The 72,089-nt window shown below is 44.9% G+C and overlaps 1 protein-coding gene across 1 annotated transcript; it reads left to right on the top strand.

Moving 5' to 3' along the window:
* The first annotated feature begins 21,778 nt into the window (after nt 1–21,778).
* LOC136577608 (somatostatin receptor type 5-like) lies at nt 21,779–58,305 on the top strand. The gene is made up of 2 exons (XM_066577531.1): nt 21,779–21,799; nt 56,546–58,305. Exon 2 carries the CDS (start codon nt 56,594–56,596, stop codon nt 57,695–57,697), a length of 1,104 nt encoding a protein of 367 aa, XP_066433628.1. The 5' UTR covers nt 21,779–21,799; nt 56,546–56,593; the 3' UTR covers nt 57,698–58,305.
* Nucleotides 58,306–72,089: the final 13,784 nt, after the last annotated feature.

Raw genomic sequence — 72,089 nt, 5'->3', positions numbered from 1 at the left:
ATATAATCAGTGTCGTACCATAATGTCTTGTCTTTGATAGGCTATTAAATCTAATGTGTGACTTGCACTAGTCCAGTCCTCTCATACGTGTTGCAAAATTTCAAGTCCCAGTATGATTTGTGAGGATGTATTGTTACATGTAGTTTTGCAACAGCCAGAAAGTAGAGATGAGCGAACGTACTCGTTACGAGTACTTACGCACCCGAGCACCGCCATTTTCGAGTACAGCAGTACTCGCGCGTAAAGATTCGGGGGGCGCCGTGGCGGCACGGGGGGTAGCAGTGGGGAGTGGGGGGGAGAGGGAGAGAGAGAGGGCTCCCCCCTGTTCCCCGCTGCTCCCCCCCGCACCGCCGCGCCTCTCCCAGCCCCCCGGCGCCCCCCGAATCTTTACGCCCGAGTACTGAAGTACTCGAAAATGGCGGTACTCGGGTGCGTAAGTACTTGTTACGAGTACGTTCGCTCATCTCTACCAGAAAGCAACAAGTTGGGGCCAACTGCTCCAGTGTATGAGCCTTATAAACAGAATGAAAAGGATGATGATGTCATCATGCAGGTGCAATTATGTCACTTAGGGTGGCTTCACACGAGCATGTTTTTGTGAGTACATAGGTGCGTACATAAGTGCGCACCTAGGTTTGTGCAAAAACGCGCATGAATGCAGGTCCGTGCATTGTTTTCAATGGAGCCGCAGCTGCTGCCGGCGGCTCCATTGAAAACAATGGTCTGCCGACACCCCTGCATTCTTTTTCAGGAAAGGGCTTTACATTTAAAATCCCCGCCTCCTGAAAGAGCTGTTTGTGATTGGCTGACGTGCTTAGCCAATCACAGGCAGCTCTTGCCCGTCATTTATTCGGCAAATAAAAAAAAATAAATAATATATATATATATATATATAATTTTTTTTTACACTTTTTCAGGGAAGGGCTTATATGTAAGGCTTTTCCCTGAAAAAAAATGTAGGGGTGCGGCAAACCATTGTTTTCAATGGAGCCGCCGGCAGCAGCCGCGGCTCCATTGAAAACAATGTGTGCATTCCCAATGGTGCATGCATGTCCTATCTATGCAGGCACACGCTGGTGTGAAGCCACCCTTAAAGGGGATAACTTTCTGATTGGTGGCATCTGGTTGCTGGGACTTCCATTGACCCTGAGAATGGGGATTCCGATGTTTCCTGCATTTATGGCATGGTGGTCATGCATCCACACTTCAACCTCATTCATTTCAATAGGAGCTCTGGGGATTGCTGTGTTCAAGCACTTGGCAACTTCCAGCCCTCCATTGAAATTAATGGAGCAGCAGCACACATGCAATCCTCCATTTATACAAGGGCCTTTGGGGCCCCTATTCTTGCAATCAGCATGGGTCCCAGTGACCAGAACTCCGAGATCAGAAAATTATGCACCTATCCTGTGCATAGGAAAAATATTTTTATCCTGGCACAACCCCTTTAATGATCACTTGTCCCCCTCTCCTGACTTTCTATCTTGGCACAACCCCTTTAATGATCACCTGTCCCCCTCTCCTGACTTTCTATCTTGGCACAACCCCTTTAATGATCACCTGTCTGCTCTTCCAACATAATCTTTTGAGAAAATGCTTACATTCCCTGTGGAATAACAAATCTGGAGCATTCTAGGATTCTGCTTTGTGGCATCCCTCTGTTACTCCTCCTGGAAATGTATGGACATTACCACTCCTATTGCTAACAGAGCGTCTTCCTACATAGCCTGATGTTATCAGCAATGAGTCGGCAGTGTCGGAGTATGTGAAGACACATCCTATGGAAAAAGGGAGTGATAGCAAGCTATTGTCAATTTAGTCATAGATTTCCAGGAGGAATAACTGAGGAACGTCAGAATGCATTGCTGAAAAGATGCTGTACAATTTTTAAACTTATGGAGAATACAAGCATTTACAAAAACGAACATGTCAGGAACGCGGACTGCCCCTCCTTAATGTGGGATGCAGAAAAATATCTCATTCACTGACAGGTTCAGGTGGGAATTGACCTCTGTGCCCTATTGTCAGTGTGAAGAGTGTCCTGTGGCCCTATGCAACAGCCGGGCCCTAGGATTGCTTATCTGATCCATGTTGTTCACTGTTCACATTGACAAATATATATGTAAGATCAGTGATGTTCAACCTGCAGTTCTCTGCTGTTTCAAAACTACAACTCCCAGCATGCTATTATATCTTTTGGCTGTCAGCGCTCACTGGGAGCCACAGATTCAAAATAAATATAAGAAGGCTGTGTTCACGCTATGATGGAATTTGGCGTGGAATTTTTCTCCTCTAAGGGTATGTTCATCCCATTGCTTCTAGTCTTTCCTTGTACAGATGAGAATAGGGCTGATCCTTCTGCACTGTGACGGCCCCTCAGATATTTGTGGACCGCTATTAAGTCTCCTCTCGGCCTTCTGTTCTGCAAGCTAAACATTCCGAGATCCTTTAACCATTCCTCATAGGACATGGTTTGCAGACCGCTCACCATCTTGGTAACTCTTCTCTGAACTTGCTCCAGTTTGTCTATGTCTTTTTTAAAGTGGGGTGCCCAGAACTGGACACAGTATTTCCAGACTTGTGTTTGCCTTTTTGGCTGCTGCATCACATTGTTGACTCATGTTCAGTCTATGATCTATTAGTATACCCAGGTCTTTTTCACATGTGCTGCTGCTTAGCCCAATTCCTCCCATTCTGTATGTGCTTTTATCATTTTTCTTGCCCAGACGTAGGACTTTGCATTTCTTCTTGTCACATATAGTCTTTTAGTTGCTGCCCACTGTGCAAGTTAGTCCAGATTTTTTGGAAACCTCTTTGTATCTTCTCCAGTGTTAGAGATTAATTGCAACTTCCAGAATTGGAGTTATCTCCGATGCTGAATGTATTACCCCTGGATGCTGCTGTCAGTGGCAACCATAACATCTGAAGGCATGTTCATACGATTTAAATACAGGTTGGAAAAATCAGAAATGGATTTCGATAACCACCTCGGGCACTTGTTTAGATGTGCATTTCTACTACGGATTTGCATTGGAGCATCTGTGGATTGCATATGGATTAGCATTAATTCAATGGGGCTAATAAATTTATATGATCCCATAGAATCTGGATCAAGAAGTGACATCACATTCTTTCTGCACGCGGATTTAAATTCCACACAGAGAAAACTCTCGCTTTATAGATTACGATGCGGATTCCAATTGCTAACTGATGCAGATTTTCTGCCAACCCACTGGTATGGGTTTGATGGAAGACATTTGTTCCATTTTTTTGTAAGCTACTGCTGTCTGTTATCAGGTAACAGAGGCGTTTATTATCACTTACAATAAAGTCCTGGTTGGATTGGGACCCCGGGTGCCTGTCGGAGAACCGTGGTCAGACCTGCTGTTTATTTACGAGCGGCTGTGCTCTGTGATAACACGTAATGCTGGCAGTGCCGATAGGGGCTCTCCTATAATAAGGGGCCCCAAGACATTACTACTTTACAGCTCATTGTCTCCAAGGATTCATGGTGAGACTCTAAGTCACCGAGCCTTGACAGCTCTGCAGTGGGGAATACTGGAAACACTATGAACCTACATGGGCAGCGGGGTAACTCCTCCCAACACATGCGACTCCGAACTTCAGTGTTTTGTGGTCAAGGCCAAAAACTGCAGACGTAAGTGTAAATATCACGTCAAGGTCAAAAATACAAAAGCCCAAGCTCCATGATACTCTGGACTACAGGATAATGACACACTGACACTTGGGGTACAGGATAATGACATACTGATACTTGGAGTACAGGATAATGACACACTGATACTTGGGGTACAGGATAATAACACACTGATACTTGGGGTGCAGGATAATGACACACTGATACTTGGGGTAGAGGATAATGATACACTGATGCTTGGGGTACAGCATAATGACACACTGATACTTGGGGTGCAGGATGATGACACACTGACACTTGGGATACAGGATAATGACACTTTGACATTTAGGGTACAGGATAATGACACACTGATACTTGGGATACAGGATAATGACACTTTGACATTTAGGGTACAGGATAATGACACACTGATACTTGGGGTACAGCATAATGACACCCTGATACTTGGGGTGCAGAATAATGACACACTGATACTTGGGGTAGGGGATAATGACACACTGATACTTTGGGTACAGGGTAATGACACCCTGATACTTGGGGTGCAGAATAATGACATACTGATACTTGGGGTAGAGGATAATGACACACTGATACTTGGGGTACAGGATAATAACACACTGATACTTGGGGTGCAGGATAATGACACACTGATACTTGGGGTAGAGGATAATGATACACTGATGCTTGGGGTACAGCATAATGACACACTGATACTTGGGGTACAGGATGATGACACACTGATACTTGGGGTGCAGGGTAATGACACTGACACTTGGGGTACAGGATAATGACACACTGATATTTGGGGTATAGAATAATGACAGACGGACACGTAGGGACTGAGAATCAAAGTGGCCATGGAAAAAATTCCAAAGTGGCCCCCTGTTGTAAGTGGGGCCAAACAGACAGCAAGTGGGGTGAATATGAGTAGGCAGGAGGCAGCGAACTGCCAGCCACAACCACATTGGCGGTAGGAGGAGAGAGACCCATGCAGCACACACTTTTTGTTATTCACTCTGTGACCCCTGAATCAAATTATAATATGCACACAAGTAACAGAAAAAAGTACAATTTTATATGAAAATCCGAACTGTGCCTAAGGCTAATTGTACTTTGTGTGCGCAGCCATATACTGCGTGAGTGTGGATAGAGAGAGAGATGAGAGAGAGATGAGAGCGATATGACAGAGAGAGATATACCTAGCATACAAACTCAGCACACATACTGCTTGCTCCACTCCCCTTGGCCGACTGTGTGGATCCTGGGCCGCTCCTCTCATCATCCCAGGAGAGGCCGGGGGTCTGCAGCTGCTGCAGAACGGAGCAGAGGACCCAGCAGGATCTCTGGAGACCCCCGTCCATCAGTTCTTATCATTACCAGCAGCACACAGTTTAAGAATCCGGTCCAGCATCGTCCTCATTGTAGTTACAGGGGAACGGAGCGCTGGGTTACTGCTTACTGAGCAGCGGAAACATCAGTATGAGAGACCCCTCTGTGCTAGTAATAGATTTCTCAAAATCTGTCTAACCGTAGGAGCAAGTGAAAAGAAAAAGTATTTAGGTGCTAAGTGAGAAAGTACCTCCTACCTGCCGCCTTAGACACCTGCATAAGGTGCCCAACTAACAACCCCAGCGCCCACCTTCTTGCCCGCTCAGCATCCTCCTGGGTCCACGAGCAGTGCCTGACCTTCTATCTATCTGCACCCTTCCTCATCAAAACCACCGTGGGGGCTGCGAAGTCCTGTGGGAGTTCTTCTCCATAGAACTCTTTTTGTGCATCCGTTACTACCAGCAACAGCCATCAGGATTAAATCCCGGCTGGGCCAGTCATTTAGTAACTTGGTGGTAACCCTAAGCACTGGCCCCAGGACTCCATTGGCCGACCGGGATTTTTCCTGGTGCAGTCAATGATCGATCCGCCACTGGGGTACAATGACACACACTGATACTTTGGGTATGGCATAATAATACATGGGGTGCAAAGCAATGACACACTGATTTGGTTTTCATCATATATGTATAATACGGTGGGACTGCTGCTCCCAACACAGTGGATCTCTGGGCATAGGACACGCTGACACTTGGGGTGCAGGATAATGATACACTGACACTTGGCTGCAAGATAATGACATTCTGATACTAGGGGTACAGAACAAAGACACTCTGATACTTGATATTCTACAATAATCATACATTAATAATAAGGGAGTTCCTCAGGGGTGGGATTTAAAAATCCAACAACGGGCTCCCCCTACCTGCACACTGGCTTGCGGCAGTGGCCACAAGTGAAAAGAGGAATAGACTCTAATCACATACTGAACAAGAACAAGATGAACAAGATGGCAAACAGTTAGTTGGGATCAACACTGCTGAGTCATTCCATGTCAAGTGGTCTGAAACAAGAAAAAAGTCCCAAGTTTCACATCTCAGATTTTGCTCACAATTTATATATTACACGCCCATGGTATCAAAAGAAATTTCCCAAAGTTTTAGACCTAAAACTTTGGGAAATTTCTTTTAATACCATGGGCGTGTAATATACAAATTTTGAACAAAATCTGAGATATGAAGGTGGGGAGCATTAGACCACTTGACATGGAATGACTCTGTTTTTTTTCCTGGATGAGCTGTGATTGCAATAAGTGGTTCTGTTGAAGCAGAGAGAACATGCTGAATCTCTTCCCTGAAGTTCTTAGACAGTGGTGATCATGGGTGACATGGCATCACAGCGAGAAAAACGCAGTGATATCGCATCGCTGGTCAGTACGATATCGCTGCGATTTCTCGCGATGATACCGCGATTTTGTAAAGCTACAAAGTCACATGTGGTGCTATAAAGTCGCGCGACTTTGTAGCACCCCATGCAAGGATTTTCGGGGATGGGGGGGGGGGAGTGTCTTGAAATATAAGCCGTACACCGAAAATATGCCGTAGCTGCAGAAAAAAATATATATACATTACATCACCTTAGAAGCACTGTCTGCTGACTGTTTCTCGGTCCCCAGCAGTCTTATTCTTCATCTCTTCTGGCCGGGGATTTAAAAAATCCCTGCCTCCTGGATGCGATGGCTGTGATTAGCTAACGCTTAGCCAATCAGAGCCAGCACTTGATGAATGGCTGTCATTGGTTCATTGAGTGCTGGCTGTGATTGGCTAAGCATTAGAGATGAGCGAGCACCAAAATGCTCGGGTGCTCGTTACTCGGGACGAAATTATCGCGATGCTCGAGGGTTCGTTTCGAGTAACGAACCCCATTGAAGTCAATGGGCGACCCGAGCATTTTTGTATATCGCCGATGCTTGCTAAGGTTTTCATTTGTGAAAATCTTGGCAATTCAAGAAAGTGATGGGAACGACACAGCAACGGATAGGGCAGGCGAGGGGCTACATGTTGGGCTGCATCTCAAGTTCACAGGTCCCACTATTAAGCCACAATAGCGGCAAGAGTGCCCCCCCCCCCTCCCAACAACTTTTACTTCTGAAAAGCCCTCATTAGCAATGCATACCTTAGCTAAGCACCACACTACCTCCAACAAAGCACAATCACTGCCTGCATGAAACTCCGCTGCCACTTCTCCTGGGTTACATGCTGCCCAACCCCCCCCCCCCCCGCACGACCCAGTGTCCACAGCGCACACCAAAGTGTCCCTGCGCAGCCTTCAGCTGCACTCATGCCACACGCTGGCCTCATAGCCACACCACCCTCATGTCTATTTATAAGTGCATCTGCCATGAGGAGGAACTGCAGGCACACACTGCAGAGGGTTGGCACGGCTAGGCAGCGACCCTCTTTAAAAGGGGCGGGGCGATAGCCCACAATGCTGTACAGAAGCAATGAGAAATATAATCCTGTGCCACCGCCATCAGGAGCTGCACACGTGGGCATAGCAATGGGGAACCTATGTGCCACACACTATTCATTCTGTCAAGGTGTCTGCATGCCCCAGTCAGACCGCGGTTTTTAAAAAAATAGTCACAGGCAGGTACAACTCCGCAATGGGAATTCCGTGTGCACCCACAGCATGGGTGGCTCCCTGGAACCCACCAGCTGTACATAAATGTATCCCATTGCAGTGCCCATCACAGCTGAGGTAACGTCCGATTAAATGCAGGTGGGCTTCGGCCCACACTGCATGCCCCAGTCGCACTGGGGTTCTTTAGAAGTGGACACATGCAGTTACAACTCCCTGTGGACCCACAGCATGGGTGGGTGCCAGGAAGCCACCGGCGGTACATAAATATATCCCATTGCATTGCCCATCACAGCTGAGGTAATGTCATGTTAAATGCAGGTGGGCTTCGGCCCACACTGCATGCCCCAGTCAGACTGGGGTTCTTTAGAAGTGGACACATGCAGTTATAACTCCCTGTGGACCCACAGCATTGGTGGGTGCCAGGAAGCCACTGGCGGTACATAAATATATCCCATTGCATTGCCCATCACAGCTGAGGTAATGTCATGTTAAATGCAGGTGGGCTTCGGCCCACACTGCATGCCCCAGTCAGACTGCGGTTCTTTAGAAGTAGACACATGCAGTTACAACTCCCTGTGGACCCACAGCATGGGTGGCTCCCTGGAACCCACCGGCGGTACATAAATATATCCCATTGCAGTGCCCAGCACAGCTGATGTAACGTCAGCTTTAATGCAGGTGGGCAAAAAATTAATTGGATTACACTGTAGGCGAGGGCCCCAAAAAATTGGTGTACCAACAGTACTAATGTACGTCAGAAAAATTGCCCATGCCCAACCAAGAGGGCAGGTGAAACCCATTAATCGCTTTGGTTAATGTGGCTTAATTGGTAACTAGGCCTGGAGGCAGCCCAGTTAAAATAAAAATTGGTTCAGGTGAAAGTTTCAACGCTTTAATGATCATTGAAACGTATAAAAATTGTTTAGAAAAATTATATGACTGAGCCTTGTGGGCCTAAGAAAAATTGCCCGTTTGGCGTGATTACGTCAAGTTTCAGGAGGAGGAGGATGATTATTATACACAGATTGATGAAGCTAAAAGGTCCACGTTTTTGATGGTGATAGAGAACAATGCTTCCATCCGCGGGTGCAGCCTGCGTATTGCTTAGGTATCGCTGCTGTCCGCTGGTGGAGAAGAGAAGTCTGGTGAAATCCAGGCTTTGTTCATCTTGATGAGTGTAAGCCTGTCGGCACTGTCGGTTGACAGGCGGGTACGCTTATCTGTGATGATTCCCCCAGCCGCACTAAACACCCTCTCTGACAAGACGCTAGCCGCAGGACAAGCAAGCACCTCCAGGGCATACAGCGCGAGTTCAGGCCACGTGTCCAGCTTTGACACCCAGTAGTTGTAGGGGGCAGAGGCGTCACGGAGGACGGTCGTGCGATCGGCTACGTACTCCCTCACCATCCTTTAACAGTGCTCCCGCCGACTCAGCCTTGACTGGGGAGCGGTGACAGTCTTGCTGGGGAGCCAGAATGCTGTCAAAGGCCTTAGCGAGTATTCCCCTGCTGTGCTGTACATGCTGCCTGAACTCTGCGCCTCCCCTGCTACCTGGCCCTCGGAACTGCGCCTTCGGCCACTAGCGCTGTCTGACGGGAATTTTACAATCAGTTTGTCCGCCAGGGTCCTGTGGTATAGCATCATTCTCGAACCCCTTTCCTCTTCGGGTATGAGAGTGGAAAGGTTCTCCTTATACCGTGGGTCGAGCAGTGTGTACACCCAGTAATCCGTAGTGGCCAGAATGCGTGTAACGCGAGGGTCACGAGAAAGGCATCCTAACATGAAGTCAGCCATGTGTGCCTGGGTACCTGTACGCAACACATGGCTGTCCTCACTAGGAAGATCACTTTCAGGATCCTCCTCCTCCTCCTCAGGCCATACACGCTGAAATGATGACAGGCAAGCAGCATGGGTACCCTCAGCAGTGGGCCAAGCTGTCTCTTCCCCCTTCTCCTCATCCTCCTCATGCTCCTCCTCCTCCTCCTCAACGCGCTGAGATATAGACAGGAGGGTGCTCTGACTATCCAGTGACATACTGTCTTCCCCCGCCTCTGTTTCTGAGCGCAAAGCATCTGCCTTTATGCTTTGCAGGGAACTTCTCAAGAGGCATAGCAGAGGAATGGTGACGCTAATGATTGCAGCATCGCCGCTCATCATCTGGGTAGACTCCTCAAAGTTTCCAAGGACCTGGCAGATGTCTGCCAACCAGGCCCACTCTTCTGTAAAGAATTGAGGAGGTTGACTCCCACTGTGCCGCCCATGTTGGAGTTGGTATTCCACTATAGCTCTATGCTGCTCATAGAGCCTGGCCAACATGTGGAGCGTAGAGTTCCACCGTGTGGGCACGTCGCACAGCAGTCGGTGCACTGGCAGATGAAACCGATGTTGCAGGGTCCGCAGGGTGGCAGCGTCCGTGTGGGACTTGCGGAAATGTGCGCAGAACCGGCGCACCTTTCCGAGCAGGTCTGACAAGCGTGGGTAGCTTTTCAGAAAGCGCTGAACCACCAAATTAAAGACGTGGGCCAGGCATGGCACGTGCGTGAGGCTGCCGAGCTGCAGAGCCGCCACCAGGTTACGGCCGTTGTCACACACGACCATGCCCGGTTGAAGGCTCAGCGGCGCAAGCCAGCGGTCGGTCTGCTCTGTCAGACCCTGCAGCAGTTCATGGGCCGTGTGCCTCTTCTCTCCTAAGCTGAGTAGTTTCAGCACGGCCTGCTGACGCTTGCCCACCGCTGTGCTGCCACGCCGCGCGACACCGACTGCTGGCGATGTGCTGCTGCTGACACATCTTGATTGCGAGACAGAGGTTGCGTAGGAGGAGGAGGAGGAGGAGGGTGGTTTAGTGGAGGAAGCATACACCGCCGCAGATTCCACCACCGAGCTGGGGCCCGCAATTCTGGGGGTGGGTAGGACGTGAGCGGTCCCAGGCTCTGACTCTGTCCCAGCCTCCACTAAATTCACCCAATGTGCCGTCAGGGAGATATAGTGGCCCTGCCCACCTGTGCTTGTCCACGTGTCCATTGTTAAGTGGACCTTGGCAGTAACCACGTTGGTGAGGGCGCGTACAATGTTGTGGGAGACGTGGTCGTGCAGGGCTGGGACGGCACATCGGGAAAAGTAGTGGCGACTGGGAACTGAGTAGCGCGGGGCCGCCGCCGCCATCATACCTTTGAAAGCCTCCGTTTCCACAACCCTATACGGCAGCATCTCCAGGCTGATAAATTTGGCTATGTGCACGTTTAACGCTTGAGCGTGCGGGTGCGTGGCGGCGTACTTGCGCTCCAACACTTGCACTAGCGACGGCGGGACGGTGCACTGAGAGACATTGGTGGATGGGGCCGATCACAGCGGAGGTGAGGGTGTGGGTGCAGGCCAGGAGACGGTAGTGCCTGTGTCCTGAGAGGTGGGTTTGATCTCAGTGGCAGGTTGGGGCACAGGGGTAGAGGCAGCGGTGCAAACCGGAGGCGGTGAACGACCTTCGTCCCACCTAGTTGGGTGCTTGGCCATCATATGTCTGCGCATGCTGGTGGTGGTGGCTCCCCGACTGATCTTGGCGCGACAAAGGTTGCACACCACTGTTCGTCGGTCGTCTGCACACTCAGTGAAAAACTGCCAGACCTTTGAGCACCTCGGCCTCTGCAGGGTGGCATGGCGTGAGGGGGCGCTTTGGGAAACAGTTGGTGGATTATTCGGTCTGGCCCTGCCTCTACCCCTGGCCACCGCACTGCCTCTTCCAACCTGCCCTGCTGCTGCACTTGCCTCCCCCTCTGAAGACCTGTCCTCAGTAGATGTAGCAAACCAGGTGGGGTCAGTCACCTCATCGTCCTGCTGCTCTTCCTCCGAATCCTCTGTGCGCTCCTCCCTCGGACTTACTCCAATTACTACTACCTGAGTGATAGACAACTGTGTCTCATCGTCATCGTCCTCCTCACCCACTGAAAGCTCCTGAGACAGTTGCCGGAAGTGCCCAGCCTCATCGCCCGGACCCCGGGAACTTTCCAAAGGTTGGGCATCGGTCACGACAAACTCCTCCGGTGGGAGAGGAACCATTGCTGGCCATTCTGGGCAAGGGCCCAGGAACAGTTCCTGGGAGTCTGCCTGCTCCTCAGAATGTGTCATTGTAATGGAGTGAGGAGGCTGGGAGGAAGGAGGAGCAGCAGCCAGAGGATTCAGAGTTGCAGCAGTGGACGGCGCAGAACTCTGGGTGGTCGATAGATTGCTGGATGCACTTTCTGCCATCCACGACAGGACCTGCTCACACTGCTCATTTTCTAATAAAGGTCTACCGCGTAGACCCATTAATTGTGAGATGAATGTGGGGACGCCAGAAACGTGCCTCTCTCCTAATCCCGCAGCAGTCGGCTGCGATACACCTGGATGAGGAGCTCGGCCTGTGCCCACACCCTGACTTGGGCCTCCGCATCCTCGGCCGCGTCCACGTCCTCTAGGCCTACCCCTACCCCTCAGCATGGTGTATTATCAGTAGTGCAGAAACAGAACGCTGTAATTAAATGTGCCGCTTATTGGCCTGTGGTTGGAGGCTGACTTCGCTTACGGAACGCACAGCAGAGTCAGGAAAGAATTTTGCGCAAGCCTGCTGTAACACTTAGCTGGCTGCGTATGAATTAGGACAACTACCCCCAGCAGAGACCCAGTACACTTGTGGACAGGAATACAGCGGTGATGTAAGAGGCAACACAGAGGCAGGAAAGAATTTTGCGCAAGCCTGCTGTAACACTTAGCTGGCTGCGTATGAATTAGGACAACTACCCCCAGCAGAGACCCAGTACACTTGTGGACAGGAATACAGCGGTGATGTAAGAGGCAACACAGAGGCAGGAAAGAATTTTGCACAAGCCTGCTGTAACACTTAGCTGGCTGCGTATGAATTAGGACAACTACCCCCAGCAGAGACCCAGTACACTTGTGGACAGGAATACAGTGGTGATGTAAGAGGCAGCACAAAGGCAGGAAAGAATTTTGCGCAAGCCTGCTGTAACACTTAGCTGGCTGCGTATGAATTAGGACAACTACCCCCAGCAGAGACCCAGTACACTGAGGACGGTCACAGGCAGCCCAAATAGATTTTTTTTCCCAAATGTTTTTGGAAAGGCCCACTGCCTATATACACTAAATAGGTCTTCTGTCCCTGCCTCACCACTACTGGCCCTGGACAATGTAAAATTACTGCAGGACGCAATGCTCTGTACGGCCGATATACAAAAAAAAAAAAATGTGCAACACTGCAAAAAGCAGCCTCCACACTACTGCACACGGTTAGTTGTGGCCCTAAGAAGGACCGTTGGGGTTCTTGATGCCTAAAATAACTCCTAACGCTCTCCCTATAGCAGCTCCGGCACCAGCAGCACTGTCCCTGAACTATGTCAGAACGCATCTGTGGCGAGCCGCGGGAGGGGCCGATTTTTATACTCGGGTGACACCTGATCTCGCCAGCCACTCACTGCAGGGGGGTGGTATAGGGCTTGAACATCACAGAAGGAAGTTGTAATGCCTTCCCTGTCTTTCTATTGGCCAGAAAAGCGCGCTAACGTCTCAGAGATGAAAGTGAAAGTAACTCGAACATCGCGTGGTACTCGTCTCGAGTAACGAGCATCTCGAACACGCTAATACTCGAACGAGTATCAAGCTCGGACGAGTACGTTCGCTCATCTCTACTCAGCATCAGCCAATCACGGCCAGTGCTTCCAGGAGACAGGGATTTTTCAATCCCTGGCTAGAAGAGATGAAGTAGAACAGTGTCAGGGACCAAGAGGAAGCTGCAGATATTGCTTATAAGGTGATATATGTGTTTTTTTCCCCTGCAGCTAGCGCTTAGGTTATGGCTTTGACAGTAGGATTTACTACTGTCAAAGTTGCATCACACCGCACGAAAAGCGCGTTATCGTGCGATGCGATACAACAGAGAGGAAGGCATCCATAGGGAAACATAGACTACAAAACCTCACGAGTCGCAGGCATATTGCTGGACCCATGAGGTTTGTGTGTCAGGACGTCGCATGCTACAAACCATCGCATGTGTGAAAGAACCCATAGGAAAACATGAGCTTCAGATACATGTGATTTGTAGCATTGTCGCAACACGACAAAATCATGCAACTTTGTTGCCCATGTGAACGAAGCCTTAACCCTTTGCAATCCAAATTTGGATTCAGCGTTTCCTAGGGGGCTTTCTCTTTCTGCCATTATACAATGGCGCCATCTGCTGGCTAGAGCCAGTACTGCAGTATGTGGCATTCTGGAGAAGTCCCCCCCGACAACAGAGCAGCCAGTAATCTACAGTAAGAATACCCTGTCGGACGTCTTCCGACATCGGAGCTGTACAGCCTTCAATCATAATGTTTTCAGACGTCAGACAGTGGATTGGAAAGGGTTAAGGGCAAGAAAAATATAGTTTTCCAAGCATTAGCAACTAAATCAAACTTCTTTTGGTTCACTGCAACTAGAAGTCCTAGAATTTGGATGGACAGTCTTCCCCTCCCTCCGCATACTGAGACTGTTACAGAAGACATCTTGGCCACATGGATCCAAGTAGTTTACGCTTACTTTGAGGAAATCTTCTAAGGAAATCCTTGGCTGAACAAGAACTCAAGGTGCTTTACTCCCATCTCCTCATCTGCACTTATTCCTGATTTCACAGATTTTCCATCATTTCATTTTCATTATTTTGAACATTTCTTAATGTAAAATAGGTTGAATCCTTCTGAGAGGCCTTGAGATCTTAAGGTGGGAACTTTTACACTTCTAATGATTTCCATGTCGCTAATTACCGCCATTCCACACATTCAGATGAGCTCACAGGTGCACAATTCAAATAAGCAACATCTACTTGTGTTTTCTTTTTTTCTTTTAAGCCCATCACATAACTTTGTGGATCCCAATTTCCAAAAAGTCACTGAAGTCTTCCATCAAAACCCATTTCTAAATTGGAATTCTGGATGTTTTTGTTCTCAGTCTCTTGTCTTTCCGCTTCTTCATCAAAGCCTATTGTATGTGTTTCCAAATTAAATGCAATTAACTTGATGTAATTATGAATACGTTTAGTGCAGACTCTATTTCGGGACGCATCACTGAAGAGATCTCGCTACAAATGGCATCCTGTGTTGAAGATTTCCATGCATTCTAAACCCGGCAAGCACGAAGCTGCTCTCTAGAGAGTTCCAATTTGATTGTTTTTGGATATATTCATTTCCGTCTTGCTCTTTTTGAAACAAGACTATTGCTTGATCTACGGGGAGAAGAACAAATTACAATCTTTGGAATTAACTTTGACATTTTGGAAACTTTTGTACCGTATTGTTTGGATAAAAATACTTCATGCCAAAAAAATATCCCTGGTGGGTTAAAGAAATGGAGGATTTAGTTTCAAGTAGACATGTGGCCCCAATAGTAATCATACCCCCTCTCAGTGCCCCCAGTAGTAAGAGTGGCCCTCAAGTAGTAATAGTGGACCCCAAAGATCCCAGTAGTAATAGTGCCTCCAGTAGTAATAGAGGACCTCGGTGGTAACAGTGTCCCCAGTACGTCCTATGGGGCAGCAACCCGACCAGGAAGTACTTTACCTCACTCTGTAATATCCAATCCGGTCACTGCTGAGTATTGCAGGCTCTGACCTCTGACACTTCTTCCCCACGCCTACATTACTGCACTTCCTGCACATGTAGCACAGACGCTGGTAGGAAGTGTCAGAAGACTGAGCCTGTGTTACTCAGCGGCGTACGGACTGGAGGGAAGATACTTCCTGGTGGGGTTGCTGGTCTTAACGATCAGTTCCAGTGCTTTTGCTCTTAACTGATTGTTTTGGAAGCAGTCAGTGCAATACTAGGAACAGCCAAGATTCTGCACAGAGCCTTCAAACTCCCAGACCTCTGGTAGAGGATCCAAGGTTGGAGAAGACACATATCACCCAAAGGGGTGGGAAAATATATATTTTTTAAAATTATATATATGTAAATTAATTTTTCAGGTGGTGAGGGCCAATTCAGAGTTTTGCTATGGGGTTCCATATGTTCTATGTACGCCCCTGATTATTGTAGGCCATGAATAACTCCTGAATTACCTGTGCATTATTATGAAGGCATCAGCAGCTAGTGCCTTAATATGGACAGGTGTCTTTAGTTTGTGCCTTATTGTGGGCCATCACCAGCTGGTGGTACAATACAGGAGGCATTGTGGTCTGGCAACTTAATATGCAGTGTCCAAGGAGCGGGCCCACTGGCGAGGAGATGGCGGGGTAGATACGGGCCTTGTCATGGTGGTGCTACCATCTCCTCCCCTGCGGGTAGCTCGGGACCTGTTCAAGTTACTGCTGGGGAAGGCCACGGGGAAAGCCTAATTGGAGGTTACCTGTAAGCTTCTTGTCACTCGTGACGCCACTGCTTCGTCGTCTGTGGTGAATCTTGATGGTGAAATAAAATAGTCAACACAGGGAAACTTTCTGGACAAACTGGGAACGGTCAGTAATATCTGTTTACTGTAACTTCAGTAAAGTTGCAACACACAACAATTGTCAAGCACAAAGTACACTTCTAGAAGGTGGTGTGACAAGGAGAACTTCTCGGGGTAATCTAGACAATCCACAGTCTTAGTTATCTGTGTGATCCCGCTCCCAGTGACTCTCCTTCTTTCTCCAACTCTCTACCGGTCAACACTCACACCTCTGGTGCTTTCCTCTCTCTCTTAAACAACGGTCCTTCTTTCTCTCTCTCAGTGCTTAGTGGTAGCAGCGGCACATCCTGGGTAGGGTAGCCCCAGGCCAAGCTGAAGGGTATCACTCAGCTTCTTGCATTCTCCACGCACAGACCAATCTTTATGTGTGGGGTTCACTCACTGACTTGCACAGACGACGCTCCAGAACACTCTTTGCAAGAAGACCACCTCACTAACTAACTCTCAGACTCTCCCTTTTTCTACTTTCATAGTATCCTTGCAAACACATATATATCACAAGGTCACATGACTTACAAGATGCATTTTTTAGACATAACCCAGACATTAACCCATTGAGTGCTACTGAGATGCAATACACATACCAAATGCACACTACATATAAGACACGGACAAGACAAATGGCACAAGACAGACATTTAACATTATGGAGGGGCCTCACTAACTCTGGGCCACTACAAATACAAGGGGCCTTAGTGCCTAGCGCCATAATTTAAGAATGGTGACAGCCATTTGTCAGTTTATTCATACATTTCCAGCTGGAATAACAAGTAAACCGCACACCGCGTCAATCCTCAAACACCCCACCTAATTACCTTGGACGGTATTTTTTGATGAATAAGGTGGCAATTCTAGGTCCCCATTAGCAATAAAGGATCCCCTGTTAATGTAGGGATGGTGGTACAAATGATGCAACGGTTGACAGAGGAAGACGAGGCAGTTCGTGTAGCACAAAGCCTTTCACTATGTACCCAGTATGCATGCTTGACTTCATAGGAGCAAACATAGTGATTGTAACGTTACTTAGCCTAATAGTCCCAAATACAAATAGCCTAATGTCCAAAAAGATGCAGTCTCTTACATGGTCCCTTAGTCCCAAGGAGACAACCCTCATACTGGGGCAATTTCCAGCATATAGAGGGTTCAACCAGGTGCACGTGGCTCACTTCCATTTCCTTAAGCATGGCTTAGAATCCAAGATTTATCTGCATCTCCAGCCACGTCTCCTGTGCTACCAACTCCCACTCATTCTTCTTCACCTGCAGTCATCATAGCTTGCTCTGCATTCGTCTCATCTCCACGCCCTGGTGCTCTGTTGCTCTGGACCACTCCAGTCATCAGTGGTCATTCTTTTGCAGACAGAGACATTGGTCTGCTGGCTTTCACTAGCGGACCTGCCATCACTCCAGGCTCTGGTCAGCAGGTACCTCTTGCCTATTCTTAGGCCTCTTTTGGCAACTTGGTCACACTCTCACTCAGGCCTTCTACTCACTTGAGAGCTCTTCACTCTCTGGCCAGTTCACTCTACCTGTTGCGGCAGCTGCTACAGTAAGTTTGCACCCTGCCAACCTTGGCCATCTTTGCTGCCAAGCCCTCACTGCACTCCTAGCACATGCTGTCTCTGTCCTCTGTGGCTGACATCTCCCACTTCACACTGTAGCACTGTCCAGGTGCTTAATATACAGGCCCTGTCCTCTTGATGCACAACCGCGTTACTCTAGGAAACGTTGCTCAGTTCCAGCACTTTCCCTAATGGAAGTCAAGTCTTCAGAGTCGGTAACACTCTAGCCAGATCACTGCCGATACCCAAGAGAAGAGGGAGTTACTCATCAGCTCTTCAAAATCCTGTATCAGTGATGGGGCTTCTTCCAGCTGTATCATCTGGGGACAGACGTTATCTTTTGGTGCTCCAGTTGGGGCGGTTGAAGCTGTCGGTTCTCCACTGGAGGATTAGGAAGCTCCTCCAATACCTTACACGCTGATGGGCCCGGCTCTGACACAACAAAGGGAACAAATGGTGAAAAAGAAAACAGTAAAGCCAGCTGTTTTCATGTTTTACCATTTTGGCCTGCCCCCAAGAGCCTGGAGTTTGTTTGCCATTGGGTAGGGACAATACAATCTCCAAACTTTCTCCTCATTGTGTCGTCAACAACTTGACAGACTGCAAGAAGCTTTTCTTCTGGACCCTCGTTGTACTTGTTCTCCGGATTCAGATACAAACCTGTTCTTTTAGGACACAACAAATGGCCTCTTGACGGGTTCTTCATTTAAGGTCATAGGTCTTATGAAAGAAGGCATTAGCGGGACAATGTCAAATGCATCTTGTCAGGTCTCATAAGATGAGAGATCTTACACTTTATTTTCTTCTTTCTCATCATCTTGTCCCTGTCATTTATCTCCCCCGAATTCTTTTAAGTGAAGATCGTGATGAATTGACAGCTGTAGGTGTAGGATAAAAATGTCTAGTTTTCGTGATAAATAGTCATTTAAAAGCAGTCATTAAATGCCCCCAGATGCCGATTTATCTCAATAACCAAGTAGTCTTTGTCAAAAAGGAAAACTATTAACAAAGAAAAAGAGTAATCAAATTGTAAGTCTGGATTGTGTACAGTTTCTAGATGCCCAGGTTACACCAGCATGGTCCATATCACTATATACAGAATGTATAACTAATACCAGCCGTACATATATAATTATACTGTATATAGAAGATACCGAGATTATACCAGCATGGTCCATAACACTAAAAGTTGGATTTCAGAAAGGCAGATTTTAATGGACTCAGAAAGAGGGTAGGAAGAATCCACTGGCTGGATGTTCTTAAGGACAGAAATGTCCAAGAAGGTTGGGAAATATTGCGAAATGAGATTCTCAAAGCACAATAGTTAACAATTAGAGATAGCGTGTATACTCGCTAAAGGCAATTGCTAGAGCGAGCATTGCCTTTAGCGGGTACCCGCCCGCTCGAGACAAAAGGTTCGGGTGCCGGCGCGGGGGAGCGGTGAGTAGCGGCAGTCAGCAGGAGGGAGTGGGGGGGGGGGGGGAGATGGGGAGAGGGAGATCAGCCAGGGTTGATATCTTGTATGGTGGGTCACCACCCATCTATGGCTGGCATCTTTGGTATCGTTCACATGTGCAGGCTATTAGTATATGCAGTCACTCCTCCCCAATCTGGGCTGGGTTGAGTGGGTGACTGCATATTAGCCTGCCAGGAACAATCTGCTCCTCCACCTCATTATTGTCTGGCTGACTGCACATCTTTAGGGCTTAAGGTCATTGCGCCTGCCCTACGGTGATTGTGCCGGTGGCGATTGTGCCTGCCTTATGGCGATCGTGCCTATGGCGACCGTGTCTGCTTTGCAGACCTTCAGGTATTGTATTTTTGGCTTTTTCAGTGAATAATAAAACTGATCCATACATCAGGCAATGTGAAAGTTAACCCTTTGCAATCCAATTTTGGATTCTGGGTTTCCTAGGGGGCTTTCTCCTTCTGCCATTATACATTGGCTCCATCTGCTGACTAGAGCTAGTACTGCAGTATGTGATATGCTGGAGAGGTTCCCAGCAACAGAACAGCCTTTTAATCTACAGTAAGAATACCCTGCCGGACGTCTTCTGACATTGGAGCTCTACAGCCTTTATTCAGAATGTCTTTAGACGTCAGACATTGAATTGGAAAGGGTTAAAATTGTTGATTTCATAAGTTCTAGGGGATCTCCTTGTCCTATAACAATATAATGTAAAGATTAATGAATCACAAAATCAAAAGGAGAAATGTATAAAATATGTTTTAAAATTACATAAAAAATGTTAAGGTTACAGTTTTTATACATTTATATGGTCCTGCGAGACCTTTGTTTGTTTTATAATACTTGCAAAACTTCAATAAAAACCGATTAAACATAAAGAGACCAGGATGGATGAACGCAGAACTTGCACACATGCTAAAAAGGAAGACAAATATGTTTATCAAATGGAAAGAGGGGGGGAATATCTAAAGAGAATATAATTCAGTCCGCAGAAACTGTAGGGCAAGTGTCAGAAAAGCTAAAGCTAATAATGAATTTAGGCTTGCAACAGAGGCCAAAAGCAATAAAAATGGATTTTGGGGGTCAAAAGCAAAAGAAAAGTCAAAGATGCTATTGGATGCTTACAGGATGAAAATGGTGAATTGGTTAAGAATGATGTTGAGAAGGCTGAACTTTTAAATTCCTATTTTGTATCTGCTTTCCCTCAGAAAGTAGATTCAACATCAACTGATCTTCCCTGTGCTATTGGGGGATAAAAGAATGCAGGTTATCTATAGGCAGCGAGATGGTGAGGGAACACTTAGCTAACTTACATGAATCCAAGTCCCCAGTTTCAGGTGAATTACATCCTAGGATACTGAAGGAAGCAGCGGAGGTAATTGCTGAACCACGCGCCATAATCTTTGAAAATTCCTGGAGAACAGGAGAAGTCCCAGAAGATTGGAGAAGGGAAAATGTTGTCCCTATCTTCTTAAAAGGAAGAAGGTTGATCCAGGAAACTACAGGCCTGTAAGTCTGACTTCTAGATCTTTGAACAAATTATTGAACAGCATGTATGCAAGTACTTGGATACAAATGCAGTAATTAACCAGAGCCAGCATGGGTTTGTAACAAACAAGTCATCCCAGATTAATCTAATTTCCTTCTATGACAAAATCACCTACTGCATTGATCAGGAAATGAAGTACATATAGTATATCTTAACTTTAGAAAAGCATTTGACTAAGTATCTCGTACAACCCGTATTGGAAAAATGACCAAATATGGGAACGACAAGGCAAATGTTAGGTGGATTCAGAACTAGTTTAGTGATGGTACTCAAAGAGTGGTCAGAAATGGCTGCACATCCAATTGGAAGAATGTATCAAGTGGGGTACCACAAGGCTCTCTCCTGGGTCCAGTGTGATTCAACATTTGCATAAATTATTTAAATGGTGGAATTGAGGGGAAACTGATCAAATTTGCCAAATACACAAAGCTCGGAGGGATAGCGAACACTAGAGAAGAGAAAGAGAGAGTATACAAAAAGATCTAGACAAGCTTGAACAGTGGGCGGCGACTAACAGAATGGTATTTAACAGGGAGAAATGAAAAGTCCTACATCTAGGCAAGAAAAATTTTAAAAAGCACATACAGAATGGGAGGAATTGGGTTAGCAGTAGCACATGTGAAAAAGACTTGGGTATACTAATAGATCATAGACTGAACATGAGTCAACAATGTGATGCAGCAGCCAAAAATACAAACACAATTCTGGGATGTATTAAGAGAAGCAGAGAATCTAGATCACGTGAGATAATTATCCCCCTCTACTCTTCCTTAGTCAGACCTCATCTGGAATATTGTGTCAAGTTTAGAAGTTTTACTCCATATGAAGTTCCACTGTCCTAGTAGGATTTTCCTGACATTTTCTTAGTTGGTTAGTAAAGAGCTTACAGCACATCAAAGGGATCTGATTATTGAAAGGTATCAATCAGGAGAAGGGCACCAAGAAACGTCCAAACCATTGCATGTACCATGGAACATAGTGAAGACAGTCATCAAGATGTGGATTACATTTGGGACAAAAGTGACATTACCAAGAACTGCCCCTCAAAAATTGATGAAAAGACCAGCAGAAAATTGTTTAAAGAGGCCTACAGCAACATTAAAGGAGCTGCAGGAGATTGTGGTAAGTCCTGGTTGTGTATTGCTTGTGACAACATCTCCTATATTCTTCATATGTCTGGGCTGTGGGGGAGGGGGACAAGCTGGAAGCCTTTTCTAACCAAAAAAACCCAGCAAAGCCGGCTATGTTTTGCCAAACCTCCATCGAGTCTGTTTAACTTATACCGGCTGTACATATATAATTATATACAGAGGATACAAAGGTTATACCAGCATGGACATCCCCAGGTTATATCATGCACTGCTGTCTATGGTACATGGAGGGTATTCCAGCCTTACTCAACCCCTATATATAGGTCTCCCCTAAATGAATTGCAGTATGTCAGGGATGACTTGGGTGATAATGTTACTACAGGTAATGATCAACCCGGAGCGCCCTGTAGGTCAAATGATTAACGTCAGCCGCAGGACCAGGCAGAGGACAGTGTTTGCACATTGACGGACTAGGCAACATCTGATTCACCATCGCTGCTGTATTCTCTGTGTTACTGGCCTGGTAACGTCTTGATGCAATTGAAAAATAAATATGACGGTCCGATTAGGGGGTTGTTATCTGCTCATTTTGGTGGAGGGAGTTTACTTATCCCGAGAGTCAATATTTGGAGGTGCCAAAGAATTGACTTTATTTGCATATATAATATATAATTTCACAATTGATATGATGTCGGGGTTGAATCCTCTCCACTAGCTGCTTATTCTGAGCCCTGAGGTCCCTTTGCCACATAAAAGATACCAATATTATAAATAGCACATGGCTTGTGGGGGTCCTTTAAGAAAGTTTGCACTGGGGTCTAGGCATTTCCAATAGTGTTTCCACTTCCCCCTAATTGCAAAATCTAAAACTGTTTCATGCTTGTAATACACATTGGAAAAGTCTATTGCAAGTATGCTGGTGAAGGAGATGGCCGAGGTGGTGGATAAAGTATGTCTCTTGCCACCAGGGGGGCCATTGGCGTTTGAGTTGCAGGTCATGCCATGCATGGAGACTCATGACTCATCTTGGATGCTTGGAACTTTTATCAACAGTACAATACCAAGTGTGTCCACAATAATTGGCTAACCGTAAATAAAAGTGCTCTTACGCCAAGCTGGAGCACCAGAATAATCTTTAGGATGTTTCTGGCTGTGTGTATAAAGTCCTACTTTAGTCTCCAATTAAAGGTGTTGTCCCGCGCCGAAACAGTTTTTTTTTTGCATAGGCCCCCCCGTTCAGCGCAGGACGAACCCAAGGGATGTGTTGAAAAAAAAAAATTTACTTACCCGAATCCCCTCTGCAACTTCTTCCTTCTTTTCCTCCAAGATGGCCGCCGGGATCTTCACCCACGATGCACCGTGGGCTCTGTGCGGTCCATTGCCGATTCCAGACTCCTGATTGGCTGGAATCGGGCGATTAGATGGATCCATGGAGACGGGGATGCCAGCAACGGAGTGGGTAAGTGAATAACTTCTGTATGGCTCATATTTAATGCACGATGTATATTACAAAGTGCATTAATATGGCCATACAGAAGTGCTGAACCCCACTTGCTCAGAGGCGTAACTTGAAGCTCCTGGGCCCCAATGCAAAACCTGTACCAGGGCCCCCAACTGTAATGCTTTATTTATAGTACTGGGCTCCCTATATGGAGAAGAGAGGCCTTATGGGCCTCGTAAGGCTCCTGGGCCCGGGTGCAACAGCATCCCCTGCGCCCCCTATAGTTACGCCCCTGTATGTGCTATATTAATAAGGATGATTATTACGAAGAAGAAACCCATACAAACTCCATGCAGATATTGTCCTTGGTTAGATTTGAACCCAAGACCACCGCACTGCAAGGCAAAAGTACTGAGCCCCCATGCTTCTTTTTCCTCCTTCCTCCACTGGAGGGGGGAAGAAGAAGACAGAGGAAGATGAAGTGCCTCAATTGCCCAGATGAGTGGAGATGCCTCAGATGCCCTATGTAGAAGCCCAGTCCCATATGCTTGCCAGCCTCAGTTGCCCTCCATGATGCCAGCCATAGGTTCTAGTGTATAAATGATAAGAGCTTGCATCTGATCCATTTTTTTTGTCTCTGTTCCCAACCTACACTATATTATGTATCAGAATGCAGAGTATGTCTTGAGGATGATGGCAAGAAGCACATCGGTGTGAATCTCTGCCTGTTCCCAGTGGTCATGTAGAATTGTGCCTACTCAATGCCATTTTAATAAATTCATATGCCTGGCAGCAACAAGTCCCTGGAAATTGTTTGCAGCCACAAAATTAGACCAAGATGTCATTTCCTAGGCAGCCTGTATTGTGACAGGGAACAATTCATGTCTATGCAGATGACTGTGACCTCTCTCTATAGACAGGGACCGTGGCACTTGAGCTGTAACGGTCTCTTCTATTTTGTGAATCCTGGCACCGCTGCTCATCTACTGCTAATAACTAAGAGCCAGGAGTCACTGAACTGTCTAGACACATTGAATAATGTTGATTTTATATGTATAAACTGAGGTTCAGTTGGAGAATAAGGAATGTGTGGACTGCCCCTGGTGGCCACAAGTAGTGCTGCAGCACCTGTACTTCTCTCTGTATCCACCCGGCCTAAGACATAAAGAGTGCTGCAGTCTGAGTAATCCCTCTACTCAGTTAGTCAGCCAGAGGGTCTATGTCACTGGTGCCAAACAAATATTAGTGAATATATAAAATAAAAGTCTGCAAAAGACATCTCATTTTGCTTCAACCCCTCCTGGCCACAACTTGTATTACAGCACCAAAATTGTTTTCCTTTACCTGCTTTTCCCTGGTGGCAACAAATAGTATTACAGCACCCAAACTGCTTTCCTTTAGCTCCCTTCCCTGGTGGCGACAAGCGGTACTACAGCATCTGAACTGCTTTCCTCTACTTCATTTCTCTAGTGGCCACAAGTGGTACTACAGTATCTGCACACCTAACTTTTCTATATCCACTTCTGCCTGATGGCATCTCCACATCTACCATCTACCAACTGTTGGCTGCTACTGATGTTGTACCATTTGCACATCCACCCTTCAGCAATCCCCCCCCCCCCCCCATGGTGGCCACAAATAATTCTGCATCTGCACATCAATATACCTTTAGCACCTCCTGGTGGTACTACAGCGTCTGAACTGCTTTTCTCTACCTCCCTTTCCTGGTGGCCACAAGTGGTACTACAGTATCTGTAAACCTACCCTATTTTATCCCCTTCTCCCTGGTGGCCACAAGTGGACTCATAGCATCTGCACATTTACCAACTTCCAACTAGTGGCTGCAACTGACGCTGCACCATTTGCACACCTACCCTTCACCTACACCCACTTGATAGCAAGAAATGATATTGTATTTTGTTCTTAAAGTTATAGTAACCCATTTATTGCCTATGAGTGATAAGGCACTTCATACACCCTCATTACTATCCAGCATCCTTGTATCACCCCATAACCATCACTATACTCCAAATTACCAAAGTTACCTGCCATGTCAACATCGCTAGCCAATGCACCATTGGTGCCAGATTATATCACTACATTATAGGAGGCCCATATCACTCCGGTCTCACATGCACTGTAGGTGCCAATCAACCTCTCCATCATTGCGTACGCTTTCGTATGCGTGTAGCGCTGCAATACCATGAAGTACCCTGTCCCCTTCACAATGTTCTACAGCAACATCATATAACTCTCATCACATCACTTACTATATCGTCAACCGGGTAGCATAAACTCACAATCCCCGCACAACTTCAGTGTTTTTAGGGAGATTCCCCCCAGTCATACATGTCTTGTCTCTTCTAGTGTGCGCACACTAACTGTCGTCAGACCGGTCTTACACATATCATCACATATGGAACTATGGTGCCGTCATCTTCTTCTGCGACCACGTCCCCTGTGGGATGGGAGACTTCCTCTCCTTCCGAGCAGGTTTGTAATCTGCAGCCCGAATCTTCAGGCCCCCTCATGTGCCCCAGCATGGGAACAACATGCTCACACTTCTCCCAGTGGCTACTGCCACGTCCTCAGTGGTCTGTGCTGGTACCACTCCGTCTGCCTCCGCTGTCCTCACTGGTCTCACCAGCTTCTTTAGTTTTTATAGTGCGCCTACAGGCTCCAAAATTTCCGCCATTTAGCATTGGGGAGGGGTCTGGCTTCAGCCCTCACTATACCCTATCTGGGGCCTATCCTTTATCTACTCCACCTTGTGGTGGCCAGATCCGAAACAGCATCTACACACCTAATCCCCACTCACTCACCACTGGTGGCCTTACGTGGTACTGCAGTACATGCATCCAACCCCTTCTGCCAGCACCATGCCCTGGTAAGTGGAGAAAACTCTTTCCAGACAGTTTTATTGCCCCTGACCAAAATCATCTGATCTGAAAGCTTGGTGTATGTCTGTACTGAAGCCCCTTATATCCTAAATACAGTAAGTAGATCTCTTCTCTAAAGATGTCCTATGCACTACAAATAATAGCCCAGACATGAGCATATAGGATGCCCTGCATCCCATGATTTGGTAGTGATCCAAGCTGAAAGGGAAGGAAGGGAGAAACCTGTCAGGTCATGTCACCAACATGACGGACATTTTGAATGCCGCCATCTTGGATTCAACTCTAATTTTTTCACTGAGAAGGTAGGTGTTAACTATTTCACCAAAAAAAACAATGGTGTGCTTCATCAGTAATGGTTTTTGATCGTCCAGATATTAGTTTATCAGCGACAGAACCTATTTCTCAGAATTTGGAAAGAAGTTTGGTAACTGCACTGTGAATAATGGGAAGTCTGGTTCGGTAATGCCGATTGAAATCTTCTACGATGACATGTGTGCATTGTTGACTTGACATAAGGGCGGTCTTAACATGTTCTGCTTGAGATAATGCCATCATTTACATTGCCTGCAATGAAGGAAAATCACTGTGTTAACATTAGAATGAATTAAGTTATGTTAAAATGAAGCATTCCATTGTTTTTCGGGTGAAATTCTCGGCCAGTTTGGTACATCATACACCAACCTTCCCACTGGAAAAATTTGAGTTGAATCCAAGATGACGGCATTCAAAATGGCCGTCATGTTGGTTTACAGCTTGTATGCAACATTGGATCCCCATCTGCCAAACCATTTTATTCTATGTATTCTATAAAAGTGTTTCCAAATTTTTCACCCCCCTGAACAGCACATGTGTCAAACTCAAGGCCCACCATGTGATTTTTTTTGTGGCCTTCAATGACGTCCAGAAGCAGAAGGACGACTCTCCACTTTCTCTGGAGGACACAGCCGGCGCTTGGCAGAGGGGACAGTGCCAGCAAATCTTAGATTCTGCGCAGTGCACTTTTCAGCAACCCACAGGTGGCGGCACAGCTCTGCCAGCCCTAGCCAGGCACCCTAGCCACCCTCCAAGGTATGAAGCACCATCATAGTCCATAGAACTCCACAGCCATATTAAGGAGTAGTTACATTAGTTACATTTAGGGCTCATTGACACAGGGGCGTACACAGTTTTGGTCTGAGTAATGCACTATATTTACACACACCAAAACTGCATATTTACTGTATATAGTATTTGGACATTCTTGTGGGGGACATTAAAGAGGTTGTCCCGTGAAAGCAAGTGGGGTTATACACTTCTGTATGGCCATATTAATGCACTTTGTAATGTACATCGTGCATTAAATATGAGCCATACAGAAGTTATACACTTACCCCCTCCGGTGTTGGCGTCCTCGTCTCCATGGCGCCGATCGAAGCCTTCTTCCCCCTCGATTAGACGCGCTTGCGCAGTCTGCCCTCTTCTGTCCGGCTCCGGCGTGCTCGCGCCGCAGAGTTCTTCTGCGCATGCGCAGAAGACCTGTACGGCGTGAGCACACCGGAGCGGCCCCATTCAACGGGACAGAAGAGCAGACTGCGCAAGTGTGTCTAATCGAGGGAGAAGAAGGCTTCGATCGGCGCCATGGAGACGGGGACGCCAGCGCCGGAGGAGGTAAGTGTATAACTTCTGTATGGCCAATATTTAATGCACGATGTATATTACAAAGTGCATTAATATGGCCATACAGAAGTGCATAACACCACTTGCTTTCGCGGGACAACCCCTTTAAAGGTGGATAGGGGGGGGGGGTGCACACATATTCACTGCATTTTTCACGTGTGCGAATACAAAAATGCACAAGAAGGTCCCATAGACTTCTCCTGCCTTCATGCCTAAATATGCATTAAATACGGTTGTATTCTGCATATTTACTGAGTATTACACAATACCATTGACTTTAATGGGCAATTTTGATCCGTAATACGGGCCAAAATAGTATATACTGCGTTTTTTTTTTCATGCACGTAAAGCACACGTGTGAAAAATGCATATCTGAATACCCCAATGCAAATGAATGGGGATTAAGCTGTATTACATATATGCAATAAGGGATACAAATACGCCAGTGTGAATGAGCCTTTGTAAATGAAGGCAACCATAATGCTGATGTGGCCCTCGGTGAAAATGAGTTTGACACCCCTGCTGTACTGTATCACTATAGATAGTGTATCTCTATGCTACATCAACCCCATCTGGGGTCTAACTGCCTGACACTACATAAGTGATGACATCACTGATGTGAAAATATAACATATGACATCACTGTTCCTAATTATGTGATGGCATCACCAGAAAGAAGAACATATTCTAAAAACTATTACAAATTGAGAAGCTCTAAGGATATACTTGGATTTGTAGTTCCAAAGCAGCTCCAGTACATACTGATGCTACAGTCCTATGTAATCCTACCTGTTGGGTCCCTGGAATTCCTCCAGCATTGTCAGTCCTTCTGTACCTCCCACGTCTCCCTCTCCTCCCTTGAGTACCTGGATTAGTTAGACCTGACAAACACCTATCACTTGACTGGCTCTCCATAGCCCACCTTCCTGGGCGCACAGAGCACTGATGTGGATGAACCTGCGCTGCAGCTACAGTCTACCAGTCTGTCTTCTCCAGACCACAGGAGGAGGCTGATCCCTCCAGGAGTTGCTGGGCTTCTTCTGCTCCTCACTTGTAGCCTCCAGTACAGCAGAGGCACCTGTTCTGCACGAGGCTCAGGTGATCCCAGGATCTCACTCCTTCTATAGGAACCATCCTGGTCACTGACTATTTGAATATTGCTTTGCCTGCTGTTTAACCAAGAGGAGACAGCTGGGGACAAGTGCAGAGTCAGGCTGCACTACTGAGGACTGGTATACAGAAGCAGCCTGGAATGCTAGGGACAAGTGCACAGAACTAAACTACACTACTGAGGACTGATGTGCAGAATAACACTGCACTACTGAGGACTGGTGTACAAAAGTAGTCTGGACTGCTGGGGAAAGGTGCACAGAATCAGGCTGCACTATTGAGGCTTGGTGAACAGAAGTATCACACTTCTTTTCTGAGGATTGATCTGCAGAAGTTGCCTGAACACGGAATCGGGCTGCACTACTGAGGACGTTTGTACAGAATCGGACTGCACTACTGAGGACTGTAAAGCAGAATTCATCTGGACTGGTAAACGGCTGCAACCTGCACTACTGAGGATAGGTGAACAGAATCCAACTGTTGCTAACGAGTCTTCAATAAGTGTAGCCTGCACTAGTGAAGTCACAGGTAAATAAGAACAGTCTGCACTACTGAAGATAGGTGAATAGGAGCAACTTGCACTTCTACCAAAAAAGAAGTGACGGAAGGAGTCTGCACTACTGAAAATAGGTGAAGGGGAAGCTGAAGATGTTTTTACCTGCAAGACTGGGACCGAGGGAGACACCAAAGTATATGGAGATATGGAAAATTTACTAAGAGCAACAGGCAAGACAAGAAAGTATTCATGTAAGTTTTCTTATTCCCAACAGATATGTAGTAGAGCTGAATTTGTCATATGACATAGTGTGTTATCTGCAGGTAAAACTACTACTATAATGTTATCACAGTGCGCAAATATACTATCCTGATGGAGTAGATGACAAACTCAGCTCTGCTACAGTACCTTTTCATTACATAAGTCATTACATATCACTAGTGGTTAGTGAGAATATAACAATATAACTACAGACATTTTTATAGATTTATGGAAGTATCTTACAGTGAAGTATATTTATATATAGGAACAGACACCTGCAATTACCAGCAAGTACAGATGTAGCAGAGCTGATTTTATTTAACGCACTGGGGCTTCAGCATTTTGATAACATAAGATAACATAAGACTATGCTATAACCTGTAGTCCCGTGTGAAATCACTGAGAACATATTGTGACATCATGATGTGCCGTCTCTTATCACATGCTCAGCTCTGCTACATCTGTATTACTGATAGCATGGATTGAGATGATATGCCTTCATACTAAAGTTACATATAATGCACGGATGAATCAAATCAAATCTTGGTTTTGTCTACCTCAAGCCCTAGCTGTGCCTGTACCCCAGATCCTGTTTGTGCCCTTCCCTAAAATCCTGGGTGTCAATACCCTAACTCCTGGCTGTGTCTGCACCCCAAATCCTAGCTGTGCCTTACCTTGAATCCTAACTGTTCCTGTAATCCAAATCCTAGCTATGTCTGTATACCTATATACTTGGTGTACCTATATACCTTGGTGTACCCCAAATTCTATCTGTGCCCGTACCTCAATTTATTGGCTTTGCCTATACCCCACATCCTGGCTGTGTCTGTAGCCCGAATCTTAACTGTTCTTGCACCCCAAATCTTGGCTGTGTGTGCACCCTGAATTCTCGCTTTGGCTGCACCCCAAAACCTGTGTGTCTATCCGGAATATTAACTGTTCTTGTACCCCAATTTCTGACCGTGTCTGTAACATAAATGCTGTGTGCACCCCGAATCCTTTTTATGCTTGTACCCTGAATCCTAACTGTATCTGTATCCTATATTTTGGCTGTGTCTATCTCAAGCTTGATTATGGCTGTACCCCAAATCCTAGCTGTGCCTGTATCCCAAATCCTAACTGTGTGTGTACCCCAAATCCTAGCAATGCCTGTATGCCAAAACCTAGCTGTGCCAGTACCCCACATCCTGGCTGTGTCTGTACCCGGAGTTCTGGCTGTATCCATAGCCTATATACTGTTTGTAATGTACACGGACTCCTGGCTGTGACTGCCCCCCGAATTCTCTATACCTTTGTACCCTGAATCTGGGATGCAGTATATTACACTGCTTCTAGCTGCCCACTATGATGCCACCTGTTGTTTTATGCCACTCTATGCCCATCACTCTCCACCCTATTCTATGGAGTCTATAAAATGGGTGATTAGATTAGTCTGCGACCCAACTTTCTGTCTTGTAGACTTCTTGGAGGAGGAGGGTGGGGAAACTTCTAGGATGTTACTTCTTCTTGAAGTTCTCCCAGTGAAGCGCGCAGTGATTTCTATCATTATCTACTGCCCTAACTTCCGAACATGCTGGGAGTTGTAGTTTTACAAGATCGCAGACCTGTATATCTGTGATCTGAGGATCATAAATCCTTAATCCTTGTTTCTCCGCTGCTGTAGGAATGTTTTAAACGCAAGTCCACTGTCTCATAGATTTGTCTGGTTCTGGCAAAGCTGGGTGACTATCAGTGTGCCACTACAGCACCCATTGGAGATGTCACTCAGCTTTTTAGCACCCTGTTTAGTTTTGCAGGATATGACAGTGTGAGTTATATCACTGCACAACCAGGTAGAAAATTGCCCTTCAGGACTTCAGAAAAGCTGGATGACAGCCCGTCAAATGAAATATGCAATGCAGCCATATTGGTCCTTATAACCCACTTTTCCTGACAAGTTTCCCGGTAATACAGCCAAGCAATGGCTGCCATTATGGCTTATGCAGGGTTTCTCACGCAGCTTTTCTGGAGTCCTGAATGCCAATTCTCTGCCTCGTATGCAGTGATAAAACCTCATATACTCTCTTATCACTGCACACTTGAGCAGATTTTGGGAAAGCTGGGTGACATCTGCTATGGGAAATATAATGGCAGTCACAGAGTTCATCACCCAGCTTTCCCAGGTACAGATATAACTAAGAATAGACTTTTGACTCAAAAGTTCCTAGTTATTCACAGGCATGAAAACAATCACTATATAACTAGGCAGGTTTTGGTGGCGAACCCATCTAGTAGCTGTCAAGGTGACCACACAGCTTTCCCAGACTTCTGAATGGATAATGATTTGTAGGTCTTATTCTGCGCTACAAGCTGGTATTTAAGGGTAATGATATCTGGGGCACAGATACAATTGACTGGGATGATTGCTGGCGCCAAGAGACTTCTGCCCGTGGTACCAGATGCCAGCTATGCAACTGCTGGGATTTTTAGTACCACCTGATGGGGGTTATTCCAGTAAAATCAAAATCCACAAGATAGGTGATAAGTGTTTGATCACTGGGGGTTGGGCCGCGGGGATCCCAAAAATGGCGCACTCTGAGTCCTTTGGGAGAATAAAACCCCATTGTATGACTACCGCTCCATCTCTCTTTGTCCCATAGACGTGAATGGAGTGGTGGTCATGTATGCACAGCCGGGATTTATGATCCAAAGGGACTCTGGGTGCGCCATTTTCATGATCCCAGTGGAATGAGCGCCAGTGAACGTACATTTATCACCTATCCTGTGGAAAACGATTTGGGTGGGATAACCCCTTTAGGCTGAATGGTCGCTGTACTGGAATTTAGCAGAATAGGAAGTGAGGGGTTAACATGGAGACAGTCAGCATCTCCATCTCATCTTCGTCCCTCTCCACTGGTGCCCATGTCTGCCCAGTGTAGGTCTTATCTGTGTTAATCATTGATGGCATGGTACAAGGAATGAACTCTCCCTGGTTTACAGCAGAATAAATATTAGGGCATTGCTGGAGCTGCGCCATCTGCATTGTACGTGGGAGACGAGGGGCTGCCGCAGGAGGCACCACTTGTCCGCTAGAAATTCAGCATTTGGGCAGTAACTTAGTAACATAATGGAATCTCCGTCAATGGAAAGCTGCGGGGTGTGCAGTCTCTCCAATAAACAGAAGTCAGCGACTACTCCACCTATTCTCCTCCAGCTGGATTCATTATCCGATATGCATTATCACGGTGGGAATCCATTCATCTAATACAAAGCTGAAGACTTGGGGAAGAAACACAACAGAGAGACATTGTGTGATTGATATAAGTGAGTACAACATCAGAGCAAGATGAGAATTTAGTACAGGAAACTGACCCATTGAGGGGAAACTCTAGTACCCAGCTGTACCGCCTCTAGCTTGGATGCAAGATGTGATACAGGTGGGCATGGAGGCTCTAGTGCTTTGGTGTACCACCTCTAGCTTGGATACCAGATGTGATACGGGCGAGTATGGAGGCTCTAGTACCCTGTTGTACCACCTCTAGCTTGGATACAAGATGTGATACAGGTGGGCATGGAGGCTCTAGTACCCTGTTGTACTGCTTCTAGCTTGGATGCAAGATGTGACACGGGTGGGCATGGAGGCTCTAGTACCCTGTTGTACCACCTCTAGCTTGGATACAAGATGTAATATGGATGGGAATGGAGGCTCTAGTACTCTATTGTACTGCCTCTAGGTTGGATACAAGATGTGATATGGGCAGGCATGGCAGCTCTAGTATCCTGTTGTACCGCCTCTAGCTGGGATTCAAGATGTGATACAGGTGGGCATGGAGGCTCTAGTACCCAGTTGGACACCCTTTAGCTTTGATACAAGATGTGATACGGGTGGCATGGAGGCTCTAGTACCCTGTTGTACCACCTCTAGCTTGCATACAAGATGTGATATGGGCGGGCATGGAGGCTCTAGTACCCTGTTATCCTGCTGGAAATTGCCTCTTGGAAGCCGACATGAGAGGAACACATGTGGCTGTAGGACATCCTGAACATATGGCTGAGCTGTTATTGTCACTCGTACCACTACTAGAAGGGAATGACTGCTGTATGTGATGGCCTGCCAGACCATCACACCAGCAGGGGGCAGTGTGCTCAACCTGAGGTCTCCAGACACGAACACAGCCGCCATCAGCGCCCAAACTAAACCTTCGATACATTGCTGAAGATAACCCGGTTCCACTCCATATCGTCCAGTTTTGTCATTCACAACACCACTGCAAATTGAGGCAATGGTGGGTGTCAGAGGCAGTAAATGTAATGGGCACTGTTAGACCAAATGTCCTTCACATCCCAATCATGCGCCCCTCTCAGACTCTGGTAACGGGGTTACATCTTTTCTCTGCGTCGTAGAGGCGTCTAGTGGCCAACAAGCTCTACACAAGCAGAAGAAGAGGTCACTACACACAAGGAGCCTCCGAGAGCCTCTTATAGGCCAAGGGGGAACCACTTTTAGTGCCTCATGTGGTAAAACCGTTCATCTAATCACCACAACTCTCATCATCTACATATCTGTCTGAGATGGAACGGCATGCTGAGTTTTACAGCAAAATGACAACTTCTTCTGTGGGCGGGATTTGTTTAGACAATGAGTGTATTTTAAGAGAATTAGCTGAGAGTGACGTTTCTTACTCCAGTCTTTATGCACGCTTTCATTGGAGCCCAATGCACCAAATGTCAGAGCCTGGAAACCCATCCGCTCATGTTCTACTGACACAGAGGCAGCACCTGCCATAGAGATCACGAAACAGCTTTGCGCACATCAGTGCATTGACAGCCAGCAGAGATATTAAAAAAATGGTTAGCAACTAGGGATGAGCGAGCGTACTCGGAAAAGCACTACTCGCTCGAGTAATTTGCTTTATCCGAGTATCGCTGTGCTCGGGTCTGAAGATTCGGGTGCCGGCACGGAGCGGGGAGCTGCAGGGGAGAGCGGGGAGGAACGGAGGGGAGATCTTTCTCTCCCTCTCTCCCGCCCGCTCTCCCCTGCTCCCCGCTGCGACTCACCTGTCAGCCGCAGCGGCACACGAATCTCCAGACCCGAGCACAGCGATACTCGGATAAAGCACATTACTCGAGCGAGTAGTGCTTTTCCGAGTACGCTCGCTCATCTCTAGTAGCAACACAAAGCAGATTTGAGAGATTTTCATCATATGATAATTAATTTTATTTACATGAACCTGCAAAGTCTTTCTAATCGCTCCTCATCAGTCACAGCCGGAATGAGTCACTGACTGTTCTGATAATTATACCAAATGCTTTAGTGCACGGACACTCTCCTATCCAGTGACGAAGGGCTGAAAAAGCTTGTATATATGTAGCGGGCGGGAAAAACCTGATGGTGTGTCACGTGTGGCTCTACCATCTCCTCCCGGTGCATCCAAAATGCTGTTGGTCCAACCATATACAGGACCCTGTAATAGCAACCATGCTAAACAAATATCTTATTTATCTGTCCACGTGACGCCAGTGCCTCTTCCCAGTGCTTGAACACCCAAATCAATTAGGAGAGTTCACAGTCAAAGAAGTAGTTTCAAACTAGAGGCACACGGTTTTCTTTTACTTGCATTTTCAACTTTGATTGCCCGTGTATCTAAGGTGGGATGTTCCATCGCAGATTCAGCACAAAGTACCGGAAGAATTAGTGATGCGTGCAGCACCTTCTCTTCTTGCAAAATGCTGGGCAGTTGAACCGAAGCTGAACAGATCCCATTGTTATCAATAGGGTCCAATCGGCACTGTTTGAGTCCATCAGCAGATGGACCCGTTTGGCCAGGGGATTTCCTTTTTTGCTTTCTGAACGGAGCAGGAAAACGATCCCCCAACGCAGGTATGAAAGCACCCTAAGCCCATCAAGGGGGATACAGCCTCAGCATAACTACTCCTATGATGTATCACATTATATAAGTGTATCTAAGCCTAGCATGTGTCACATTATCTCAGTGTGACACAATCTACATGTGTGATACCATCTGCTGATCCTGTGTATCTAACTCCATCATACAGAATACAGTCTCATTGTATCTAAGCCAACGATGTGTGATACTGTGTCAGTGTGTCATACCTCAAATATGTCATATTATCTCAGTGCGACACAGCTTACCATGTGTGATATTGTCTGCTGAGCCTTTGTATCCAAGCCCAATATAGGTATACACCCTCATCATATAAGCCTATGTTGTGTGATACAGTCTCAGTGTATCCAAGCCTAACATGTCACACTGTTTCACTGTCTGCTGAGCCAGTGTATGTAAGACCATCATGGGAGACACAGCCTTAATGTATCTAAGCCTATTATGTGTCACACTATATCAGTGTATCCAGATTCATATGCTATATGATACTGTCTCTATGTATCTAAGCCTACAATGTGTGATACAGTCTTCGAGAAACATACACTACATCCCCCATCGTACTAAATTTCATTAAATACAGCGTTCTGTGGATCTGGTGTATCTAAGCCTATCATGTTGGATACAATCTCAGAAAATGGAACTAGGACAACCACCAATCAGTGTGTCCACCTTGTGAATGGGAAATCCTCAGTATGTGAAATCTCTGGTGGTCCCATAGAGGGGATGACACAAAGGTGGGACTCGGTGACAATAGCACAAAAACTTCCTGCAGCAGTGGTCGGTCCAGAGGGGAACGTCTGCAAAATCTGCAGCTTCCATTGTATGTGCATACATAGAAGTAAGATTGTCCTTGCAGCACATGTAGGCTGTGACCACTAGAGGGCAGAGCGTGGTAAACTATTAGGTTACATAGAGATGCCCATCATCGGAGTCACAGATCCACGGACTGAGGTCTCAAAGTGCTTCCAGAAAGTAGAGATGCGAAGAAAGGCGCAGGACGAGGAGTGTAAGATGAACACGTCTTTGGATGTCAGGATAATTAAAGGGGATCTCCACCAAAAATAATTTATGTAACATTTTCGCTAATCATTTACAGCAATTAGTTCTCCCTGCTGGACATTTGCAGCGGACGGTGCTGATTGGTCATGGCCGGGTACCTTGTAGTCCGTGAGAACTCTGCAGTATGAGCCGGCAGTAACAGGATGGGAAAGTCACATAAAACGGATTGGTTATAGACAATTTCCTCAGCACATCCAAAGGGATCTTGAACACGGGACGGAATTACGCCGCAGGGCGCAGCCAAATCCGCAGCTGCAGCATTCAGCATCAGAATCCGCAGGTCTAACGGCAGATTTTGATGCAGAATTGCAGGCAGGTTTTAGGCCATTTTCAATTCTGCATCAAAATCCGTAGTCTATGGATTTTGGTGCAGAATTTACTGCGGCTTGCGGTGTGTTGTGCGGCCAATTCCTTCCAACGGGGAAAGTCCCAAAGAGACGTATCAGCACCAAAAAAATGCAGATTTGTTATGGATTATGCAAAAAAGACCCCATAAAGAATCGATGCTTTGGAAGACCCCTCTTGCGAAGGTTGGCGTGGGTTTGCAGGTAATCCGCAGCTTAAGCTGCAGCAGCTACCTTTTCAAAGTCACAACCAGGGAGTCCTCCACTAGCTAAGGCCGGCTTCACCCCAGTGTATGCGTATTTGTGGAACGAACGTTGCTTCTTGTGCACATGCATCTGTGTACTGTACCTGTCACGCACACAAGTCGTGCGCATTAGCGCACTAAAAAATACGTATCACTGCTCCCAGCTATTGACATGTCTTCTTAGTCTAATGAGTTCAATACGTGTTTTTTTGTTTCTGCGCTATTAGGTCGGCTTCACATGCAATAAGGATAGAATCCATTGTGTTCGGACACATTTTGTGCGTGTATTTCGCGTATACGCATGCAAATAAATCAGACCTGCTCTATCTTTCTGCGCATTTGCACACCAAGAATCCCAATAGAAGTCATTGGGGGTGCGCAAATGCGCACGCAATTCTGAAAAAAAAGAAGACATCTGGAACTCATTAGGCCAATCGCTATTTAATCGGGGAGTATTCGTCTGCCACGCGCAAATAAACATTCCATGCGTGCACAAAAGTACGCCACCACACACATAAAAATAAATCGCATACATAAAGCGAATACATTGCACTGAGGCTTGCGCAACCCCCCCTAAAAAAAACACCCATGTGAAGGGGACCTTATGTGGTGTTTCATGCATCTCCTAGAGTATTCCACACATATTTGTACTTCCCCGTTGATTTCTATGGGGGGCCTTGGTGTGCAAATGCGCAAAATATAGAGCGTGTTCTGTTTGAACGCACGCAAAACAGGAAATGTGGATGAAGCCTTGCAGTCAATGGGTTCTACGTCCTGCGTAGTATTTCAATCCGCCTGTGTGAAGCCGCCCTAACTGGACAATTCCTATCTCCGTACTAGAAGAGTTCTCACCATTTGTCCCTCGTCACTCGATTGCACAAAACCCATAATTATTGACATTCTAAAGGGCAATGCCTCCTAAATCTGCCAATTCCATTAGTTCAGCTGATAAAGCGCAAGTGCGTACAAGTCGTATAACTGCAATCGCGTCCCAATTACTAACAGCAAGTCAATAGTAGGCCAATAAATCCGCCATGTATTGTAAAGCGCCACAAATAGAAGCCGCAACTACAAATATCCACATAGCATGGCAAAAGGGTTTACTGGGAATGGTTCCAAATGTGCCCTCTGCGGTCGGCGACCACTGGCAGTATATCAATAGGATGGCATGTCTGTACTATTGATACGAATGGTTTTACACTTTGCTGTTGTGTGACTCCGGGGTAGTCTGTGAGTTTGAGTTATTATGGGATTTAAATTTGAAGGGAGGGTAATTGAAGCCTACTAAGGTACCTGGCGCCCAAAGTTGTGTCGTGCAGCGTAAGTGGACTATGACCCCCTCCCTGGTACCATATAAGATTAATTCCTGGCCAGGGTGGGGAAAATGGACTCACGGGACTGTAATAGCGTTAGCACAAAAGTTTAATATGGCGCCAAGATGTTAGCGAGGCTTTGCAAGGGTTAAGATTAAGTGGGGGAAAAGTTATATGCAGTGGGATGTTATGTCTAAAGGGTTAATGACCATGTACCTTGTAAGTGTTAATGCGGATAGGTGATACATACTATGACGAAAGAGATGTGATGACGCAGCAGGCCAAATGTAGAGTGATGTATAGAGAAACCGCAAGTGTGATGATGATGATGATGATGACGCCTAAGAGTGCGATGCGTTCAGTAATAAAGGAGCATTGCTCCAACAGGGCTTTTGAGGTCGAGACCTACGGCCACAATGATGATGTATATAGCGGGTGATGCTGCAAGCAATAAGATGTAAAATTCCACAGATCAAAAACGGAAAAGCACATGTATTAACCCTTTGAGACAAAGTTCCTTAAACAAAGTAGAAACTTAGGTCCTGTATAATATTATTTAATCCATCTGGAACTCAACTTTTTAACTCAAAAATCCATTTTGCTTCTCTGTTTGAAAGCTTTCCAAGGAGGTCGCCGCTTCTCATCGCGCTCCTCACTTTTAATATCCCCTGGAAAAACAATCCGTCCGTACGGGCCGCACGCTGCTCTGCAAAATGTTTAGAGACAGCTGATCTACCAACCCCACCAGGATTAGCCGCATCGGATAAATGCCTGCGGAGGTGGACTTTTAATGCTCCCTTCGTACAACTTATGTAGTGTAAGTTGCAATGTTTACACGAAATCTATGGTTAAGGGCGAATTCACACGGGGGTATTATAAGCAAAGAATAGAAGCCATGGATTTCAATAGCTTCACTCCCAATTCCTTTTTTTTTTTTTGCGCACATTTCACAGGCACAAAAAAGCAAATAACATAGCATGCTTTATTTTTGTCCGCACCAAAGGTCCCCATAGAAGATTATGGAGGGGGTGCAAAAATGCGCACGGGATGTGCAATGCGCTGTATAGTTCCACGAGAAAAAGAACGCATCTGGAATAGCCAATAAAATCGAAACGTGGTTATGCCCTGTTAGCAAAAAACAATGCTCTGTGGGCCCAAAAAGAGCCTCACTCATAGTGCAAATGTCTTGTGCTGAATTGTGCACAATTGCGCATACTGCCGTTTGAAGCCGCCTTTACACAGATCTGTGGTTGAATGGATTTTATCATGAATGTAATATATTTAAAAAGGGTGTTGGCGGGGCGGGGGCAGGGCTAATTCGCGGAACTTAGCCCCACCCCCAGCCCACCTCCTTTCATTGAAAATAGTGCAGAGGGGTAGAGAGGAGGCAGAGAGGGGGCGGGACCTCAGTTACTGCTCCTGGCTCTTCCATTCCCCCCCCCCCTGCAGATGAGGACTTTTTTTTTTTTTAATTTTATTCTGTAATTTTTTTTTTTACTTGTTTTTGTAACTATTCTAGTTTACCATCTATGACCACCATGACGTCATATAAGACATCTGGGGGTCATTCACATCGTCTTATTTTTTTAGATTTCACACTTTTCTACTGTAATTGCAGCATCCATAGGAGCCTCAGTTACAGGGTAAAACATTGGCAGAGCTGATTTGGGTTTGTTAGGACCCTGTAGCTCTGCCGTGCCAGTGGACACTATGTGTTCCTGGGTCAAATAGCGGAGGGGACACTTCTCTATTCACTGCATAATACTCATTGAGTCCTACGTAGCCTGTAAAGGAGAAGGCAGAAGCCGTTAAAAACGGCTTCTCCTCCGGGTCCTCAGCTGGGACTGACAGCCAAACATCTGACCTGCTGCATTGCCTGACTGTAGCTCTTTATATTGGGGTATGCTAATCAATTTTGGATTAGTAACTGGGTTTTGTTGTGGATTGTCATGGCCAAACTGCAAGGAAAATTTACATACAGTGGATTAAAAATCGTCACTGCGGGTCAATTTCCATACAAACATTTTCCAAAGCCTTTAGATGACATTTATTAACATTTCATTCACTTTCCCGTTGCAGATTTTCCAAAGCATTTCCATTATGAGTGGGAAGTAGCCTAAGGGGAAGATGGGAAAATATCATAATGAGTACATCCCTACTGTGTACAAAGAATGAAGAGTTTAACAGCAGATTTAAAGCTCTTAAGGCGGTATTGCATTTTAAGGAGGAATTATAGTAATTGAAGCCAAAGGAGTTGAGCTAATAGAGGGGGATCTCTGTACAGAACCTCCAAGTGTGACTCTTTTTCTCTCATTGTAAGCCTCCATGCATTACTGAAACCACTCATTGATTTCCATTGTGTTAATGCTTAATTTTCCAAGTGGGGGTGGAGGGTGGGGAATTGAACATTTTCTATATAAAATGGATTAGAAGAAAAGCCGGTGTGGTTAGCCCCTAATGACTGGTAGTCTAGCAAAGGGGGAAAAAATATGATTAGATTAATTAGGCAGCTTCTAACAAACACAAAGGTTTTCTAAAAAGTGGACAATCCCTTGAAGGAAAATGTTGTCAACTTAGGCTGTTGGAGGAAGCTGTGTAATGTACTGTATGTGTGCAGCATGACACTGCTCATTTCCATTCCTGAGTGTTGAGATCTACATCATGTCTAGACTTTAACTAATCGAAGGGACCTTTGAGATTAGAAAAGCGATTATTATAAAATGTGCCAGACCTCCTTTCTGCTGTTTATTACATTGGTGGTACAGTAGCACCATGTAGCAGTTGTCCTAAATGAACGCACCACAACTTCTTCCAAAGTCCACACCGTGCCACTACTCCGAGGAACTGAGACGGCAGCACGAATATCCAGCTGTATGGGGGGCCAGAAGGGATACAACTGTTCTTTTAAGGTCTCACTTTACATTCCCCTCACTATTTATCTATTGGTACCCCCAGCAACACAGGACAGTCAATAATAGGATGTGACTAACTCTGCCACCGTAGGGTGGAACAGCAAGTTACTTGTTGATGGGGTCACTGGAGGTAGGGCTATTCTCTTAAGGTGGGCTCCAGCCTCACCTTACATCCCCCATTTATCTGTTGCTAGCCCACAGCAATGCATAACAGAACAATGTGCTGCCATTCTGCTTTCTGCTGGGTGTGCCACCCTGCCGAGTACGCCAAAATGTAAGATATGGGGAGGAACAACTTATTACTGGATAACACAGCCTGCAGGGGTAGGACCGTTCTCTTAAGACAAGCTCAACATCGACTGTCCATAACATGTTGCTGTAGTACCCCAGAGTGGGGTACTACTGCACTTTTGTGGTTACTTCTAAAATGTGTGTGTATATATCTTTAAATGTGCAGTTTTATGTCATGCATTTGTGCTCATTCAACCTAACCGCATAGTATTCTGGTAAATCCCCCTTACCTCCTTGCATACCTGTCAATCACCCTAAGCCAACCTAAGGATTGGTTAGCTAGCTAGTTAGTATGAGGCCTGTGATTGGAGAATAAGCCCTCTGCATGGGTTGAATGAGAGGATGCAGTTAAAAGAGAGAGGGGGTGAAGTTTAAGGAGTTGGAGAAATGACAGAGAGAGAATTAACAGCAGAGCAGTCAGTGCAGTGGGAAGGAGAGTGTGAGTACTAAAGCAAATTTATGTTGAAAGAACAGAAAGCAAGCAGGAGGGAGAAGATAAGTCAGGAAGAAGAGATAAAGAACAATTTACAAACAGGAAAATAGTGAAAGAGAGAGAAACAGAAAGATAAAGCACAACCAGCATGAAAGAAATGTTCAAGTATTTGTCTCATTGAAATGTACAAATGAGATACTGCCATTTAAGAGTAGCAATGCAAATGTAATATAATGCCTTAACTGAAGAACTCTCTCAGCAATAAATCGTTGTTTGCACCATTTATCCTGAGTCCTTTCCCACCACGCCACACTCCATGGAGGAAGGATTATTCCCCTTTATTCTTGTTTTACCATTTTTATAATTATTTTGTTCGGAGCAGACTTTGGCCTGTAGACGCACTGGCGTCACGACAAAATACCACCTTACCCTACCCGATTTTGCGGGTAGTCACCAAGAGAGCCGCCAAACTAGAACACCAACCATACTTGTAGTGTTAGAGGCAGCGATTAGGAAGAGGAGCAGTATAGCCACCATGATTTCTACCTTCGCCCCTCCCCCATGCTTGATCTAGCCTGCTACACTGCCACTCCGCCTGCTGCTGAGTGCGTCATCCTATTGACTACACCAAAATGTAAGGTGTGGGGAGGAACAGCAAGCTACTGGTTTTTTACAAGTTACTTACAGATGGAATAGTATAGCTAGCTTTTGTAGATGATGCAATGAATAAATGACAGAATGGGTAAAGCAGCTGCATGGGGCAATAAACGGAAGATGCATTAATGTAGCCATAAGAGTATGAATACATTTTGAGTGGAGTGGTGGGCACAAGAGACCTACAGAGCATTATGCTGCTTTAATATCTCTCCTGTCTCCAGCTTCTTCTTTAGTCTGCCTGCTGTTCCCGGAGTGCGACTGATGGCTCGCTCTTTGAACTCCTGCTCATGGAGTGCACTGAAGCATGCTTTTACATTAGAGAATATTACTACTTTGCAATTATTCCATTTGAAAGCTTTTCCCAGTAATATTTATAGGTTCTCTTCCATGCTATCATTATACTTCATGGGCAAATGGACAATTCCTTGGAAAGTGCGCTTGCTTACCAGAATTACCTCTACGAAACCAATTTTAGACGTCACTTTCTCTCTCTCTGTTAATTTTTTCCATTGCTTATAATACAGTCAAGTCACATTATTATGACCACCAGCTATTAGCAAAAGTAACCGCCGTATGCCGCACGGACAGCAGCTAGACGGGCTGGGAGTGACTCAATAAGGTGCTGGCAGGTTATCCTAAGTATCTAGAGCCATGCTGACTACAGTACATCTGACAGTTGCTGGAAGGTGTGTGGGGAAGGACCCGTAAAGCAAAAACAACGATCGAGGTGGTCCCACAGATGCTCAATTGGGTACAAATCTAGGAAGTTAGGGGACCATGAAAGTACTTGAAGTCTTCGTCGTGATCTTCCTACCACTGTCAGACACTTCATCTTGGCTTCATCTTCCATTCTCATCCACTTAAGGGAAGACAAACCGCATGTATGGATATACGTGATCTGCAAGGATGGATTTATAATCAGTTTAGAGCACCTTCCATATGGATGATCGGCCCAGAGAATTCCACCTGAAAAACTCCCCAGACCATAACGTTGCCGCCACCGGCTTGTGTTCTTCCAGCAATGGGACGTTTGTTCTCTGATGTTTCTCGCCTGACATACCAACGGTCAACCATTCAATGAAGCAGAAAATGGGACTCATTGGAGAAGGCAGCCCCTTGCCAAGCAGCAATGGTCCAATTCCGATACTACTCTACAAATTAAAGTCTATTCTTTCGATGCACCTTTGTTTGTATAGATGCAGTGACTATCAGAGCCCCATATGCAGTAGGGTTTGCTGAACTTTTGACACGTCTGCTAGCCCCCTGGTTCATTTTCATGGTGAGCTGCTCCCCTGCAGCATATCAGTTGGCCCAGTTGAATCTTTATAGTTGCTGTTCACCTCTCACATCAATGGCACATGGTGCTTCACAATTTTCATCCCAATGATGCTATTTGTCCACTTACAATACACTTTCACCATAGCAGCTCGCAAACAGTTCAGACACTGTGCTGTTTGAGAAATACTGCCATCCTCGTCCTGAAGGCCAATAATCGTCCCTTTTTGCGACTCTTATAAATCGCCCCTTTTACCCATGACAATAAGTGATATATGAACAGACAGCTTATTGCATATCTTATATACCCACCAAGCTAGCTCATGACACATCACTTACTTCATGGGCAGCACGCTGTCAACGTCAAAAGCAGGAGGTGGTCATAATAATGTGACTCAACTGTGTATATTCCTTCTGAGCACTCACATAATAGATAAACTACAGGATCGAGCCTGGAGTGGTGGTAAGGGAATGTGATTGATGGGAATGAGAGCAAGAAAATACTGAAAGACGCCATGGTGCATTGGGCACAGGAAGGCCCACGGTGACCTGGGTAAATATGCTGTATACATGTCAAGCTGAGGCTTGGGTAGACAAGAGTTCCACTAACCCAAGAGTCCACAGAAATCTGCAGTTGGCTGGTAGTGGAGGGTCCTTGACTATTATTGTCATGACTACAGAAGAGAGAAGATGCCCCATGTCAGAGGTAAAAATTAGATTCTGTCATACCATAAAACCCCAGTTTCTTGGCCCAAGGCTAGTGATCCATATTATTAATAGTAATAATAATAACAAGTTACAGATTCGCACCGAAGGAGAAAAGACCCTGTGCACAAGAGCTAACAATCTACAAGGAACAGGTGGAGAAAGTTAGTGAGAGTAGAAGATGGTCATATACTGGTGGCAGCAGGTCTACTATAGATGGTAGGTTTTTATGAAGAGGTGGGCTTTCAGGATGCTTTTAAATGTGTGGAGAGTTTAATGTTCTGGGTTCATGAGTTCAAGAGTATGTGGGACACACAGGAGAAATCTTGGCGATGGCTGTGTGAGAAGTCGAAAAGAAGGCACCAGAGAAGGAGGTCTTGTGAGATTACATATGTGGATGTATCAGGAGATTAGGATAGATGGGGTCATGCATAGCCAGTGAAGGGATTGGCAGTGGGAGTGGCAGAGGTAGAAAGGGGAGAAGTGGATTAATTGGACAATAGAGTTGAAGTTGGACCGGAAGGACACAGTAGTCTAGGCAGGAAACAATGAGAGCAGACACTTGCATTTTTGTTGACTCAGGGTTGAGGAATCATATCCAATCAGGGTTGAGGAATCATATCCAAGAGACATTTTTAAGTTGGAGGTGTTTAGGCCTGGTATATATGATTTGAAGCAAAGTACGAAATCAAAGGTTTCCCCCTGACAGCGGACTTGTGGGACGAGAACAGTATGGAATCATTGACTGTGGCAAATAGTTCTAGTGATAGGTTTGGTTGAGTTTTGTAAAGTAGGAAGAAAAGGAGGATTTGGCTGATAGATAGTGTAGAAGTCTGGATAGCAGAGAGGTAACATCTGGGCCAGAGAGGTAGATTTGAGCGGAATCAGTGTAAAAGTGGTACAGAGAACCATGGAGTCTATAAGCTCTCCCAGGTCATAGGTATAGCTGGAGAAGAGTAGGGGTCCTAGGAGAGAGCCTTGCAGGACTTAGGAGAGCGCCAGGATATGATATGAGTGGGAGACACTAGACTTTCTTTCTTTGTCCCTTGTAGAATAGAGAGGAGGCCTTGTATAGGGAATAGTACACAATTAAATATATATTCTAGTGTTGTGGTGTCCATGGATGGAATACGTCCAGTGTTGGTTCAAACCATCTCCAAGAAGAAGGACCTTTCTTTAGTTGGTCTTCTACTCCATAGCTGTTTCATGGCTTGCCTGTATGGGATGTCCCAAAGATAAAACTTGATGGCTCCCCTCTCTATCGTCTTTTTATTGACTTGACATCTCTCTCTTAAAGTTAATCAAATCATTTGCTGACACAAGGCCAAGGGAAAATGGCAGCTGACCCAGCGATACAGAGCGAAGGAGCTGGAAACTAAACTACCACCCTCAAACAATAGGTGGAAGGTGCATCGTCATGTCAGAAGTGTTTAATGGAGGAGAATCTTTAGAAGATGAGGTTATCTAGAACATGAACCTAAACGACATTTAGGAGCTTCAGGGCATGTCACGGATTGAGTAGCAAATAATAACAACCTCCCAAAAGTACCATAGTGCAACATCACTTCTCTTGCCCCATAGAAATATGAAAGCAACTAGATACCTTCTAGCTTAGATAGAAGATCTACCCAAGCCAAAAGATGCTTGAATTCATAGCTCAGTCCAAAAATGTCCATGATTTCGAAATGGTAAATTTTTTGTTGCCAGCCATGAGCTGTTTACACCACAGTCCCCGCTGTTCTCAAAATTGTCCTCTTACAGTATACTACCCTTGATACAACCCCTGTCCCTGCCTACTTGCCTTCACTCCTGGCTAACCCCAGGCGGGCAACTGGGCAGTGATCCCTACTCTCACTAGGGACCAAAAAGGGACGCTGGCGTACCTGGATGGAAGGGGTAGAATACTGACAGAAAAGGCAGATGAAAATAACCAACACGAACAATACTAAGCAGAACTGAGGAGATAAACTGAAGGGACAAAAGGTTTCAGTAATGACTTATGAAAAACTCTATGAACCCTCCATGTAGCTGGCAAATCAAGCTCATAAGCAAGCGTGATGACAAAGGGACCCACGTAACGCGGCACCAGTTTCAAAGCCTTAACCTTCAATTTGAGATTTCTAGAAGACAAATATACCTTCTGTCGCATCCTGTAAGGTTCATATACTGACAGACTCCTCCCACTACGCAACTGCATACGAGCCCCCGGTGCTTCCAGGTTCTTCTGTACTTCTTTGCATACCCCCTGCAGCGCATCTGTGGCGACATCTGCTGCAGGACAGGCAGACGGAGTAGAAATAGCTGTAAGGAAGCGAGGATGCTGACCATATATGCAAAGGAATGGAGATACCCAGTTGAAGAACAAGCTCTTCCCTAAATTTACACTTACCCCAGAGATCTTGTTTCTCTGGAAACCTTCATCAGGGTTCCATCCTCTGAGACAGAGGTTGATTGCACACTTGCTCGATGCTGCTAAGCCACTTATCCCTCTTCTCTGGCTCAAAAAAAACCCACCCTCCTTGACCCAATGGAAGGATAGAGTGGTTGTTTAGTGCAAACTCTGCCAACAGCAGGAACTCTGCCCACTGATGAGCCTTTTCACTAGCAAACAACTGTAAATATTGCACTAAATCCTGGTTCTTCCGCTCAGTCTGACCATTAGTTTGCGGGTGGAATGCTGACGAGAAGGAAAGTGACATTCCCAGGTTTCTACAGAAGGCTCGCCAAAATTGCGCAACAAACTTAACACAACGATCAGATACAATGTTCTCGGGAACCCCATGTAGACGAATGATTTCTTTTACAAAAATCTTGGAAAATTCTATTGCAGAAGGTAGCTTCTTTAACACCACGAAATGTGCCATCTTTGAGAAACGGTCTACAACAACTAGGATAGTGGTGAATTTCTGAGACTCAGGTAGATCGGTGATAAAATCTATCGATAAATGCGTCCACGGACGAAAAGGCAACGATAACGGTCTCAGAGGCCCCTCCGGTCGACGACGCAGACTTTTACCGCGTGCACAGACAGAGCATCCCTTAACAAAGTCGCGGATTTCCCGGGACATGCCTGGCCACCAGTGGTGTCTAGTACAAAGATCCAGAGTCCCCTGAACCCCCGGATGGCCTGCGAGAACAGATGAGTGAGACTCTTCAATGACTCTGAGACACAAGGTCTCTGGCACAAACCATCTGCCCTCCGGCACCCCTGAGGGAGCGTCCTGCTGACATTTTTGTAGATGAGGAACAAGATCAGATTGTACAGCTGCCACCACCACCCCAGGTGCCAAGATATTCTCGGGAGCCACTGTCTCACTTCCCGGCGAACCGAAACTCTGTGAGAGGGCGTCTGGCTTCACGTTCTTCTCCCCTGGAATACATGTAACAACGAGGTTAAACCTGGCGAACAACAACGCCAACCTGGCCTGATGAGCCGTGAGTCTCTTAGCATTGGTGAGATATACCACATTTTTATGATCAGTATACACGGTAATGGGATGCCTTACCCCCTCAAGATGGTGACGCCACTCTTCTAGAGACCACTTAATCGCCAATAACTCATGATTACCCACGTCGTAGTTACGTTCCGCCGAACTGAATTCCGCAAGAAGAATGCACATGGACTATACCCAGGGCTCCCGCTGACTTCCTGAGACAACAAAGCCCCAGCCCCCCACCTCACGCATCGACCTCAATGAAGAACGGTCGCCGGGCGTCAGGCTGTACTAGCACCAGGGCAGTAGTAAACGCCCTTTTGAGACGACTAAAAGCCTTTAGGGCCTCTGGAGACCATCTTACCAAGTTGGCACCCTTCTTGGTAAGATCGGTCAGGGGTTGAGCAATAACAGAATAATTCTTAATGAATCGACATTAAAATTTTTTGCTAAACCTAAAAACCGCTGGAGAGCTTTCAAGTTATCTGGTCTGACCCATTGGACAATTGCTGTCACTTTATCAGACTCCATTTGAATCTATGTGGGTGAAATCATATAACCAAGGAAAGACACTTGTTTAGTACCAAAAATGCATTTCTCCAACTTGACAAAATGTTGGTACTCACGCAAACGGGTCAGAACCAGCCTTAGGTGCCGCACATGTGAATCCCAGTCTGGGGAGTACACCAGAATGTCATTGAGATATATGACCAAAAATCCCCCCAGAAAGTCGTTGAAGACCGCGTTCATAAATCCCTGGAACACAGCGGGGGCATTACAAAGTCTGAAGGGCATGACTAGACATTCAAAATGTCCGAACGAGGTGTTGAACATGGTCTTCCAGTCATCTCCTTTTCGGATGCAAATTAAATTGTAAGCCCCCCTCAAGTCCAATTTGGAAAACCAGTGGGCCCATACCACCTTATTCAATAAATCAGGAATCAGGGGCAAGGAATACTGGTTCTTTACTGTGATTTTATTCAAAGCCCGATAATCCACACAAGGCCTCAATGTCCCATCCTTCTTCTCTACAAAGAAGAGACCTGCCCCGGCAGGGGAACTGGACGGCCTGATATGTCATTTGGCCAGAGACTCCGAAATAAAGGAATTAAGGGCTTCATGCTCATGCACAGACAAATTGAAAATGGCTCCTTTAGGGATGGGACTGTCGCGGATCAAATCAATGCCACAGTCCCACTCCCTATAGGGAGGCAAAGTCTCAGACAATTTCTTGGAAAATACATCATGAAAATCAGACAAATACTCAGGAATAAGTATGGTATTTCCTAAACACATGGATATAGTAGCTAAGTGACCATGACAGGACAAACCCCAATGTGTCAATTCCCGAGTGGACCAATCAAATCGGGGATTGTGCAGTGCCAACCAGGGCATACCAAGCACTACATCAACAGACATCCTTTCCATTACCAAGAACGACAGATTCTCAGAATGGAGAACACCCACAGTGAACTGTAACATGGGAGTCCTCCATTGTACTACACCAGCAGACAGAGGGGTAGAATCAATAGTAGTGAAGCATATTGGAATCTTTAACGCCGAGAATTTAGTTATCAGAGGTCTGACAAAACTTAAACTAATCAAATTGGCGGCAGACCCCGAATCAATAGAAGTTTGACTGGACCAAGTGAAATTCTGGAAGCCAATCTGACAAGGCACCAACAACTTAGGGGGTACCTGTGATCCTAGGCGATCCTCCCAAAAATCGCCTAGGATCTGTACTTTTTCCGCTGGTTCAGACAGGTGTTGTAGACGCTTCTGAGGACAGGTCGCTACCCGATGTCCGGCTTTCCCACAATAGAGGCAGAGGCGATGATTCATCCGGAACCGTCGCCGTTCCTCGGGACTTAGGTGATCCACTTCCATAGGCTCGGCACCAGAAGTTGGCATGCGAGAAGTCGGAGCGGGTCTGCCGGATTCCCTAGCCTTACGGGCCTGACGCTCCTCTTTTCTAGATCTCAATCTCCTGTCAGCTTTGATCGCTAATTCCATTGCATCATTGAGTGTCACAGGAGCGGGATGAGAAATGAGTAGATCCTTGACAGCATCAGAAAGACCCAACAAAAACACACCTTTAAGAGCGCTATCATTCCAAGAGGTTTCACCTGCATACAGTCTAAATTTAGAGCAATAGTCCTCTACCCACTGCTGCCCCTGACGTAGAGACATGAGATGGGATACCGCCAACCCCGCACGGTCCGGCACATCAAAAATACCTCCAAGTTCCTGATAAAACAAATCAACTGCAGGCAAGCTGAACTTTCGGGTAAGGAGTAGGCCCATGTCTGTGGGGGCCCCTGAAGTAAGGACATAATCAACCTCACTTTCTGGGATTCTAAGCCAGAGGAGCAGGGCCACATCCGAAAATACAATCTACATGCCAGCTGAAAAACAAAAAACTTGCTCCTCTCCCCTGAAAATACCTCAGGAAGCGGACACTTGGGCTCAGGAATAGAAGGGGTGGTAGAAACATGCACTAACTCCTGCTGCTCCTGGGCCACCATACGACCGGACAGGTGTTGGATCATGACCACTAAGTCCTACAACTGACTTGTGAGGGTACTTATGGCCTCGATTGGAGCGCAATTTTAAGGGCCAGTTATTATTTTACAGTATACTAGCCTTGATACGCCAGCCCGGGTGCCCTAGATCTCACCCACAACCCCTGGCATACCTGGATGGAAGGGGTAGAATACTGACAGAAAAGGCAGATGTAAATAACTAACACGAACCATACTAAGCAGAACTGAGGCAGATGGAAAACCTGGCTGACAATAGCAAAGTATAGCAGACAAGATGACAGAAGCAGGAGACCAACTGAAGCAGACTAGCTAGCACACTGAGGGAACCCAATAACTGTCAGTGATTGCCAGTCTCTGCCTGACCTTTAAACAAAAGCCTCCACCCAGGGGCGGAGAGAGGAAGACAGCCAACTCCCAACAGAACATACTAAAAGGGAGCTCGTGCACGGCAGCTGCACTCACAGGTGCGCGCGCATGGTGCCATGTGCCACCAGCACCATGCCACCCACGCCATCCAGGCAACCACGCCCCTGGCAGCCGGACAACAAGTGGAGGGATGTGCCCCGAACGCGAGACCCCGCACACCGCCGCCCGGTAACATGTCTATTGAAATTTCCACCACTATCAAAGTAGCAATTTTCCCAGTAGAAATCTAAAAAAACAAAACTATGGTGCACCATCTGATACCATTTTCCCCTGATAATAAGACCTACCTCGATAATAAGCCCTATCCCAGTTTTCGGGGGAGGCTTGAAATATAAACTTTCCCACGATAAAAAGCCCTAGCTAACTTACATGAAAAAAACATCAATACTCACCTGGTCCTCGGCGTTTTGGTACCTCGTGATGCTCTCCAGCGGCGCTGACATATCAGCGCTCGATCATTCACAGCCATTCAGTAAATGACATCACTGAATTGCTGTGATTGGCTCATAGAGCACAGGCTGTGATTGTCTGGCACTCGATCTAATCGCAGCGCTCGCTTTGCTGGAGGCGGGGCATTCAAAGCCCCATTTACCAGTGCTGCCGGAAACCATCACGAGGCATCAGGACGCGGAGGACCAGGTGAGTATAAGCCCTCCCCCCCCAAAAAAAATAAGACACTGTGCCTCTTAATTTTTGGGAAAACACAGTATCTGCATATTTGTGCCACGCTTCCCTTCCCCATCGCCTTTACCATCCCTGCATCTAGAATTAAGCAGAAAGAACACTTAATTCTTAAGGATACAACAAAGAGACTTGACTTAAGAAATGGGTGCCCCCCAGCAAATCGGAAAATGGCTGGGAACACTCATGAAATGCTCATAATGAGTTAGCAGAACATGTTGTAAGTTAAGTGTCAGGCGGTAGTAGCAATTACAGAAAGTGAAATAGTCCCACGCTGAGTGGAAATAGTCTTTGATGTGTATCTGTCCATTCACGTTGCTACGCTACCAGTGTGAAAGCAACGCAATGGAGAAAAACTTACATGCCATTATCTGTCCACCATGAAACCTTGCCAAATGAGCAATTTGGGGGCTGATTAACAGTTGGAATGAATATGGCCTTTTGTTACATTGTATCCGTTAGAAGCTACCATTTACTTATCCATCCTATAAACAGGGCTCGAAAGAGGAGTAGGTGGAGTACACAGTGGGGTAGGTGGGTGCCTAGGGTGGCACAATGTCTGAATCAAATATAGAAGCAATATTTAAATAGAGAGTGTGTTGCACAGCGGTCTATAGATTGTGTATTCTGTGCCCGGTTAGTGCGGCATGTTGCTGGCACTCTGCTGGCAGTCGTACAATTCCAGGACTTATATTTACTGGGAATTTTTTGCATGGGTGAATTTTCCTTGTAAACGACACTTAATCGTCCCTGTAAGTTGGAATCCTTGAAGGCTTGTCTCTGTGGTCCGCTGGAAATATCACTAGGAGGAAGAAGCAGATGTTCAATTTTGCAGCATGAATACAGATTTACGAATGTGTTCTCTGTAAGGAGAATAGAAGAGGCAACCAGAGTGCCCACCACTTATCACGATGTAGTGGACTGGAAATAGGCACTACATGGTGCTGTTTAGTAATGGGGACCGGTAATATAATAACTGGCCCTAGGGTTTAATTTGAGTCAGTTTATACAAGAGATGCAGGTAACCTAGCAACCAGCCAAAGATGGATGGTGCCCCACCATACAGGATAGCAGTGGGCTGCCCTGTATCTCCAAAGTGGGCCACACTGGCTGACATCTTGGGCTCCCCCAAAATCTTTAGCAAATCGCATACAAAAAATACTGATATATACTAATAAATGCGGGTGTTAGTTCTGGATTTTGGCTAAAAAGCATTGGCTGACAAGGCACGACGAGGCCACCACTCGTCCGTCACTACCTACGCTATCTCACTATAAACTACATTAAAATCACAGGGGTGAGAGAAAAACACCAGTTTTGGCCAAAATGCAGAACTAACATCCGCACTGCTATGTCAGTGTGAGCCGCTATCCTGATGGTGTGGCACACCCATCTTTGGCTGACTTGTTAGGTATTCACATTGTTTGCAGTCGCTCCTCCCCAATCTGGGCTGGGTTGAGTGGTGACTGCAGAATAGTCTGCACTGAACAAGTAGCTCCTCCTTATCATAGTCTGGCAGACTGCATTCTATAAGGGTTTACGGCGATGGCGACTGCCTTATGGCGATTGTGCCTACCTTATGGCGATTGTGCCTACCTTATGGCAATTGTGCCTACTTTATGGCGATTGTACCTACTTTATGGCGATGGCGACTGCCTTATGGCAATTGTGCCTACCTTATGGCGATTGTGCCTACCTTATGGCAATTGTGCCTACTTTATGGCGATTGTACCTATCAGGTATTGCATTTTTTAGCTCTTTCAGTGAATGTTATGAAGAAGGCCGCCTGCACACGGGGGGAAATCCCGCGGGATTTCCGCCGCTCAAAGCCTGCATAGGAGTGCATTACAATACACACTCCTATGCAGACAGCCGCGGTTTGGCCGCGCGAAATCTCATGCGGCAAACAAACCGCGGCATGTCCTACAGAAACGTCACTCACCCGGCCGCCGGCTCCGGTCTGCGCATGCGCCAGCTGCCCGGCAGCCGGCACATAAAAGAGCCGGGGCCGCCGGGCGCAAGTGAGTACACGCTCGTCTCTGCAGGCGCTCGGGTCGGGTCTCGCGGCGAGAATTCTCGCCGCCGGATCCGACCCGCTCGTCTGCAAGTGGCCGAAAACTACCCCATCTCACAGCCTTATTTAATAATACCTGTTTTATAACAAATAAAGCTAAATATCTGGCTCCGTGTATTATTCCACACCTCACCACTACAAATTGTGCGTAAGGGCTCTGGCATCTGTACAAAACAAATCACAATTAACTGTCAGCAACAAAGAAGAATAATAAAATTAGCGCTCACCATAGCGCTTTGCGGCATCACAACAACCATATATTGGTGAGATTGTACTAAAATTCTGGGCTCCTGTTTGCAGTATGCTGAGAGCTGTAATGTACTAATAAAAATCTGTGTACACAGGGGGCAGTATTATAGTACTTATATTCTTGTACATAGGGGGCAGAATTATAGTAGTTATATTCTTGTATACAGGGAGCAGTATTATAGTACTTATATTCTTGTACATAGGGGCAGTATTATAGTAGTTATATTCTTGTACATAGGGGGCAGTATTATAGTAGTTATATTCTTGTACATAGGGGGCAGTATTATAGTAGTTATATTCTTGTACATAGGGGGCAGAATTATAGTAGTTATATTCTTGTACATAGTAGGCAGTATTATAGTAGTTATATTCTTGTACAAAGGGGGCAGTATTATAGTAGTTATATTCTTGTACATAAGAGGCAGTATTATAGTAGTTATATTCTTGTACATAGGGGGTAGTATTATAGTAGTTATATTCTTGTACATAGGGGGCAGTATTATAGTAGTTATATTCTTGTACATAGGGGGCAGTATTATAGTAGTTATATTCTTGTACACGGGGGCAGTATTATAGTAGTTATATTCTTGTATATAGGAGCAGTATTATAGTAGTTATATTCTTGTACAAAGGGGGTAGTATTATAGTAGTTATATTCTTGTACATAGGGGACAGTATTATAGTAGTTATATTCTTGTACATAGGAGCAGTATTATAGTAGTTATATTCTTGTACATAGGGGGCAGTATTATAGTAGTTATATTCTTGTACATAGGAGGCAGTATTATAGTAGTTATATTCTTGTACATAGTAGGCAGTATTATAGTAGTTATATTCTTGTACAAAGAGGGCAGTATTATAGTAGTTATATTCTTGTACATAGGGGGCAGTATTATAGTAGTTATATTCTTGTATATAGGGGGCAGTATTATAGTAGTTATATTCTTGTACATAGGGGGCAGTATTATAGTAGTTATATTCTTGTACATAGGGGACAGTATTATAGTAGTTATATTCTTGTACATAGGAGCAGTATTATAGTAGTTATATTCTTGTACATAGGGGGCAGTATTATAGTAGTTATATTCTTGTACATAGGAGGCAGTATTATAGTAGTTATATTCTTGTACATAGGGGACAGTATTATAGTAGTTATATTCTTGTACATAGGAGCAGTATTATAGTAGTTATATTCTTGTACATAGGGGGCAGAATTACAGTAGTTATATTCTTGTACATAGGGGGCAGTATTATAGTAGTTATATTCTTGTACATAGGGTGTAGAATTATAGTAGTTATATTCTTGTACATAGGGGGCAGTAATGTAGTAGTTATATTCTTATACATAGGGAGCAGTATTATAGTAGTTATATTCCTGTACATAGGAGCAGTATTATACTAGTTATATTCTTGTACATAGGGGGCAGTATTATAGTAGTTATATTCTTGTACATAGGGAGCAGTATTATAGTAGTTATATTCTTGTACATAGGGGGCAGTATTATAGTAGTTATATTCTTGTGCATAGGGGGCAGTATTATAGTAGTTATATTCCTGTACATAGGAGGCAGTATTATAGTAATTATATTCTTGTACATATGGGCAGTATTATAGTATTTATATTCTTGTACATAGGGGGCAGTATTATAGTAGTTATATTCTTGTACATAGGGGGCAGTATTATAGTAGTTATATTCTTGTACATAGGAGGCAGTATTATAGTAGTTATATTCTTGTACATAGGGGCAGTATTATAGTAATTATATTCTTGTACATATGGGCAGTATTATAGTAGTTATATTCTTGTACATAGTGGGCAGTATTATAGTAGTTATATTCTTGTACACAGGAGCAGTATTATAGTAGTTATATTCTTGTACATAGGGGGCAGTATTATAGTAGTTATATTCTTGTACATAAGGGCAGTATTATAGCAGTTGTATTCTTGTACATAGGAGGCAGTATTATAGTAGTTATATTCTTGTACATAGGGGGCAGTATTATAGTAGTTATATTCTTGTACATAAGGGCAGTATTATAGCAGTTGTATTCTTGTACATAGGAGGCAGTGTTATAGTAGTTATATTCTTGTACATAGGAGGCAGTATTATAGTAATTACATTCTTGTACATAGGGGGCAGTATTATAGTAGTTATATTCTTGTACATAGGAGGCAGTATTATAGTAGTTATATTCTTGTACATAGGAGGCAGTATTATAGTAGTTATATTCTTGTACATAGGGGACAGTATTACAGTAGTTATATTCTTGTACATAGGAGGCAGTATTATAATAATTCTGACCTGTCAGTTTACTGCCCTTTTTGAATTCTGATTCTGACATTTTAATGTTCAATCAATCACTTTTATCTCTTCTTTGTTTTTCAGTGATGTTGCTGCTTTCCTTGTTTTGAAGAAAATCATAATAACATTACCATGGACCCCATATCTCTACCAACGTCTTCTCTATTAGACCCAGGAGTGAGAGACCCTAATCTAACATTATGCAAAAATGTGACTTGTAATGAACCAGATCTCTCAATGTCCAGGATGAGCTCTGTGCTTATCCCTATTATTTATTTGCTGGTTTGTGCCATAGGGCTCAGTGGGAATACTCTAGTCATCTATGTTGTTCTTCGTTATGCCAAGATGAAGACAGTCACCAACATCTACATACTGAACTTGGCCGTTGCCGATGTTCTTTTTATGTTAGGACTGCCTTTCCTTGCCACCCAAAATGCCATCTCTTATTGGCCTTTTGGCACTTTTCTTTGCAGGCTGGTGTTGACGGTGGATGGCATCAACCAGTTTACCAGTATCTTCTGCCTTACGGTTATGAGCATTGACCGCTATTTGGCAGTGGTTCATCCAATCAGATCAACCAAGTGGAGGAGACCCAGAGTGGCCAAACTTATCAGTGCGACCGTTTGGACTTTTTCTTTTCTGGTCGTTCTCCCAGTTGTCATTTTTTCAGATGTCCAACAGGACTTCCACACATGCAACATCAACTGGCCCGAGCCAGTGAATATTTGGTCTACTGCATTCATTATCTATACCTCTGTGCTGGGCTTCTTTGGACCTCTATTAGTGATTTGCCTCTGCTACCTTTTAATTGTTATTAAAGTGAAGTCTTCTGGTCTTCGAGTGGGATCCACCCGACGTAGAAGATCAGAACGTAAAGTCACAAGAATGGTGGTCATCATTGTGGCTGTTTTTGTGTTTTGTTGGCTTCCCTTCTACATATTGAACATAGTCAATTTAACATTTATTGTCCCAGAAGAACCGGCATATGTTGGCGTGTATTTCTTTGTGGTTATTCTGTCTTACGCCAACAGTTGTGCCAACCCAATCTTGTATGGCTTCTTGTCGGACAATTTCAAGCAGAGCTTTCAGAAGGTTCTTTGCCTTCGTAAAAGCAATGGCATCAAGGATGCAGACCTGACTGAAAACAGGCAAGAGAAGAGCAGTCGAATACAGGAGACCATGCTCACGTCAAGGAACTCTGAATTTAACGGGCACATGCAAACAAGTAAAGTCTGAAACACCACAGCCCTCAACCTTCACGAGGAATGCAAATAGGCACAGAGCACTTGAGGCAAATATATATGGATTTTCATGGATTAGAAATGAAAATCCCAACCAAGGGCGAATTCTTCTTGGAATCTACTTAAAGATGAGGGTTTTTTCTATACATAACTTGAGAAACATTTCTATGGATATTGACTGCAGTATTTCTAAAAATGTCATATCTTATTCCACCAATTGACAATGATGTTTTCTCTCTTGCATCCTATGCATTATTCTCGAACAGTTTACCAAGAGGTCCATCGTATCGTATTTGATTGTCAACTCACAGGAAGCTATTTTTCTGTCTGCGATTACAATTGTAAGACAACGTATCAGGTTCATGGTCAGATTAAAATTGCCGTGGAGTAGATGCAGCATTGTATTGTAAACACAAGTTGCTTTTCCATACTATTGTGTCTTATTTAGGGCTGAACCTTGCTATTACCTAATTGCTATTCATGCCGGAGGGATAGGTAATGCATAATGACGGATGTGATATACGATATTGAACACTACCATTATTCTTGTTGTACATCAGGTTGCCCTCGGCTCTTCATAATCACATTTCTCTTCTAAGAACAATGGGGATTGTTGTGTTTTTTTGTGTGTGATGTCTGTGAATATTTTTCTTAAATTAGACCACACACTTTTTTTTTTAAGTAAGAGTCCTTTAATTAGGCATCTGATAGCCTTACAGAATTGATCTGCCTCATAATCCAGAATACAGAACGAATAGGAACATTATAACCATTGGTTATACCCAGTTACTTCTCCCCGATTACCACAAAGTTGCACTTCATTGTTATTTGGCTGCATGTCTTCTTGGAGATGGCCTCCCAAAAAGTCATATATTTTTGTCTATTTTGTAATGCAAAATGATTGACAATTCAGCACCGGAATGTTTTGTTAATGCCAAATTAAAGGAAGTTTGCCTTGGTTCAATTTTGTAGCATATTATGTTATTTTGTATGGTGTTCTAATGCTACAGTATGAGACCACTGATCAAAAAAGACTATTTTGGAAAGCGGTTTGTAAAATGATGTATTGAGATAGGTATGTCTCTCGGTGTTAAAGGACTATGCAGTTGGATACAATCAAAAGTGTTCCGTTTTCCTACAGTGCCACCACAGTTAAAATTAAGGATTACACAATTCTCATTGAAATCAGCATATCCTATAAAGTGATACAGTGCTTCCCCAAAGATAAGACCTACCCTGATAATATGCCCAACCCTGTTTTTTTGTGGTGTTTTTTTTTTTTGGGGGGGGGGGGTAAAATATACACTCCGCCCCTGAAAATAAGCCCTAGCTACACTACATGAAAAAAACCCCAGCAATATTCACCTAGCAAACAGCGTCTAGGTCCCTTGCGCTGGTCTACGACGCTGCTGCAGGCTTTCATGTAGTCCAGAATACTGACAGAGCATTTTTTCCCGGTAGTGGGGCTTGAATGCCCCGCCTCCAGCAAGCGATTGCTCTGATTGGATCATGAGCGCCGTGGCCCAGCCAATCAGAGCCGGCACTCAAAGAAGCAATCACAGCCAATCAGTGAATGACATTATTCAATGTCTGAGGACTACACGGAAGCCTGCTGGAGTGCCGGAGACCACCGTGAGGGATCCAAATGCTGCCTGCTAGGTGAGTATTAAGACACCCCCTGAAATTAAGACACTGTGCCTCTTTTGGGGCAAAATTAATGTAAGACATTATCTTATTTTCGAGGAAACATGGTATATGCGTTTTGTAGCTTTCCTTTCCTCTGCATAAGGGCTGAAACAGACGGGTGCCACTCGTCGCTACAGAGAGCATTTGCACATGAATCAGTCAAAATTTTTTTATTACCATCCAAATTTTGCACTATTGCGTGCAGGTAAAAGAAAAGTAGAAAGATAGGTCCTGCCCTATCTTCTCTCACATGCAGTGTTAACATGTGAGAATCCCGCAAGTCAAAACACAACCATTGAAATAAATGGGATGAAAACACGGCCATCTGAAGAAGCTCTAAGGGCAGCTTCACATGAGTGTATGTGTCATTGTGCACCCCCCATAGACCACTTTGGAGCTTATGGACTTAAGTACAAAAAAGTTGGGTTGCTGTGTAAAATGTAAAGAAATGCAATGATTGAGAAATCTCATCTAACCATAATTTATTCACAGTGGAACATAGAACATATCAGAAGGTGAAAGGGAGAAACACATCTCACAAAAGTTGGGCCAGCTTTAACTTGCAGTTGTAGAATGTACAGTGAATGAAGTTCCCAGACAATGATTTCTGGAAGTATCCCTGAGCCCATGCAGGGATTTGCACTACAGAATCATGCTGTTGATAATACAGAGACGCCTGAGGGCCCCATAAATTTCAAGTATCCAATATTGACTGGCAGTCTTGTCCCTTGTGCATATGAATTTCTCCAGATTATCTAAATCTTTTAATTATATGATGTACTGCGATTGGTGGGATATTCAAAGTTTTCACAATATTACGTTGAGGAACATTTTTCTTAAATTGTCCCCAAATTTTTAAATGCATTTCTTCACAGATTGATGAACCTCTGACCCTATTCGCTTCTGAGAGACTCTGCCTCTCTAACATGCTCTTTTTATATAGTTATGTTGGCTTAGTAGAATAGTTTTTCATTCATAAGACTTACTTTTCCTGCCTTTTGTTAACCCTGTCCCAACTTTTGTGAGATGTGTTGCTGCCATTAATTTCTGAGTTCATTTTTACATGAAATGGAAAAACGTCTCAATTTCCCCTTCTCATATGTTTTATGTTCTTGGGGTCCGGGTGATTGGGAGTCCCTGAATTACCCGCAACCCCTGTCCCTACCTACTTGCCCCCCTAGGCTAAGCCCTAGGGTGACAACTGGGCGACAGTCCCTAGACTGGCTAGGGATGCAGGCACAGGAGCCAGACACACAGACAAATACAAGAGACAAACAAATACAAAGGCAGGTGCGGCAACAGAGAAGAACGAGGTACAAGGGATCAGGCAAAGGCATGTTCAGGTCCGAAGCAAGCAAGTCACAGCAGGGAATCAAACACAGGATACGCGGTTGTAGTTGGAGAGCAAACATGCATTGGCAACCTAGGAGGAAAAGTGAAATGTTTAAATACTGCCAGAACTCCCACCCCAGCAGCTGATTGGGGCAGGAAGCCTGACAGCAGCAGGACCCAATCACAGGACGCTGGGAGAATAGCCCCCAGCATCTGCTAGGGACAGGCAGAGACCCAGACAGCAAGCAGCGAGTGCAGAGCAGAGACCCAGACCTCAAGCAATGAGTGCAGAACAAGCGCACCTGGGTATCATGGTTACCCGCCATGTCTCCAGAAACAAGGCTAACTAGGTGCACGCTCTCTGCGCACGGGGGCGCTCATCTGAAGTCAGCGCAATGGATCACGACAGCCAGGGAGGTCACCAAGACTGGGACTCCTCTGCGCTGCAGCCTGGGCAATAGGGCCGTTAGTGCGGGCACGGAGACCCCCAGAGCCGCAGGACCTGAGAGTTCCACTGTGAATAAAATGTGATTAGATGAGATTTCCAAATCATTGTATTCTTTGTTTCTTTACATTTATTTACATTCTACACAGTGTCCCACCTTTTTTAGAATTCTAGTTGTATAAAACTTACATCCCCAAACTCAGTGCGTCAACTATTTTGAGCCTTAAAGCTTAGCTTTTAGGGTTCAAAGTAGCTTACAGAGTCTCTTTAAAGGAGGTGCGTATAGACCTATTTCTTAACTTTACATTGTAGTCAATGGGGTCTGTTCAGTGTGTTTCGGTTCCATTCTATGACACTTCCATGTGGCCAGGGGTTGTGGTTTTCTTGCTCCCCGAACAAAGCAGAAAAAAAGAAACCCTTTGCACTGGTGTGAACAAGTCTTTATTGATGACTTTTGTAGAGATGAGCGAGCATACTCGCTAAGGACAATTACTCGATCGAGCATTGTCCTTAGCGAGTACCTGCCCGCTTGGAAGAAAAGATTCGGCTGCCGGCGCGGGTGACAGGTGAGTTGCAGCAGTGAGCAGGGGGGAGCAGGGGGTGAGAAAGAGGGAGAGAGAGATCTCCCCTCCGTTCCTCCCCGATCTCCCCCGCCGCTCCCTGCCCGCCACTGGCAGCCGAATCTTATCTTCCGAGCGGGCAGGTACTCGCTAAGGACAATGCTCGATTGAGTAATTGCCCTTAGCGAGTATGCTCACTCATCTCTAGTCTTTTGTGACTTAAGTTTTACGGGATCACTGAGCGGGCTTTATGTTGAAGTGATGAAGCTTCCTCCACCACAAAAATGTTTTATGAAAGTCTCTGCTGTGACCTTTTTATCTGCTTCTTAGCTGGCTACCACTAATATAATACCCTGACAGCTCTTATGATGAATATCTATTGAGTCCCAGCTGAAGTCCATAATAACCTGGAGTCCTGTTGTGATCTTCTTAAGACCAAAAATTTACCGAGGTCAAACCTCAATGTTGACACCCAAGATTTACTGAAGATGGCGAACTATGTAGGTATAACAGAGTAACACGGAGCTCTAGTCAGTGATGAGAGACATTCTTATTTATGATAATTTTTGTGAATTTACATTGTATGGCCATCTCTCAGAATGGTTTAAAGGGAATGTGTCATCAGAAAATCACCTCTTGTATAAATCAAAATTTTATGTTAAATATATTTTTTAAAGAATTTTTGTGATTTTTTTTTTTTTACATTTTAAAAATTATTATTAAACAAATCCTGAAATCCTGCAGTTTTCACTATGACCAGTTAACCTAATAATATTCTGACACTTCTGGTTCTGAAGAGAAAACTTCTGAACCATCATCTCATTATCATCAAAGGCAAAATAACAATGAGAGGTGACACCAATGTACAAGGCCGATGCCAGCAGTGGGCAAACCCAAGAAGTTGCGTCTGGGGGAGGGGGGGGGGGGCACTTTCCGCAACCCCCGCTACTGCTTGGAGGCTGCGGAGAAGGAAGTCTGTCAGCAATATAGTTAATGCCTTCCTCTACCTGGGTACTGGAATCTTCTGCTTTCTACATCGCATGCAGGATCTGGAAGTTTGATGCCTCAGCTCTGATTTGGAGGATCATGGCCAAGATTTCTATTGGAGCTTGACAAGCTAGGAAGTCGGCTATTGGTAGAAAGAGGAGAGTCTACCATAAAATTTTGGAAATTTCCAACTGCACCTAAAACTTCTTCTTTAAAGTGGTTGTACAAAATAAAAAAATGGCTGCTTCCTCAAGAAACTGCGCCACACCTGTTCAAAGGTTGTGTCTGGCATTGCAGCTCAGCTCCACTGAAGTGGAAGAGGCTGAGCTGCAATACCACATACAACTTATGCACGGAGGCGGTGCTGTTTTTGGAAGCAAGCAGGTAGGTTTTTCTAAAACCATCTTAAACCTACACTGAATTTTAGGTTCATCCCATAGTGGGCAGAAGCACCAAAGAAGGGCCGACTTACACACGCTTATCCTATTTCTCTAGTTTGAATTTGATGGAGATTACCCTGGACATAATGAAAAAAGTGTATATCAGTGGTCCCAGAATAGAATTCTTCAGGGGATATCAAGCAGTCACATCACCTTCAATATCACAGAGTGCGTCAAACCAGAGTTCATATTGTGCACACATTGTGTGGTCAGATAGATCACAACCTTATCCTATGGAAGATGATATTTTTTCATTAGAGTTCGGTGCATAATTTGATGTTCTGTATGTGTGTACTCGCGCACAACCTTTATGTGACCTTGATGTACGTGAATAGAAATGATCTATTTTGCCGGGTCCTCTGGGTGATAAATATTCTGCATGTGTTGTCTAGGAATTGAAAAATGCAACAGAATACAGTGGACATTGAATATTATATATTCACACTACATATACACTATTAATAATAATAATCTTTATTTATATAGCGCCAACATATTCCACAGCGCTTACAATACAGGAGAATAAAAACAAAACCACGGTTACATAGTAATCAGTTGATGGAAACAGTAGGGGTGAGGGTCCTGCTCAAACGAGCTTACATATTACAAGTAATGGGGTGATGCAGAAGGTAAAGGGGCTGGAGATGTGCATGGTATGGTGAGAGATGCTATACACATAGACAATGGTCAGGCCGTATAGTGGCTGAATCGGTATAACTGCAGGTGACGGTTGATTGCGGCTAGCAGGAACTGCAGTCAGTAGGACAGGGAGCATGTTATCAGGCGGAGTACAAAGGGGTTTGGTTTAGGGGATATGGTATGCCTCCCTGAAGAGGTGCGTTTTTAGAGCACGCCTGAGGTTTTGTGTGTCAGGGATTGCCCAGATAGCTTTTGGTAGAGTGTTCCAGAGGATTGGTGTTGCTCTGGAGAAGTCTTGGAGGCGGGAACGAGAGGTTCAAATTAAAAGGGCACTTAATCTGATTTCATTAGTGGAGCAGAGGGCCCCGGGCTGGGTGGTGGATTGAGATGAGGGAAGCAATGTATGGCGGTGCTGTGGAGAGCTTTGTGGATGAAGGTAGTGGGTTTAAATTGTATTATGTTTTTGACAGGCAGTCAATGCAGTGCCTGGCCCAGGGCAGAGGCGTCTGAGTAGCGGCTGGACAGGAAGATGAGCCTGGCTGCTGCATTCAAGATGGATTGAAGAGAGGAGAGTCTGGCGCAGGGGAGACCGATCAGCAACGAGTTGCAATAATAGAGCCGAGAGTGGATATGGGCAACAAATAGTATTTTTAGTGTGTCCATGGTGAGAAAGTGGCGGATTCTTGTGATGGGGGTTTAGGAAACTCATGTGGATTTCCCTTTGAGGATACTCATCTTCAAGAGCACTGTAAGTTAATCGAGGGGGTCTCTATTTCAAGGCCCAATTTTTTAACCCAGAGCAGCAACAAAGAGAATTTTTCACTGTGGAGGACCCGACATACCTGGGCATCATATGAACAATCCCTTGATTTCAATGAAAACGGTGTAATGCTTAATTTCTCCTGTGGGGGTGCTGCAGGGAAAGTGAACACTTGCTGCAAATATTCCCAACACCCAAAATACATTTCTATTAACCCAAATGCGAAATCCTTTGATGATTATTGTTAAACGATGCAATCTGGACAACAAGAAGTAAATATATAGATGCTTGTAGATTTCCTTCAGTCTAAAACAATTATATGGCCACCTTAGAGAACCTAATAGGATTTCACATGACTTAAAATTGCTTCATAACCACTTAATACTTTCTGGTTGCTGCTGACCAGGACATGTGACTTTTGCAGACAGTCATGTCACATGCCTGTAGCAGTCACAGGTCCTGGTCAGCGGCAACCAGAAAGAACAGAGTTGTTGTAAAGCAACTTTAAGTTGTGCAAAAACCCTTTTAAAGGGGTTGTCCAGTTGTAATTTATTTATGATGTATAGTCAGGATAGATCATCAATTATAGATTGGCAGGGATCCACCGACCTATGACCCCCTCTGATCAGCAGTTCTCTGTGCTGATGCTCACATGCACTGAGATGATTTCTGCAGGAAGCAGACAGCTCTGTTCTCCCTGCAGTGGCCAGGCTTAGTATTGTAGGCTAAGCTCCCATTGAAGTGTTTGTAGTAGCAAGCCTGACCACAGTGGGAACAGAGATGTTTGACCAGAAAGTGGAAAAAGGAAATAGGTGGGCGAAGTTTGGTGGCAGAGCGACTCTGAGCTATACAAAGAGCATGTATGTCTACAGGATTTCTCCCCACTTGTTCTTACTGAGTAAAATGCTCTCCTTCTCCTTATATGAGGCTTAGCTCTACCTTCAAGAAGTTCAACCTGGCCTTCAAAGCGTACCTATTGACTAATGCCTACTTATCATCTACTTTATCTTTAGTGTCTCTCACCCCAAGCCAATAGCTCTAGCCTCCGGTTAGAACTCTTCCCCCTCAACTACTGTATTCAAGCTCTCGGCAACTATTAAGACATGAGACTAGCCTCCCTTTTCCTTGTGCATCTTTTCGTATATATTGCATTGGATTCTGTATTTACATCTTGTACTAATATGTTGACATTACATAAGTAATAGACATTCTGACACCCTTTATAATGATAATGAGATTATTACATCCAAACCGGGCGCACTGGATTAGTAACCCTGAAATACTCTGCAACTGCACATACACTAAACACCTAAAGAAAGTGAACTGCGAACGGGATTCATGAGCAGACCTGACACAATGACTGGCAAACACCCAAAACACTTACCTAGCATACCTGCATGCATAAACAGATGGAATTGGTACGATACAAGGTATTGGTTCATATTTTGGCCAAGATACTTTAGGCCACGACAAGGGTCCTCGTTGTCTCGTGGGTCCCTACTCTAACAAGACAACTACCCCATGAATCCTGCCTGCAAGTGGCGCGATCATCCCAATAGGGACATCCCAATGCTGGAACCTAAGGACCTGGCCTGTCCTAGATGGAAAACGATCAAAGCAGAGCACAGCTCACACCAACACACAAGGGAATGCATACCACATGGAACAGGACTGTTCACACCTACAGAACAGCATGCAGGAATGCAAACACAAGGGTACTGGGAGGGGAATGAGGAAACCAGAAGCCTTTAGCCAGAGGGGCTGGTATTTATGTGCAGGAGACCAGTGGTGATTGACTGGCTGGAGAACACCACACCCAGCCAGCTGAATCATCACACACCTGTCAGAAGTGTACTCCTGAAAACCAGAGAACTACAGGTCCCAAGAGCACAATCTGACAGAGATGACTGTGCTAATCTGTCCCAGTCTGTACAACAAAGTTGACAAGTGAAAGCCAGAAAACAAGAAGTGTTACCCTTGTTTCCCCTAGTGGCCAGTGTGAGAACTGCCATATTTAATTTTTTAAGTGGATAGCTACATAAATTTGTAATGTCCTTTGTCTTCTATTTTTAATTCTAGTAAATCAGTCGCGGAGCACAATACATCTGCCACCATTTGCTTAAATTGTAATAACCATGATAAAAGACATAAAATAGAAACAATCTTAGTATGTTTAAAGGCTTAAAACTTTCCACTCAGATTCACCTTCTGCAGCAAAAATACTATATGCATTCACACCTCATTTCACAAGTTGCAGACTCCTCGGTGGGGGCTGTAATTGTAGATCTGGAGATCAATAACTTCCTGTTAACTCCGTATTAAACAATACAAGTTTTTCAGAAAAAATTATAAACTTTAACCTTTCCACTGTATGGGTTACTTAGATACAAAAAGTGTCGGGAATTAACCACTTCATTTCTAGAAGGACTGCAATGCTATGTGGCCATGGAGAGGATGGAAAAACATGGGCCAGAAGCAATGGAACATCTCCACCTAGTGGTCAAAATATTCCATAAAATGGGAACATTTCAGCAATGTTACTCTAGAAAAGTGTGTTTATATGGCACAGAAGTAAAGGATTAGCACCCCCAGTATTCAACATTTTATTAATAGTTTTTAGAGAAGTTGTTTAAACCAGGGGGAACCGAGGGAACGCATTGCTCATTGTTTTCAATGGGACCTTAAAAGATGTTGCATGGCATTCTGGATTTGGAAATCTGCAAACAGTGAACTGTAGATTTTTGCCACGGAATATTATGCAAAAATCCAATGCGAACTGTGCCCATATGAACATGGCTTAGAGTTTCTTTCATTCTTCAGTACACGTTGACCACTAGATGGCATTGTTCTGTTGCATGTAGTACATGTAAGGCTATGTTCAGATGGGGAAATCCATGTCAGATCTATCCCGTAATCCATGGCAGAAAACCTCAACTGAGCCACGACTTTCTGCTGAGGATTTGCACATGCTGTTTCCACAGATCTGCATATGGGGAGGATCCCCTTTCAAACACTCATTTGCATCTGATCAAAGTTTTTGTGCAGCCGGCAAAATTATTTTTGGCTGGCTGTATCATTTTTTTAAATCTCTGTGCTAACGGGGAACGTGCTTCCTATAGTGATGATTCTCTATGTAGGATGAATAAGAGGATGAATGATTGCATGCAATATCTTTCAAGGTCCCATTGAAAACAATGGCAATGTGTTCCAAGGCAACGCCCAAAAAGAAAACATGCTTTGATTTTCTTTTTCCTCGCAGCCAAGCTGCAAGGGAAAAAAAATCACTGGTGTAAATGAATCCATTCAAAAGAATGGATTTCATGCTTTGTATCTAGGTAACCCATACAGTGGAGAGGTTAAAGTTTGTAATTTGTTTGGCGAACTTTTATTGTTTACCAGGAAGTTATTGATCATTCTCTACATCTTCAATTACAGCCCCCGCCGAGAAGCCTGAAACTTCTGAAATAAGGGGTGTGAATGTACATACTATTTATTGCTGCAGAAGGTGAATCTGAGAGGAAATTTTTAAGCCTTTAAATATACTAAGATTATTTCTATTTTGTGTCTGTTATCATGGTTATTACAATTTAAGCAAATGGTGGCGGATGTATTGTGCTCTGTGACTCATTTACTAGAGTAAAAAATGGAAGACAAAAGACATTACAAATTTATGTAGCTATCCACTTAAAAAATGTAATACTGCAGTTCTCACACTGGCCACTAGAGACACTAGGGTGACACTTTCTGTTTTCTGACTTTCACTTTTCAACTTTGCTGTACAGACTGGGACAGATAAGCACAGTCATCTCTGTCAGGTTGTGCTCCTGGAACCTATAGTGCTATAGGTTTCCAGGAGCACGCTTCCACAGGTGTGGCATGATTGAGCTGGCTGGGTCATCATTAGAGAGGGTGTCAGAATGCCCATTACTTATGTACTACCAACATATTAGTAGAAGATGTAAACACAGAATACAATACAATACATACAAAAAGATAGAAAGAAAAGGAGAGGCTAGCCTTATGTCTTAATGGTCGGGGAGAGCTTGGATGCAGTAGTTGAGGGTGGAGTTCTGACAGGAGGCTATAGCTATTGGGTTGAGAGACACTAACGATAAAATAGAGGATATGTAGACACTAGTGAATAGGTAAGTTTTTATGGACTCGCTGGACTTCTTAAAGGTAGAAGTAAAGCTGATAAGATGAAGGAGAGAATTTTACACAGTAGTAAGAAGTGGGGAGAAATCCTGTAGACATACATGTTTTTACTATAGGATCCATGCAAGACAGAGTCGCGCTGGCGCCAAACGTCACCTTCCTATTTCCTTTTTCCACTTTCTGCTCTGTACCTCCAGTCAAATTTAGTAGGTTGGATTTGCAGCAATGCTGTGTGGCACTTGGTGGGAAGAGACAGGACTGGATTGTAAGGAGAACAAAAAGTGCACATGTTCCAATGTGGAAGGATCTTCATGAAGACAGGCTCTTCTGATCTTCCCAGCCAAGTATTTTGTTACAATGTTCCCGGCGGTAACTATTCCTATTTGCCTTCTGGGTAAATGAGGGTTACCTGAAAGCTTTCATCTGTAGTATCCAGGTGAGAGGAGGTGAAGGGTTAGTCATGTATTTGTGCCTAAAGGCACTTTTACATAGGCCAACAATTAGATGTCAAATGAGCAAACACTCATTTGTCGGCTAATCACATTTTTTGTGCAAAAAATTATTTTTACCTGTTGCATAACTCTGTGTGTGGAAGGGGAATGTGCTTCCTTCAGTGATGATTCTCTATGCACGACCAATAAGTACATGAACGATTCATCCTGAATAGAGTCTGAATTGGCCTATGTGTGAGGACCCCTTGCAGAGGGCCCCACAGGCAGTAGTTGTCTTGACTTACCGCAGGGGGAGGTAAGGAATAATCTGGTCCCTTCAACTGAAACTCAGGTATTGGGAAGAACGGCACAAAGACTCAATCACAGGATCGACCTCTTTGTCTATGGGGGGAAAATGGTTAATGAACAGGCCACACAATTTTACTTGCTCCAATCAGAACTGAAGATTTATTCGCTTGTACAATGGGTTTGGTGGTCACTTGTGGTTACAGTCTCAGTGCTCTACATTGTGACTGGGTAGTGCAGAACAGATATTGCTCATGACTAGGGATGAGCGAGTATACTCGCTAAGGCACTACTCGCTCGAGTAATGTGCTTTAGCCGAGTATCTCTCTGCTCGTCCCTGAAGATTCGGGAGCTGCCGCAGCTGACAGGTGAGTCGCGGCGGGGAGCAGGGGAGAGCGGGCGGGAGAGAGGGAGAGAGAGATCTCCCCTCCGTTCCTCCCCGCTCTCCCCCGCAGCTCCCCACCCTGCGCCGGTCCCCGAATCTTCAGGGACAAGCAGGGAGATACTCGGCTAAAGCACATTACTCGAGCGAGTAGTGCTTTAGCGAGCATACTCGCTCATCCCTACACATGACCAATTTAGTCTCGATCAGCCGATAGGAGAACAATGCGCAGATTGCAGATACAACCTGGTGCCTCACTCAAGACACCCAAGCTCACCTCCCCATAGGATTCACAGGGATTAGCTTGTCCCGAAGGCTACACAGGACTGCAGAAGGCATTTTGGCCACTCAATGATTCCTCTTGGAGCTCTAATCTCCTCTAATGAGGCCCACCTCTCAAATGTACACCACCCTGCACAATCCAAACCTCTTCACATGAGGGTACAAAATTAAATAAAAACAGTTGCTTAACATACAATGTGAATCACAACAACTGTAAACTTGTGGAGGATCCCCATAAGCCCTCCTGCAACTGGAAAGGCCATGTAGATGAGTGCCAATCTCCATGATTGGCGCACATCTTTGGTGACAGATCACTGTATGGAGACCCTAAATGAGTCTTTGACTTGGTTATCTCCACAATTCCTAGTCTTACTGTCTACCTTTCATATTTGCATTGTTTTTGCCCAGTGGCACTCAGAACTGCCCCTGCTTAGACTCAGCTATTCTTAGGTCCACCCATTGACTACTTCCTTTTACAGCTCCACCCCATTATGGACTCTCCTCCTAGAAGGTGCCAGTGTTGCCAATGCTTTTGAGACAACTTGGCATAGAAATGGACTCCAGGTTGTGATAAGGAATTTGAAGACAGACCACATTGGGATTATGTTGTTGATCATGCTACTCATTAAAGAAATATATATATATATATAATCATTTCAAGTTGAGTGAAAAAAAAACTTAATGACCAAAATAAACTGTAGGATTGTATGGAAAATTCCATAACAGAGGTGAGAATAATGCCATACGACAAAACTTAATTTTCTCAGACTTTTCACTTAGGATTTATGTGTTGCAGTATTCATTGTAGCAGAAACACATCATTAAAATAATTTCCCCTTCATTTAAGGGCGCCCACATACGGAGAACTGGTTATAGATATCGCCAAAAAACATTCTGTAAGTCTACTGGTGGCCATCAAGATCACTGACTCTACAAGACTATTCACTAATGGAACACTGAGGTAATAATGTCTGATTAACAGACGTGCCACATGTATATACCATTGTAGCAAAGTGGATAATGATGCCTTTTTCTGTTCACACACATGACATTCCGATGGGATTTCCTCTAAGAAATGAATGCAAGTCCCAGTCACACAATTGTTCCAACAGTTAATTATACTCTCTGAAAAATTTGCTGGCAGTCACTGGCAAAAGCACAAAGAATACAACATATGCTACATAGACAAAATATGTGCACCCCCAAAACATTACATTTATATCTTGTTGCTGAAAATCTCATTTAAAAACCATGTACATTATTAGGCAGTTTGATCCCCCTGTGCTGCTGAAATATAACTACTATAATACTGCCCCCTATGTACAAGAATATAAGTACATTAATACTGCCTCCTATGTACAAGAATATAACTATTATAATACTGCCTCCTATGTACAAGAATATAAGTGCTATAATACTGCCTTCTATGTACAAGAATATAACTACTATAATACTGCCCCCTATGTACAAGAATATAACTACTATAATACTGCCCCCTATGTACAAGAATATAACTACTATAATACTGCCTCCCATGTACAAGAATATAACTACTATAATACTGCTCCTATGTACAAGAATATAACTACTATAATACTGCTCCTATGTACAAGAATATAACTACTATAATACTGCTCCTGTGTACAAGAATATAACTACTATAATACTGCTCCTATGTACAAGAATATAACTACTATAATACTGCCTCCAATGTACAAGAATATAACTACTATAATACTGCCCCCTATGTACAAGAATATAACTACCATAATACTGCCTCCTATGTACAAGAATATAACTACTATAATACTGCCCCCTATGTACAAGAATATAACTACTATAATACTGCCTCCTATGTACAAGAATATAACTACTATAATACTGCTCCTATGTACACGAATATAACTACTATAATACTGCCCCCTATGTACAAGAATATAACTACTATAATACTGCCCCCTATGTACAAGAATATAACTACT

This window comes from Eleutherodactylus coqui, chromosome 8, assembly GCF_035609145.1.
Source record: "Eleutherodactylus coqui strain aEleCoq1 chromosome 8, aEleCoq1.hap1, whole genome shotgun sequence".
NCBI lineage: Eukaryota > Metazoa > Chordata > Amphibia > Anura > Eleutherodactylidae > Eleutherodactylus > Eleutherodactylus coqui.
The sequence above is the reverse complement of the archived record's forward strand: the minus strand, read 5'-3'. Positions and strand labels throughout refer to the sequence as shown.

Bases quoted from the DNA above. Each gene is read 5' to 3' on its own strand.
- LOC136577608 (XM_066577531.1), top strand. From the start codon at position 56,594: ATGGACCCCATATCTCTACCAACGTCTTCTCTATTAGACCCAGGAGTG.